The sequence below is a fragment of the Lactuca virosa genome, chromosome 3 (assembly GCF_052849685.1).
Source record: "Lactuca virosa cultivar CGN04683 chromosome 3, Lactuca_virosa_CGN04683_v6, whole genome shotgun sequence".
In the NCBI taxonomy this organism is placed as follows: Eukaryota; Viridiplantae; Streptophyta; class Magnoliopsida; order Asterales; family Asteraceae; genus Lactuca; species Lactuca virosa.
The window spans coordinates 305,930,074-306,002,162 of record NC_136428.1 but is presented as its reverse complement, the minus strand read 5'-3'; the positions used below and the strand labels follow the sequence as shown (position 1 = coordinate 306,002,162).

General features: G+C 39.9%; 1 protein-coding gene and 1 long non-coding RNA gene across 2 annotated transcripts; both read right to left on the bottom strand.

Moving 5' to 3' along the window:
- Window positions 1–41,486: 41,486 nt before the first annotated feature.
- LOC145163022 (uncharacterized) lies at window positions 41,487–42,488 on the bottom strand. The gene is made up of 2 exons (XR_013739513.1): window positions 41,918–42,488; window positions 41,487–41,765 (listed from the first exon to the last, which is right to left on the bottom strand). It is a non-coding gene; the product is annotated as an uncharacterized LOC145163022 (long non-coding RNA).
- Window positions 42,489–43,610: 1,122 nt separating this feature from the next.
- Window positions 43,611–49,847, bottom strand: POD1 (POLLEN DEFECTIVE IN GUIDANCE-like protein). The gene is made up of 11 exons (XM_079086472.1): window positions 48,860–49,847; window positions 47,889–48,040; window positions 47,047–47,150; window positions 46,752–46,840; window positions 46,585–46,658; window positions 46,028–46,178; window positions 45,760–45,927; window positions 45,379–45,476; window positions 45,066–45,188; window positions 44,769–44,837; window positions 43,611–44,007 (listed from the first exon to the last, which is right to left on the bottom strand). Exons 1-11 carry the CDS (start codon window positions 49,485–49,487, stop codon window positions 43,807–43,809), a joined length of 1,857 nt encoding a protein of 618 aa, XP_078942598.1. The 5' UTR covers window positions 49,488–49,847; the 3' UTR covers window positions 43,611–43,806.
- Window positions 49,848–72,089: the final 22,242 nt, after the last annotated feature.

The following is a 72,089-nucleotide window of genomic DNA, read 5'->3' as shown; positions in this document are numbered from 1 at the left end:
AAAAACTTAAACCAAATTTTTGCAGGTCTAAACCGTTAACTGGTTATCATCGCCTGTGGTCTTCTCCACCTCGTCCACCTTTAACGACTGCCCTTCAGGATTCTGACTGATATTTACAAGGTTACCAGTCAATTTGGATAGAGCTTCACGCCACCCGGCCAGGTCCCAAGATCCTGCATTGGCCACGTCCTCAGCTAATTTGATCTTGGATTCCCAAACGGCCATAGCAGCATTGGACTTTACCTCGACAATCACCTCCTCCATCTCTGCAGCGTGCTCTTCCTCTTTCTCATCTTTCTCCTTGCTCAACAGCTCTACCATCTTGAGAAGATCCTCATTGGTCGCCTTCCACTCCTTTTCCCACTCCTTCAGGGCTCGCTCAGCCCCCTCAGCCCGGATCCTTAGATCGGCTACAGACTGGGAGACATGAGGAGAAACCTGAAACAAGCGTGGCATCAGTAAAAGCAAGTAAGAGCCAAAAACTAAAATCCTACAAATAAGGGTACTTAATCCCTTCTAAGGTTTAAAGAGTTAATTACCTCTTTCACACGAGTTAAGGTTTATACACCTCGATTGGACGTACGTTATCTTACTGTGGGATGTGAATAAGGGGATCATTTCATGTTGCAGTGACTTGGAAACCCTCTTATTTCTGAACATAAGTTAAGTTCTTAAAGTTGAAATCTAAGATTTATAACATTGACATGTTATCTCAAGTTGGGATCCTCCCCGGATAATTCCCAAGGTTTATAATATTTTCATGTTATCTCAAGTTGGGATCTTCCCCATAAATTACACAAGGTTCATAACATTTCATGTTATCTTAAAATTTGGATCTTCCCTAGAAACTAACTACGCTTTATCAAGATTTTTCCCCAGTAATTTACTAATGTTTATAGCACTAACATGTAAATCTTAGACTGGGATTCTTTCTTGAGATCTTCCAAAGATTATAAAACTGACGTGTTGCTTGAAGATTAGGAAGTTTCCCAGAAAATATATAAGACTTGTAGCACTATCATGTTGCAGAACAAAACGTTACCTCGGTTATTTTCTAGGTTGCAGCCATTTCCAATCACCTCCTCTATCTCCGCGGCGTGCTCTTCCCACTTTCTCAGCTTTCTCCTTACTCAACAACTCTACCCTCTTGAGAAGATCCTCATTGGTTGCATTCCACTCCTTCTTCCTCTCCTTCAGGGCTCGCTCAGCCTCCTCAGCCCGGATCCTCAGATCGACTACAGACTGGGCGACATGAGGAGAAACCTGAAACAAGCATGGCATCAGTAAAATCAAGTAAGAGTCAAAGACTAAAATCACATGAATACTTACAATTTAGGAGAAGGAAAGCAAGTTTTGAAGCCCCTCCTCGGCTCCAACATTCTCCAGGTTCAAATCTATGGCTTCTGAGGTCTTTGTAACATCCCAAGTCCAGGTATATCCTATAAAACCCTAATCTTGAGCTCTTGTTCATTTTCAGCCCTTAATTGAGAATAGGGTGGTGAGCGAGTACGCGGGGCGTACTTGGGTGTACGCTTAGCGTACTCGAATGCGTGTTTGTAACACGAAGGCCACCTAGTACGTTGGGCGTACCAGTGGGTACGCTGGGCGTACTAGGCACAAAATGAAACCCTAATTGAGGGCAAGCTCCCTATTTAAAGGACATGATGGCCTCATTTCTGGCCACCATTCCCAGACACCAAATCCTCCAAACCTAAATCTTCATCCTTGTAGCTGGAGGGTGCATTTAGGAGCTTGTGGGTATATCTTTGTGATCTTGAGGTGTAGAAGGAGCTTGGAGAAGAAGGAGTGAGAGCCCAGGAGTTTGGATCTGAGCTTAGCTACGTGAAAGGCTTCCTAAAATGTATAAAGCTTCAAGCTTTCTTATCCTTTGCTTTGGTTCATTCATTTGGTGTATTTAGGGTTTTAGTCCCAAAAGGTGGAGACTTTATGAGTAAATGGGCTCCAAAGACCTTGATCTACCCTTTTCAGTGTATATTGTGACATAGAGTCATAAAAATCCAATATTGGACGTTAGGAGTGAGCCATGCATGAGTTGTGAGCTTCTTATAGAAAGGGGTTGTGTGTGTTGAGTGTTGGTTACCTTTTCAGCCATGCAAAGGCTTAAAGTCATTGACTTTATGGATTAAGAGACATTAGAGTGACCAGATCCGAAATATGAGCCCATGTCTTATCTAATTAAGACCAAAATCGTGAGAAGTGTGAATCTGAGGCGTACGTTGGGCGTAACCCCAGTACGCGCAGCGTAGGGGTCGAGCATCCCCGATTTTTGTATAACAGCCGAGTACGCCCAACGTAGGGAGGTGGAACGCCCAGCGTACTCCCTGCCTTGACTTTTGTTGACTTTTAGGGTTTGGTCAAATTGTGAACTATTGAGCCTTTGGAGGGGTAAAATGGTCTTTTACCCTTCTGTGAGTGTAGAAGGATGAGTCTAGCTTCTTGAGGACCAATATTAATTAGGGATAATTATTATGTGATAGGCGGAGGCTAGACTGGTGGGTAGAGTTCGAGATTTCCAAATACGAGGTTTTCACTTGTTAGCTTACGAGGTGAGTCTTCTCACTATACATACCTTTAGTGGTAATTTATGTGTGGCCAGAGGGTCTTATATGTATGTGTTGTGTATTAATATAACATGTTATTATTCTGTGACATGCTTACTCTGTATTGTATTGAGTTACTGAGTTGTGGGACCGGAGGGTCCCACTGAGACACATCGACCGGAGGGTCCTACAGAGTTATAGCCTCGAGTGGCAATTATGTTGTATGTGGTATTTTGGGGAACTCACTAAGCTTTATGCTTACCGTGTTATGTGTTATGTGTTTCAGGTAGTTCTGAGGATCGCGGCAAGGCACTGACATGATTGTACACACTGGCGAGAGATTGTTTTATGATTCTGGGATTTACATTTTATTTGTTGACATTTGAGACATATGTGGTTTTGAGAATTATGAAATGAGTAAAATTATGTTTTTAAAATGAGAAAAAAATTTGTTTGAAAATTTACGTCGTTACAAGTTGGTATCAGAGCCTTGGTTTGAGGGATTCAGATGCACCCTCGGGTGTGTTTGGACTCAAACTGAGGATTTGAGAAGGATTTTCAAAAGAGATGGAATTTTTCTAAAAATGAGAAAGAGTTTAAGAAAAGACGAGCCGGAGCAGTGTGTACAATCAGCCAAAGCCCGAGCGGTGATTTCCCAAAATACCCTCATTTTGTGTTACGAGATATTTTACGTGATATAATGCATACTAGAGAATAGGCTAGGTAATTCATAATTTAGGACTAGGGTGGCCTGATTTGTGATGCCTTAGCCTAGGGTTTTCTGTTATCAGTGATTTGCTTTGAGCATGAGTATCTAGCAGGAGCGAGTCAATGAGAGGACTACTGTGAGATTAGCTTAGGAGGTATAGAGTACTTGTATTTGGGATCCGAGGAGGAGGACTTGGGGTGAACACTGATGGGGTGTGGAAGGTAGTATTGGGCCCGTACTACTGGAAGTACCAGATCAGTGAGCAGTCCAAGTAAGAATCCTTAGGATGCTAAGAAACAAGTAGGGACGAGTGATCGAGTGTGAGTATGCTCGAGCGGGTCTCTGATAATTTTGTGCTGTGTTTCAGAGACATCATGGTGGGGACACGCCACAACCATGGAGGCAGTGGGAGTAGCGATGAGGAGATACGGAGGATGATCCACGAGGAGGTGGCTGCAGCTATCCGAACAGAGATTCCAAAGATGTTTGGATTTATCAAGACCACTTTGATACAGACTTTTGATGAGCGATACGCTGCTATCACTGAGGCTGCTGCTGCCGCGGCCACTGCAGTTGTCTCCGCTGCTAGGCCACAAGGGGTGATTCGATGTTGTTTCAGGAGTTTAGCAACACGAAGCCACCAGAGTTCGATGGGACGCATGATCTGATCGCTGGGATGAGGTGGATCTCTGATATCGAGGGGTGTTTTTACACGTGTTCATGCCCCGACCACTTGAGAGTTCGGTTTACGTTGAACCAGCTTCGCTTGGGAGCGAAGGACTGGTGGAAGTTTGTGACAGCTGGTTTTACCGCTACAGATCATGCTGCAGTGACATGGGATAGGTTTTTTCAGATGTTCCGAGACGAGTATGTTCCCCCGGTGGAGAGGGAATGCTTGGCACAGGAGTTTCTGTCTCTCAAACAGAAGACAAAGTCAGTGACTGAGATTTCGAGGAAGTTCCATGAGAGGGCGATGTTTTACCCTGAACACGTGTCCACTGAGCAGGCACGTGTGAGCTGATACTTGAGCATACTGAGGAGGGTCATATGAGAGTTCGTGGCGAACTCGTCGTACCGGACATTGGCCGAGCTTCAGGCCAATGCCAGGAGGAGGGAGATTGAGCTTGAGTTGCAGACCAGGGAGGATGAGGACGAGTCCCGGGGTAAGGACCGGAGACCAGTGCAGTCGCAGCCGGCGACGAAGCGGGCCAAGCCCGCTGATTCTAGGGTTGGGGGCCAGAAGGGCCGCACTTGCGGCAAGTACGAAAAGAGTCACGAGGGTTCTTGCCGATCGGGGATTTGCTACAAATGTGGCAAGGAGGGGCACATGGTGAAGGATTGCCCCAAGGGATTCTCGGTTTGCTTCCATTGCAACCAGACCGGCCACCGGAAGGCCGAGTGCCCCCAGCTCGTGCAGGGATCTGCACCTACTTCTATGCGTGCTACTGCGAGCCGACCAGAGAAGGCCGAGACACCGAGGGTTCGTGGGAGAGTTTTTCAGCTGACAGCGGAGGAGGTCCGCGCAGCACCTGACATTGTGGCCGGTACGTATTCTTATTTTATTCTTTTGAGATATTTGGTACTTATATTGTGATTGTGTATAGGTACTTTTCTTGTGAGATATGTGCCTGCTTTGGTGTTATTTGACTCGGGTATGAGTCGGTCTTTCGTATCATTAGCTTTTAGTCGTCACCTCAGTATCCGTCGAGAGGCGTTGAGTCGACCTATGAGAGTTTCCATAGCCGATGAGCATACGGTGTTTGCGACTGATGTGATCCGAGGGTGTGTGCTTGAGATTTTCGGGGTTGAGTTTCCGATAGATCTGGTGCCGATCGCGATGAGGGACGTCTGTGTCATCGTAGGCATGGACTGGTTAAGTCAATTTGGAGCTATGATCGACTGTGAGCGTCAGCTGGTGACCATACGAGACCCTAGTGGGGGAATGCTTATAGTATATGGCGAGGGTACCCGATCTGGATCGGCATTTTGTTCAGCCGCTAGAGCGAGACAGAGTCTACAGCAGGGATGTATGGGATTTTTGGCGTATGTGATGGATACGCGGGCTACTGCAGAGAGATCGAGTTCTATCTCCGAGGTTCCGATAGTGCGCGAGTTTCCAGATGTTTTTCCCGAGGAGCTGCCGGGAGTGCCTCCCGAGAGGCAGGTAGAGTTTCGGATCGACTTGGTACCAGGAGCGGCGCCTATTGCCAAGGCACCTTATCGCCTTGCGCCTCCGGAGACGCAGGAGTTATCCTCACACCTGCAGGAGCTGTTGGGGAAGGGGTTTATCAGGCCGAGTAGCTCGCCGTGGGGAGCCCTGATCCTTTTTGTCAAGAAAAAGGATGGTTCACACCGGATGTGCATTGATTACCGGGAGTTGAACAAGTTGACGGTCAAGAACCGTTACCCGCTTCCGAGGATCGACGATTTGTTCGATCAATTGCAGGGGCGTCTTGGTTTTCCAAGATAGACCTGAGGTCTGGGTATCATCAGATGAGAGTCCGCGAGGAGGATGTCCAGAAGACGGCCTTCAGGACACGTTATGGGCACTATGAGTTTGTGGTAATGCCCTTCGGGCTCACCAACGCACCCGCAGCGTTCATGGACCTCATGAACCGGGTGTATAGACCCATGTTGGATCGTTCCGTAATTGTATTCATTGACGATATTTTGGTGTATTCGAGATCCAGGGAGCAACATGAAGAGCACCTGAGGGAGATTTTGGGTGTGCTGAGATCGGAGAGGCTCTATGCCAAGTTCTCCAAGTGTGATTTCTGATTATGAAAGGTCCAGTTCCTGGGACACCTCGTTAACCAGAATGGCATTTTGGTCGATCCGGCCAAGATTGAGGCAGTTATGAGATGGGAGGTGCCGAGATCCCCCACCGATATCATGAGTTTTCTGGGACTGGTCGGGTACTATCGAAGATTTATCAGAGATTTCTCCAAGATTGTCGTCCCTCTCACCAGTTTGACCCGGAAGGGCGTTGCGTTTACTTGGGGTCCCGAGCAGCAGACCTCATTTGAGACCCTTCGCCAGAGATTGTGCGAGGCTCCCGTGTTGGCCCTTCCAGAGGGAATAGAGGATTTCGTGGTTTTTTGTGACGCATCTATTACGGGCATGGGTGCGGTACTGATGCATAAAGGGCACGTGATAGCGTACGCATCGAGGCAGTTGAAGCCTCATGAGACGAGATATCCCACCCACGATCTGGAGCTGGGGGCAGTGGTGCTTGCCCTAAATATCTGGCGTCACTATCTGTACGGGGTTCGGTGTACCATATACACGGACCACAAGAGTTTGAAGTACCTTATGGATCAGCCCAACCTTAACATGAGACAGAGGAAATGGTTGGATGTGGTGAAAGATTACGACTGTGAGATCTTGTACCATCCGGGCAAGGCTAATGTGGTAGCGGACGCCCTGAGCCGTAGAGCGGAGAGTACCCCGATCTGAGACGTGTGTATGAGGATGACAGTGATGAATCCAGTTTTAGATATCATTCGAGAGGCCCAGGCGGAGGCCGTGAAACCGGAGAACCGCAAGAGAGAGCGAGTGATTGGGCAGATGTCCGAGTTTGTGACGGACAGCCGAGGACTTATGACCTTTCAGGGAAGGATTTGGGTGCCCTATACGGGCGAGCTCGGCGTACACTGATGGAGGAGGCACATAGATCAAGATTCTCGATCCATCCCAGGGCCACTAAGATGTATTTGGACCTGAAGAGAGACTACTAGTGGCCCTGTATGAAGAGGGACGTTGCGTGGATAGTCGAGAGGTGCTTGACCTGTTGCCTGGTTAAGGCCGAGCACCAGCATCCTCATGGTATGTTGCAGCCACTGGAGGTTCCCCGGTGGAAGTGGGAACAAATTTCTATGGATATTATCACCAAGTTGCCGAGGACCGCGCTGGGTGTTGACGCGATATGGGTGATTGTGGACCGGTTGACGAAGAGCGCTCACTTTCTTGCTATTAGTGAGAGCTCTTCTACGGAGAAGCTAGCAGAGATATATGTGAGGGAGGTGGTAGCTCGGCATGGGGTGCCGATATCTATAGTGTCAGATCGGGATGTGCGATTTAGTTCAAGATTCTGGAAAAAATTTCCATGAGGAGTTGGGTACGCGATTGCATTTTAGCACAGCCTACCACCCACAGACAGGCGGACAGAGTGAGCGGACGATTCAGACGCTCGAGGACATGCTTCGATCATGTGTTATGGACTTCGGTGGAAGTTGGGACACATACTACCCTTGGCTGAGTTTTCTTACAACAACAGCCACCATTCCAGTATCGGCATGCCTCCTTTTGAGCTTCTTTATGAAAGGAGGTGTCGGACCCCCATTTGTTGGGGAGAGGTAGGGCAGCGAGTGATGGGTGGCACTGAGATAGTGCTCAAGACTACTGATCAGATTCAGCAGGTCAGACAGAGGTTACTGACGGCTCAGAGTTGCCAGAAGAGTTACGCGGATAGGCGTTGATCCAAACTCGAGTTTCAGGTTGGAGATTTCGTTCTCCTGAGAGTATCCCCGTGGAAAGGTAATACGGTTCGGGAAGAGGGGCAAGCTGGGGCCCCGATACATCGGTCCTTTCAGGGTGACCGCTAGAGTGGGTAAGGTAGAATACTGCTTGGAGCTACCTGCGGAGTTGAGCCAGATCCATAACACCTTCCACGTGTCTCAGTTAAGGAAGTGTGTGGCCGATGAGACGGCAGTAGTGCCGCTGGAGGACATTCAGGTAGATGTAAGCCTGAATTATATCGAGAGACCGATCGCAATTATGGATCGAAAGGTGAAAGTTTTGAGGAACAAAAGGGTGCCCCTGGTTCAGGTTCAGTGGCAACATCGGAAAGGGTCCGAGATGACTTGGGAGCCGGAGTCCGAGATGCGGGAGCAACATCCAGAGCTATTTGAGGAGCATGACTTCGAGAGCGAAGTCTGATTCTAGTGGGGGATAATTGTAACATCCCAAGTCCAGGTATATCCTATAAAACCCTGATCTTGAGCTCTTGTTCATTTTTGGCCCTTAATTGAGAATAGGGTCGTGAGCGAGTACGCGGGGTGTACTTGGGTGTACGCTTAGCGTACTCGAATGCGTGCTTATAACGCGGAGGCCACCTAATACGCTGGGCGTACTAGGCACATAATGAAACCCTAATTGAGGGCAAGCTCCCTATTTAAAGGACATGATGGCCTCATTTCTGGCCACCATTCCCAGACACCAAATCCTCTAAACCCTAAATCTTCATCCTTGTAGCTGGAGGGTACATTTAAGACCTTGTGGGTATATCTTTGTAATCTTGAGGTGTAGAAAGATCTTGGAGGAGAAGGAGTGAAAGCCCAGGATTTGGATCTGAGCTTAGCTACGTGAAAGGCTTCCTAAAAAGGTATAAAACTTCAAGCTTTCTTATCCGTTGCTTTGGTTCATTCATTTGGTGTATTTAGGGTTTTAGTCCCAAAAGGTGGAGACTTTATGAGTAAATGGGCTCCAAAGACCTTGATCTACCCCTTTTCAGTGTATATTGTGACATAGAGTCATAAAAATCCAATCTTGGACGTTAGGAGTGAGCCATACATGAGTTGTGAGCTTCTTATGGAAAGGGGTTGTGTGTGTTGAGTGTTGGTGACCTTTTCAGCCATGCAAAGGCTTAAAGTCACTGACTTTATGGATTAAGAGACATTAGAGTGACCAGATCCGAAATATGAGCCCATGTCTTATCTGATTAAGACCAAAATCGTGAGAAGTATGAATCTGAGGCGTACGCTGGGCCTAACCCCAGTACGTGCAGCGTAGGGGTCGAGCATCCCCGATTTCTGTATAACAGCCGAGTACGCCCAGCGTAGGGAGGTGGAACGCGCAGCATACTCCCTGCCTTGACTTTTAGGGTTTGGTCAAATTGTGAACTATTGAGCCTTTGGAGGGGTAAAATGGTCTTTTACCCTTCTGTAAGTGTAGAAGGATGAGTCTAGCTTCTTGAGGACCAATATTAATTAGGGATAATTATTATGTGATAGGCGGAGGCTAGACCGGTGGGTAGAGTTTGGGATTTCCAAATACGAGGTTTTCACTTGTTAGCTTACGAGGTGAGTCTTCTCACTATACATACCTTTAGTGGTAATTTATATGTGGCCAGAGGGTCTTATATGTATGTGTTGTGTATTGATATATCCTGTTATTATTCTGTGACATGCTTACTGTGTATTGTATTGAGTTACTGAGTTGTGGGACCGGAGGGTCCCACTGAGACACATCGACCGGAGGGTCCTACAGAGTTATAGTCTCGAGTGGCAATTGTGTTGTATGTGGTATTTTGGGGAACTCACTAAGCTTTATGCTTACCGTGTTGTGTTATGTGTTTCAGGTAGTTCCGAGGATCGCGACAAGGCACCGGCATGATTGTACACACTGGCGAGAGATTGTTTTATGATTCTGGGATTTACGTTTTATTTGTTGATATTTGAGACATATGTGATTTTGAGAATTATGAAATGAGTTAAATTATGTTTTTAAAATGAGAAAAAAATTTGTTTGAAAATTTACGTCGTTACAGTCTTCCTCTTCCGAGAGCCTGGGGTCTTCACAATAAGATCAATTTGAGATTTCTTAAGAGGAAGAGGAAAGGCAGTTTTTTCCTTCTTGACTACAATCAGTCCACCGGACATATCGTCTTCGAAATCAGACAAACCAAATTGGGCGTTGGAGCGAGTAACCTTGGATCCTACATATCGTACAGGATACTCATTAGTTTAGGATCCTTGTCAATTCTAAATCATTATAGGCAAAATAAGAATTCTTACCGGTAGCCATTGAAGTAGTGGTGGAAGAACCTTCTTGGAGACTGGAGCAATCAAATTTGAAAGACCTATCAACTATAGAAACCACGAGGAACTTCACTACACTCTCTTCGGTATCCTCGGCAACGGGAATGAGCTCTTCAAACTTGAAAGCTGCAAAATATCAAACAAAATAATGAAATGTAAATTCTAGGATCCTCGGTGCAAGGATGAATTATTCCTACCCTTTTAAACCCAGGTCTTCGGCAGGGAATCCCTACCAAGGATAGAATCACGTCTCACAAAAAAGTATTTTTCCTTCCAAGCTCCGTCATTGTCTTTTATTTTCAGAATGAGAATGGACTTGTGGGATTTGAGTCTGAGAAGAAAATGAGAACCTCCAAAGGTAGTAAGATCATACACATACACCAACTCAGCTAAACCTATGTTTAGGTCTTTGGACTGGTTCAATTTGTCGATCCAGAACAAGATCCTCCAAAAAATAGGCATGGATTGGATGTAAGAGATTTTAATAACCTCAAAGAACTTGGAGATGATTCTAGAAAAAGGGTACTTCAAGCCCAAAGAAAAGGGGGATTGGTTTATAGTTGCATATCAATGTGTGGTTAGATATGCCAGTTCACTATAAACAGAGCTCTGATACCAACCTGTCACACCCCCGAAACCAGACGGCGGAAACGTCCGAGGGCTCGCGTGACTTAAATTGAATATCATCACAATGAATATACATGAATCATAACATAAACATCACCATGCATCAATACATTACAATTGATATTGTTCACATCCAGTACATTGTTTTAAATATTACACATCCATAACATAAATTGTTTGAGAGTTTTCAAAAAAAACATAACATCCTAACATACTTGATATTACCCTTCAGCTTACCTGTTACCTGAGAATACAAGTTATTTTGAAAAACGTCAACATTTGAAATGTTGGTGAGTTCATAAGCAGGGTTGTGATAAAAATGATTTGTGTAGTTTATAAAACCCAGAAAATCCAATATTTTCTGAAAAGACAATTGTTTACCAAAGTGTGAAGATCCATAAGTTGATGCATGAATGATTTCAAAACGTGTATAAAAGGGAGTTTTGTATTATAGTTATAGAAAAATACAAGCGAGTGGTATTGATTTCCTCGAAAAACCCGATGTTTTCCGATAACATAAAATATAATTGATTTTCAAATTGCTATACCGTCACAACGGCTGATTTTGATTACTCTTCCTTGATTTCTCGGATGGTATTGGATTAATTAATTATGTGAGTCGTTATAACCATGCATAATAATGACTATTTCGTCTGTCTTGGAAACCTAACGTACGCCGGGATTGATCTTAAGATTTTGTCACCGTAGACTGGCCGAGTCTAACTGTAGCGAACAGCTGAGGTGTGGGGGAGTCACCCCCGTATAGATCTATACACAAACTCTCGCTCTCCTTCCAGGAGACTTTGATTATAACTACAGACTACGAACGACCCTTAGAGGTGTCGCCCGTTATTACTCACTTAATCCAAACATCATTGATTACTATTGATTAACGACCTGAATTTGTTTACTTTGATTACACATAAGCCTAACAAACGAGGAGAAGAGGAATACAAAGTCCTGCTACTTTCGTGAGTTATTTTAGGCTGTTGGGTATACGAAGGACACGTTGGCCCATTTCGCATTTGATTTACTTGGACCTTACTAGCAATGCTAATGGGCCACTAAGGCCCAATAGCACTTAAAGCCATTGAGGGTCCCTAAAATATGAAATTGGGTCAAAGAAGGCCCAATAACATTTATTATTATTATCCCTTGGGCCCAAAAATCATGTTAATGGATCACAAAGGCCCAACAAGCATGATTGTAACTTTTAAGCCCAAAGTTTCGAATGTTTACTTGTTTTAGGTATTGTATAATTGTTGGAAGGTTTGATTGGGCGATTGTAATTTTTGTATCGACACGAGACCGATCGATTTGTTTATAACGATTTTTGGATTTATACGTATATTCATCTTTCTATTTTCATGAGTTGTAGTTTTTGGTATTTTTGATTCAATTATCTTAACAATAAAATAATTGGTTCAAAATGTTGGTTTTGACCTTTTCAGCCCTTCTTTAATAAAAATAACAATTTTAGTCATTTATACAAACAAAAGACATTTTAAGCCCTTAAACTATTTTCTTGACACTTTTGACCCATAGACTTGTTCAAGTGGTATTTTTTAGCTCAAAGCTTATTCTTTGGCAGTTTCAGCCCTTCCAGAAAAGTGTTTTTCGGTTAAAGTCCAAACTTTTTGCAACTTTTACAATTTTGGCCCAAATTCCAAAAACTTTACATTTTTTATCCTTTTCGGAAAAGAAAAGCATTTTAACCCTTGAAATAGTTTTGTTTACACTTTTTACCTCCTGTTTTGTGAAATTTATCATTCAGCCCCTTGAAAATGTGGTTTTTCGCAATTTTGACTCATTGGGTCGAAAAGCCCAAAATTTGGCCCATTAAGCCATAAATTTCATTTCTAACCTTTAAAAGAGTATGATATTCATAAAAACACTTGTTTTTACTGTTTAGGCTCTTTTAGTCCTTGAGAAAACCGTGAATAGTAATTTTTCAACCCAACTTTTGTTTATTTGACAATTTAAGCCCAAAAATGGGTTTTATGTTGCAATATGTTTATCATAATCTTAGAGGGTAATATTCTTGACTTGTTTAGTGTAATATACCTTAGATCATGTTTGTTTTCCTTCTTATGCCATAGATCTCGAGATTTCTTTCTTTTTGTTTACATATTCAACACATAAGCACATAAAATCACACATGCATACATGAAATCATACATAGCATACACATACACATAGATATACACATTTTACTTGTATTCTCCCCCATAAAACTTGTAAAAACCGAAAATAGAGGGGTATGAACTCACCTTGAGTTTGTGGGTTCGGTTTTGAAGAAGAATGGAAGAAGTTTGATGTTATTCTCGGCCTAGCAAGCTTCTTGGAGGATCTTTGGCTTAAATGTGTTCTAAGAGGCAAGATCATGAATTTGAATGAATTAAAAGATGATTTTTGATGAGGTATAGAAGTTAAACCTTGGATTTAAGTAAGAACTTACCAAGATTTGTAACTAGAAGTGATTTTTTAATGAAAAACTCCTTGGAATACTTCTAATTCTCGAAAATTTGGATGAAAAGGAGAAGAGAGTTCTTATGTGTTTGAGAGAGATTTTTGAGAGTGTGTGTGTCTTTCTTTGGTGTTCTCGGCCGAAGAAGAAAAAAGAGGGGAGAAGAGAGAGAGTGAAAGGATGGTTGCTTGGAGATATGAGATGTTGCATGGAAGACCATAATATAATTGTGAGGTGGCATGTAAAAAGTCAACTCTTCCTCCCTATGTTTTGTGGTTGGGCCGAGAGAGGTAGAAGGAAGAAAAGAAGTTGGGCCTTTTTGTGCTTAAGTCCATAATATGGCCCATTTAAATGATTTTCGGCCCAATTGATCTTTGGAGATGGCTCACGGCCCAAAATAAATCAAGGAATGAGTTTTATGGCCCATTAGGGCTATTTAGATTTGTTATGGCCCAATAAGGCCCATTGAATATAACCTAGTTTATTTTAGGCTTATAAGGCCCAAAATATTAAGTTTCATGCATATGGGTCCAATTAGGGCCCATTTAAGAGTTCTAAGTCCAAAATAGTCAAATTGGAAGCTTATTGGCCCATTAGGCCCATTAAGAAAATCCTAATCCAAAAATGAACTTAAATCGGGATTTTTTAGGGTTTCCAATCTTTGTTGACTATTTGAATGCTTGTATAGGAATTTTGTTGTCATTGATTTAATCATAATACATGTTTTCAAGTTTTAACTACAATGTCACTCTTTGTTAAGTGCTTACAGCGTATCAGAATTCCTAGTTGCGACATCATCCCCCCGTTAGAGGGAATTTCGTCCCGAAATTCTTTTGAAAGCTAGATTTGAGAACGTGAGAATAGATGAGGGTACTTTTGCTTTATTTGGTCTTCACGTTCCCATGTGAATTCTGGTCCGCGTCTCGCATTCCATCGGACTTTCACAATCGGAATGCGACTTTGCTTAGTACGCTTCACCTCCCTGTCCATGATTTCGACTGGTTCCTCGATGAACAGGAGATTCTCGTTGATTTCAATCTCTTCAAGTGAAATGACGAGGGTCTCGTCGGATAAGCACTTCTTTAAATTGGAAACATGGAACACGGGGTGTACACTGCTGAGCTCAGCGGGTAGCTGCAGCCTATAAGCCACTGGACCTATTCGGGCAAGAATCTCGAAGGGTCCAATGTATCGAGGGTTTAGTTTTCCCTGTTTCCCAAAACGAATCACCCCTTTCCAGGGAGAGACCTTTAATAACACCCTATCCCCGACTCTAAATTCCAAGGGCTTTCGCCGCTTATCGGCATAGCTCTTTTGACTGTCTCGTGATGATTGCAGTCGGGCCCTGATCTGAATTATCTTCTCGGTCGTCTCGCGTATGATTTCTGGTCCCGTTAGTGCATTGTCTGATGTTTGTCCTTTTGCTAACTGAGTGTCTCCTACCTCAGCCCAATACAACAGTGATCTACATTTACGCTCGTACAATGCCTCGAAAGGAGCGACTTTGATGCTTGAGTGATAACTGTTATTGTACGAGAATTCGATCAAAGGCAAGTGGGCATCCCACGACTTTCCAAAGTCTATCACACATGCGCGAAGCATGTCTTCTAGCGTTTGAATGGTTCGCTCGCTTTGCCCGTCCGTTTGTGGGTGGTAGGCAGTGCTCATGTCAAGTTGTGTTCCCATAGCCTTCTGAAGCGATTGCCAAAAGCGTGAAGTAAACCTACTATCTCTATCTGAGATGATAGATATGGGCACTCCGTGGAGTCTCACGATTTCCTTGATATAGATCCTCGTCAAACGTTCCATCTTGTATGATTCTTTTATTGGCAGGAAATGAGCGGATTTTGTCAACCTATCAACTATTACCCATATGGTATCCAAACCATCAGTCATCTTGGGTAGTTTGGTCACAAAGTCCATAGTAATCCTTTTCCATTTCCACTCGGGAATTACTGGTTGCTGTAGTAATCCCGAGGGCTTCTGGTATTCCACCTTTACCTTAGCACATGTGAGGCATTTGCTAACGTAAGTGGCAATCTCTGCCTTCATGTTAGGCCACCAATAATGTTGCTTGACATCCAGGTACATTTTATCTGAACCCGGATGGATGGAGTATCGCGTCTTGTGGGCTTCATTCATGACTACTTCTCTGAATCCCCCAAGTTTAGGGACCCAAATGTGGTTCATGAAGTAATATGTTCCGTCCTCCTTCGCTTCGAAATTCTTTTCCATTCCGCGTAACGCTTCGCTCGTTCTGTCTTCTGCCTTCATGGCATCCGACTGGGCTGCTCTGATTTGCGAGGTCAGGTGGGATTGGATGGTTATGGAGAGAGTCTTCAAACGACGATTCGAGTAATCCTTCCGACTCAAGGCATCAGCTATTATGTTAGCTTTACCTGGGTGGTACTTGATTTCGCACTCGTAATCGTTCAGCAACTCAACCCATCTTCGTTGCCTCATGTTTAACTCCTTTTGATTTAAGATGTGTTGGAGACTCTTGTGGTCGGTGAAAATGGTGCACTTGGTACCATAAAGGTAGTGCCTCCAGATTTTCAAGGCGAAGACCACAGCTCCCAATTCGAGATCATGGGTGGTATAATTCACCTCATGTGTCTTTAGTTGTCGGGACGCATAAGCTATCACCTTCCCACGCTGCATCAGCACGCAGCCTAAACCTTGATTCGACGCATCACAGTAAACTACAAAGTCTTCTGTTCCTTCCGGTAGTGATAGTACTGGTGCACTGCAGAGTGCTTGCTTCAGAGTTCGGAATGTAGCTTCTTGCTTATCTGTCCATTCAAAAGGTACGCCCTTTTGCGTAAGCAAGGTAAGTGGCTTAGCTGTTTTGGAGAAGTTCTGAATAAATCTCCTGTAGTTGCCTGCGAGGCCTAAAAATTGGCGAATTTCTGTGGGTGTTGTTGGGATCGCTCATCCTTCAGTGGCTTTGACCTTAGAAGGATCCACATGTATCCCTTCTTGACTAACAACATGACCTAAAAAGTTCACACTACGGAGCCAAAACTCACACTTAGAGAGTTTTGCGTATAACTTTTCAGTTCGCAGGGTTTCCAGGATTTGTCGGAGATGTCGGTCGTGTTCTTCTTCGCTTCGAGAATAGACGAGGATATCGTCGATGAAAACGATGACAAAGTTGTCAAGGAATGGTCGGCAGATTCGATTCATTAGGTCCATGAATGCGGCAGGGGCATTCGTTAGGCCGAAGGGCATTACGACAAATTCATAATGTCCATAACGAGTTCGGAAGGCGGTTTTGGGAATATCCTCCTCCCGGACCTTGAGTTGGTGGTATCCGGATCGCAGGTCTATCTTAGAGAAGTAACTTGCTCCTTGGAGTTGGTCAAATAGATCGTCGATACTCGGAAGTGGATAGCGGTTTTTAATAGTGAGCTTATTAAGTTCCCTATAGTCAATACACATCCTAAAGGTACCGTCTTTCTTCTTAACAAAGAGGACCGGAGCTCCTCAAGGTGAGAAACTGGGTCAGATGAATCCTTTGTCCAAAAGCTCGCTGAGTTGACTGGACAACTCTTGCATTTCCGCAGGAGCCAATCTGTAGGGTGATTTGGCGATGGGAGTAGCTCCTGGCACTAGATCAATTCGGAATTCGACTTGTCTTTCTGGGGGTATCCCCGGAAGGTCTTCAGGAAATACATCCGGGAAATCGCAAGCCACAGGGATGTTTCGAATATTGATCTCTTCTTTGGACTTATCCACTATATGAGCTAGAAACGTCAAGTCCTTCTTTCGTAGATACTTATGTGCCTTAATGCACGAGATAAGACGAAGGTTCGTGTTGGGTTTCTCTCCGTATATAATTAGGGTTTCATGATTTGGGAGGTGAAGGCGAACGGCCTTCTCGTGACACATAATTTCAGCATGGTAGGGGCTTAACCAGTCCATGCCGATAATCACATCAAAACTCCTAATGGAAACAGGCATTAAGTTTATTTGAAAGACGTGATGGTTTAAGGTCAGGGTACATTCGATGTAGATTTCCCCAGTGAAATCTGTTTTCCCATTAGCCATTTCCACCGTAAAGGTTTCATTAAGCTACTGGGGTTGTTGTTTTAACAAGTGTTTGAAATTATTACTCACAAAACTTCGTTATGCCCCGGTATCAAATAGGATGCATGCATAAGTGTGGTTTAGGAGAAACGTACCGGTAACAACAGCAGGATCCTGAAACGCTTCTCCCTGACCCATAGCTAGCACCCTTCCTGTTCCTCCATTCCCAGGGTTGTTGATGTTGGGGCAGTTTCGACGGATGTGCCCAGTCTTTCCACATCCATAGCAGGTGGGGCTTGATCATGTATTATTGCCGCTATTGTTGGTGTTGTTGTTGTTGCGGTTGTTGTTGTTTCCTTGTTGCTGGTTTTGGGGAGGATAGGTCCTGCAATACCTTGCCGTGTGACCCTTCCGATTGCAACTGGTACAATACATCTCTATGCATTCGCCATTATGATGAAGACTGCATTTGTTGCACTTTGGGAGATTCCCGGAATACTGCCTAGGGGCACTTGGATTAGCTGAAGCTGGAGCATGTGGTGTGGAGGGTACTTGGGTGGTTGCAGCATTGACTGTCACTGTTTGTTGTTTCTTTGACGACCCCGAGCCTTGTCGCCCTTTTCTCTTGTTGTTCTTTCCCTTCTTGTTGTCACTCTCCTTCTTGTCTTCAGTTTCCACTGGCTTCTCGCCCTTCTTGTTGTTGTGGTCGTACAGTTTCTTAGCCAACCTCTTGGCACTGTCGAAGGTTTCAGGATTTGCAGCTATTACATTTCCTTGAATTGGGGAGGTTAATCCCCAGATGAATCATTCGATTTTTTTTTCCCTCTGAAGTGATCATGCCAGGGCACAACAGTGACAGCTCACTAAACCTTGATATGTATGCATCTATGTCGGAGTTTCGGACGGTGAGATTCCATAACTCTTGCTCCATTTTCTGGATTTCGCCTCGTGGGCAGTACTCGGCCATCAGCATTTCTTTCAACTCCGCCCACGGCATAGTGTTGGCTACGGGGAGAGTCATGGCCTCTACATGTCCATTCCGCCAGGTGAGAGCATGGTCAACAAATGTGCATGCGGCGAACTTCACTTTCACCTCCTCGGGGCATTCACATATCTCAAATACCGATTCCACCTTCTCAATCCATCTCTTTAGGGTTATCATTCCACCCGTGCCATTAAAGGTTCGTGGCTTGGCGTTGGTGAAGTCCTTGTAGGAGCATGTCTTGGTAGGTCCTTGATTTATTCCGTTGTTCGAACTTCCAGCTCCTTGTCCATTGACTCCACCATTGTTCCCTTGGTGGATTTGCGCCATGGCTGCGGTAACCGCAACAGATACAGCTGCTTGGAATGCAGCTGAGTTGACTTCGGGTGGGGTTGGTCCGGGGTTTCCACGGGTTGGTCGTTGGGGCATCTTTCTGTCATTGAACGGAAAGATGTTGAGCGCCTATTATTTTTTGTGAGATTGTGGTCCTATAAACTAGGTGTATGGTGTATACTTAGGTGGTTCCGCATGTTAACATACAATCATGGATACATAACACATAACAGATAACAACTGTAAGGGTAAATAGAGTTGTAATTAGTCGAAGGGTTTCATGTCTACGAATGAACTGAGTCTTCGTATCTTATGTAATCTATTTTACTAGGGCATTGTATTCAAAGCTTAACGCATAGTCCTTAGTATATTTTTTGTACGCTTTCCTCTCCTATAAATAGGAGTGTTTACTAGAGTCATGGTGATGAGTCTTTACAGTATTGTCATTTGTACTCTATAAAACTTGAGAGCATAATAGAGCTGAAACAAGATCATATTTACATCTGTGTTCAAATCTCACAATCCTACTTTGATCATTAAACTCTGATTCATTTCATACTCGATTCATTGTTTCATCAATTGGTATCAGAGCGGGAATCATATCTCTGATCTGATTTTCATCTTTTCAAAAATTTTTAAATCAACTTTTTGGTTTAAGAAATTCCGCACTTTATGAAAGTGAAAATTTCATTGGATCTAAGTCTGTGATTCGATTCTGCACTTGAATCATTGAATCGAGTGTTCTGCTAGTGATTCTGATTTGAATCATATAGTTTGTTGTCAAATTCTCAAAGTTTCTTAAAAAATTCTCAAGGATTTATTCCGTACATCAATGGCGTCTTTCAATCTTAATTCCATGACTTCATTTTCTCATCTTCTAGGATCATCCACCAAAATTTCTATGCTAATCCCTGAGTATTACGATCAATGGGCTGATCGTATGCAGGATTATCTCAACAGATTGGATGAAGAACTGTGGAATTGCATTTCTGGCAATCTCAATCCACCAACGAATGTTCAAACAATTGGATCATCTTCTGGAAGTTCCGAAGTTAAGAATCAGTCTGATCGTCTGAAAAAACTAGAAAAGAGATGCATGAGAGAGCTAAGAGGTGCTTTGCCTCCAGTTGTTTACAACTATGTGAGGAGTTGTACAACTGCAAAGGAGATCTGGAACATTCTCAAGGAGAAATTTCAGGGGAGTGAGAAGACAAAAGTTAACTCTGTGAAGCAATGCTTTGTGGAACTGAAGGACTTCAGACAGAAAGATGCTGAAACGATTGAAGTTTACTATGATCGTCTTAATGAATTAATCTATCGATGCAATCGATATGGTATCACCAGATCAGCCATGGAGTTCAATTTAATTTTTGTTATGGGTCTTCGTAAGGAGTGACGTAGTGTGAGCATGATGGTTAAGAATCAACAGAGCTTTGATACGTCAACTTTGAATGACTTGTACAATCAGCTGAAGTCTCATGAAAGCGAAGTGAACGAAATTGCTGAAGAATCGAAGGCAAGTTTGGGAGGTCCACTAGCTTTGGTTTCGAAGATCTCTGAAAGGGAAGCTGAGAAAGATGTTTCAGACGAAGACGAAGGGTTCATCATGAATTCAGATGATGAGGCGATTGCTTTCTATTCAAACAATCGTGTGAAAAAGTTCTTCAAAAAGCCATTCAATCTGAAGGCAAAGTTATCTGAGACAAAAGGGAATTTTATGAGTAAAAGTGTTGGGGATGAGAAGAAGAAGGAAGAGAAGAAAGCTACGAAGTTTGTTGAGGGAAAAACAGAGAAGAAGTTAAAGGGAGATGCTGGGATTGATTGTCATTATTGCAATGGGGCTAATCATTTAGCTAATGATTGCATGCTGAGGAAGAAAGATGAGAAAAAGAATAAGACGAAGGATGAAGCGTACTATGTGGAAAAGTTGGAGGAGGTGTGTGCGAAGGCAAAGAATCTTTCATTAGTTGCTCGTGGTGAACAAGAAGAAGATGGAACTTATCAAATTTGGTCATCTGGATCAGATGATGAGGAGATGCGAAATCCAACCCACGGAGCAATGTATGCAAAGATGGAAGAAGAATCAGATGAGGAGGCATACAAAGTTAATGGGAGATGCTTCGTATCAAAAGCCGCTGACAAATCTCCGATGACTACAAAGGTACGTAATATTCTTGAATCTTTCAATATTCCAATACATGCTTATAATTCTGAATTACTATCTTTCGATGAAACTGTTACTTATTTTGATTCAATTGTGGTATCTGCTAGCAATGAGGCTAAGAAGCTGTCTATGCAGTTGCTAGAGACACAGAAGAAACTAGATTCGAAAATTACTAAGATAGATTGCTTAGAACTTCAAATAACTAATATCATGGTTGATAGGGATAACTTGTCTAGTGAATCTAAACTGTTGTTAGCTCAGAGGAACATTTACTGTAATTCAGCTAAAAGATTGTATGGGAAATTAACTAAACTACATCATTCGTGCGAAATCAGTAAAGAACAACATAGAAAATTGCTGCTATTTTTAGCTTATGAAAGAGCTACGGTAGATAACATTTCGTATGACTGTGAAAAAGAAATAGCTGATTTTAACAAAGTTCCGAATGATAAGTATAGATATGGAATAGTCAAAGTAGATGAATGTCTTGATTCAACTGAATTGGTTAAAATTGTAAATGACACTTTGACTAAGTCTGAACAAATTCACATCTTGAAAAAGACTGAGAATTCAACATCTGATTCTCAATCTAATTTTGCTGATATTGAGGATAATTCTGACAATATTAGTGAAATCAGTGATATTGAGGATGTTGATTGTTCTCGGTTGTCTATTATAAATGTTGCATCATCATTTAAAGGAAAACAAAAAGGTAAGGATTTGTTGGTTGAGATTGACACTGATCAACCCTCAACTTCGAAAGTTTGTGATGTGGACCTTGTGGAAGTCAGAGACAGCCAAACAGATGATAGTGATGATGAGAAAGAAGAGAAACAAACGAAGAAAAAGGAAGTTACAAAGGAAAAAGAAATTCCTCGTATAGTTGTTGACCAAGTGTATGGAGATACACAAAAGTTCGAAAAAGTGTTGACTGAACAAGGTGCTCATTACCTAGAAGCGAATACGGTGGTTTACCCGATTTTCAAGTGTACTGATGATGTTGTTTTTCCAAACCAAGTCTTCATAACTACTGCAAATGTTGAAAATATCAAACCCGAATTAAAGAAGTTAGTTGATGAGGATAATTCAAAAATAACTGATGAAGGTTTTTTCGCAAATCAAAACACAGTTGAAAACAACTTAACAAAGAATTCGTATGTGTTTCAACGACAAAAACCACAAAGCCAATGGGTTGAAAAATCAAAAATTGAAAAAGAAAATACAAAACATGTTGAAAAGGAAAATGAAAAAGTTGTCAAACTAAACTCTAAGGAATTTAAAGATCAAATTGACAAATTTTCAAAGGAAAACAACATTTCAAAATGACAAGCAAGAAAGAAAATATTTTGGCAAAATGTTGAGTCTCAAAAGATGTCTGAATCACAATCAACCAAAAATGTTTTCAAAGCTAAAAATTCCTCTTTTTCAACAAAAACCCAACATTCATCTCAATCAACTCATACAAGGTCTGAAGTGAATAAGCAACCAAAGTTTTCGAAAGTTTCTGACACTAACAAATCAAGAGCATTTTCAAATAAATCTAATTCAAATCAACAAGTCTTTCAACATCAACATTTTAAATCAACTGTTGATACATCATATGCTCATTCTTTTCTAACAAATCCCAAAGTTGATTTTGTTCCTCAAAAGCCAAATTTTCCTAATCATACGAAGAAACAAACACTAAAGGCTTCGCATGAAAAAGGCATAACTTCAAGGAAAAATATAGATCACTGGCTCGAAGGACGAGGAAAAGTTTATCAATCCAACAAATACTCAGAAAAACAAATCAACGAAGCTTATGAACAGTATGTCAATACTTCTTCGAATGGAAGTTCATCCTCAAAAGATTCGAACATCTCCATCAAAGTTTGGAGACCAGTCACAAAAGCGAAGACAGTTCAGTCACAAACTCAAAATGCAAAGGGTAAAGTCAGTGTACATCCGAAACCAACAAAATCTTATGTTTCGGTTCCTACAAATGATGATGTGGACATTATTGATAGTCTCAAAACTAAAGTTTGTGACTGGGTCAAAAATTCTTCATTTAATTCCATGTTGAAATCTAATTTCCAAGGACCCAAAAAGTCTTGGGTACCTAAATTTTTCCACTGATTGTAGGGACTATGTGACGAGCAATATGATAACAAGTGGTACATTGATAGTGGTTGCTCTCGTCACATGACTGGGAAGAAGTAAAATTTACGAGATTTTCGAAGTCTCAAAAATGTTGGAGTAGTAAAATTTGGGAACAATCACAAATGTCAAGTTAAAGGATATGGGAAGATCACAAATGGACAATTCACAGTGAATCGTGTTGCATATGTTGAAGGTCTCCAACATAACTTGATAAGTGTTTCTCAACTTGTTGTGGGCACTGGCAATCAAGTTCTCTTTAACGAAGAAGGAAGTATTATTTCGAATGTCAACACAAACGAAGTGTTACTGAAATCCAAAAGGAAAGGTGACATGTTCACTCTGGACATCAATCCTATTATAGGCAAACCTGCTGTATGCCTTCTTTTGAAAGCCACATCTGATCTAAGCTGGCTATGGCATCGAAGACTTTCACATCTCAACTTTCGAAACATCAATAAACTGGTGGTACAAGATCTGGTAAGAGGTTTACCTGTACTTAAATTTGATAATGATTCTTTATGTGCAGCTAGTGAAGTTGGCAAGCAACATAAACAAGGTCATCCAATTACGATAGATTCGAAAATTGTTGCACCTCTGGAGCTTTTACATATTGATTTGTGTGGTCCTTCGACTGTTTCTACTCTCAACAAGAAACGGTACATTTTAGTTATTGTTGATGATTTTTCCAGATTTACGTGGGTTTATTTTCTCAGGCTTAAATCCGAAGTTGCACAAATCATGATTGATTTTATCAAAAAGATGGAAACAACATTAAAGAAGATTGTTCGAAAAATCAAGAGTGATCATGGAACTGAATTTAAGAACAATGTTCTTGATTCATTTTTGGTGGACAAAGGGATTTCGCATAATTTTTCATCTCCATACACACCACAACAAAATGGTGTTGTAGAACGAAGGAATCGCTCACTGTGCGAAGCAGCAAGAACCATGTTGGCATATGCGAATTTACCTCAATATCTTTGGGCTGAGGCAATATCCACTGCATGTTTTACTCAGAACAGATCTTTCATACACAGGCGTTTTAATATTACACCATACGAAATTCTGAATAATCGTAAACCTAATGTGAAATTCTTTCATGTTTTCGGATGTAGGTGCTTTATTATGAATCTCAAGGATCATCTTTCGAAATTTCAAGCAAAAGCTGATGAAGGGATTTTTCTTGGATATTCGCACAATTCTGTCGCATATCGTGTGTTAAATAAGCGAACACGAAAAGTGGAAGAAACTTTCAATCTCACATTCGATGATTACTATGTTAAACAAAATGAGCATAAATTTGCAAATCATCCAATTTTACAAGACACACAAGTTGAAACTGAATCTTTACAAATGGATGATATTGATTATGATTTGATTTTTGGAATTTCAGATCATGCAGTCGATGCTGAAATTCATGCTCCTGATAATCACATACCCGAATTTGCGAAGTTTACTGATGAATCAACATCAACTCCTCAAGAAATAAATGAAAGTATACAAAACAATCCAGTGGAGGGGGAGCACTTGGATTCGAATACATTAGATAATGACGAGCATTCTTTCGAGGGGGAGAAAGAAACATTAAATGATGATGTTGAGCGGGAGCATAATGTTGAGGGGGAGCATTTAGAAATTATTGAAAATAATACTGATTTAGATGATGCCTGTTCGATTGCAGGTTTTGAGAATGATGATATATACGAAGATGCTCCTTTGGAATTTGATCCAGCATATCCACCAATGGAAAAATGGACAAAAGATCATCCGAAGGATCAAGTAATTGGGAATCCACAAGAGGGAGTTTTAACAAGAGCTCAAATTCGTGCAAAGAATGAGGTATTGAATACTCATCAAGAATTTTGCATGTTCAATGTTTTCATATCTAAAATTGAACCAACAACAATTAAGGTTGCAATGGAACACTCAGATTGGGTTGTTGCAATGCAATCCGAATTGTCTGAATTCGAACGAAACAAGGTTTGGAGATTAATTCCTAAACCTGAAAATTTTTCGATTGTCGGGTTAAAATGGATTTTCAAAAATAAAACTGACAAAGATGGAAACATTGTTCGAAACAAAGCCAGACTTGTTGTTAAAGGATATTCACAACAAGAAGGAATCGACTATGAAGAAACTTTTGCCCCTGTCGCAAGACTCGAGGCTGTTCGAATATTTCTGGCTTATGCAGCTCATAAAGATTTTGATGTTTATCAAATGGACGTGAAGTGTGCATTCTTAAATGGAGAGCTTGAAGAGACTGTTTATGTGGAACAACCCCCAGGTTTTATTAACGAAGAATATCCAAATCATGTTTATATTTTAGATAAGGCAGTTTATGGTTTAAAACAAGCACCAAGAGCATGGTATGCCACTCTTACTTCGTTTTTGAAACAATCTAAATTTAAACAAGGATCTGTTGACCCCACATTATTTCGAAAGAAAGTTGGGAATCATCTAATGCTTGTTCAAATTTATGTTGATGATATTATTTTTGGCTCAACTGACCCTGCTTTGTCTAAAGAATTCGAAGATTTGATGAAAAGTAAGTTCGAAATGAGCATGATGGGCAAAATCAATAATTTTCTTAGATTGAATATTCGTCAAAACAGAGAAGGGGTCTTCATCAATCAAGAAAAATATACGAAGAATCTGCTCGAAAAATTTGGATTGACGAATAGCACAAAGTTACGAGTTCCAATGGCAACGGGCATAAAGTTAACACCATCATTAGATAAACCTGCAGTTGACATAACTTTATATAGGAGCATGATTGGTTCATTACTTTATCTTATAGCAAGTAGACCTGACATCATGTTTTCTATGTGTAATTGTGCTAGGTATCAGTCTAATCCACGAGAACCACATCTCACTGCTGTGAAGAATATCTTTCGTTATCTTAAATGAACAATTTCGTTAGGATTGTGGTATCCTTCGAAAACTGGGTTCTTTGTACAAGCATATTCGGATGCAGACTTGGGTGGTTGTAATCTTGATCGAAAAAGCACAACTGGTGGATGTCAATTTCTTGATGGCAAATTAGTGAGCTGGCAATCGAAAAAGCAAACATGTGTATCAATCTTAACAGCTGAAGCAGAATATGTGGCTGCTGCTGCTTGCACTTCACAAATAATATGGATTCAAAGTCAATTACGTGATTATGCAATTAATATGAAAAAGATTCCATTATATTGTGATTCTCAAAGTGCAATACGAATTTGTCATAATCCTGTGCAGCATTCGAAGACTAAACATATAGCTCTTCGTTACCACTTCATCAAGGATCACGTGGAGGATGGAAATATTGAAGTACATTTCGTGAAAATAACTGATCAGTTAGCTGATATTTTCACGAAAGCGTTAGATGAAAAATCTCTTGTAAGAATTATAGAAGGACTTGGAATGATCGATGGAAATTTTGTTCCATGCGAAAAAGGAGAAGAGTGACTGATCGAGAATGGTTCAGAGGCTCTGAATCAGTGATCACGTGTCATCGTTCAGTGTTCAGAGGTTACTGTTCATAGTCAACTCTTCGAACGCTTCGAATTCGTATGATTGTCACTTTTCAGTGAATTGGTAAAATGTAGTATGTTTGCAACAAGTACTTTCGTTTATTTGAATAATTTCGTTTTCGAAAAATCAAAAACATAAAAAAAAAAAAAAAAAATTCATTTTCTTTTGTTCTTCGTTTTCGAAAAATCAAAAACATCAAAAAGATTTTCACTTTATTTTGTTCTTTATTTTTGAAAATTCAAAACAACAAAAAGATTTTATATTTTTTTTTCCTTTAAGAACTTTGTTGCAGATCTTTCTGAACATACGAAGAGGCACATGCTTGCAGATCTAAGGTCAGGTAAATGAATCTTACAACTCTTTACATTTTACTTATTTTGAACTAGTTAAGATGTCCCTAGAAGCATACTGCTGCATGTTGTCCAAAAGCCTCCAATGACTCAATGTGTGTGTACAAAAGCCTTAATGAACTTTTCATACGAAGATTTCTTCCCAATCAGGCTTGTATTCACATTAGTCTTCTGAGCTACCTGACTCTTCTCATATGAGTAAAGAGTTTACTGTTTTGTCCAAATATAACAGAGGTACACTTCGTGTCTTCACCAATCTTTTTCATCTAAAATTTCTTTCACAATCACATACAAAGACATATGTCTGAGAGGTCTCTGATCAAACCAATCGAGACTTAGACATATCAACAATCTGTGTTAATGATCTTACATCATGAGACCTTGATGAAAGTGAAACCCAAATTTCTTGCAAATTAAGGAATTGACGGGGAACTATGTTCCAGATTTTACGAAACATTTGTTTCAGTACCTATTTTAAAAACTCCAAATCATATTCATTTCATATGAGTGATCTTGATCAAACATTCGAAACCCACGATGTTTGTTACCCAACAAGATCCAACACAAATTTTTTTTCATGAATATGATTTCCGTGCGAGTTTACTTCGAATCCCAAAGTTACTTTAAACATTTTTCAAAACACACTTGTAACTGACTACACTGGTCAAACAAGTAATTTCTGTTACAATTACTCACCTTATGTTAAGGCTAATATGTAACGAAATTTATTAAGCCACCTATGTAGCCTTACAAAAGATGCCCTTCGAAACTTCTCTACAAGTTTTCGATTGTAATTCACGGGAACATACACAAGCTGTTGATCATCTCTCTTGATGATTAACGAAGCAACCTTTGCCCGGGGTTTAACTGCATTCGTGTCAAATTAAATTTTTGACATCACAAAATCCCAAAATTTTTATTTCATTGTTTCTTGTCTAACTTTCTTTGGAACACTGCACTCACGAAATCCTTGAGGTTCTGAGTAACACCAACTCAGGCTGATGATTTCAAACATCTGGCATATGACTTCGCTTTTCATCCCAAAAGTGAAAGAGCCTAACTTCCATCCGAAGGGGTCCGACGATTACAATTCTCTTGGGGCAAACAAAACAGGTTGTATTTCAATGACGTATGATATCGTGTCCGAGTTTTACGGCGATGGGACAGTTACTTTTTGACGCATGGCTATTTCTACGGAGTAGTGGTCCGGTTTTCAAGGTGCCACGTTGGCAGTCATTAAATGCACCTTCCGCTTTTAATTCAAACAGGAGGGCTACATATAAAAGGGGATTCAAGGGTCTTTTATCACTTTACGCATTCAAAGATAATTCCCAATTCTCTCTGAATTTTCAAGCTTTCAAAACCCTAACAATGGCGAATACTGCTAATGTCAATGCTGAACCTTCTCAAACTCCAGAAGATATTACTTCCATGCCTATTATGAAGATCCAGGGTACCAACTATCAAGTTGAAGCTGATGTATCTAAGTACCCTGAAGAATTGAAGATGCTCGTGATTGCCTAGAAGAATTCTGTTTTATCCAAGGCAATGTTCAATTCTTTCTCTGTACCGATTTCGTGGTTATCTCAGGCGGGATCAACAGCTTCAATCGCTAAAGCCTTTGATGCAGTCACGTTTAACCTAATCAATGACAAGAAGGTTAGACTTACAAAGAAACTCTTCTGTCAGATTCTTGATATTCCAAATTCTCCACCGTATGAGGATTTTACTTATCCTCAAATTGTCCACATGTTCAACGAGATGGGACATCAACCACCACTATCCAAAATCACTGATTTCAAGAAGTCAGGTCTTCCTAAGATTTGGAATTTTCTTTTTGGAATCTTTTTACGTTGCTTAACTGGTAGAACAGTGGGGTTAGACAAAGGAAGAATGGAGGTATACGCCATGGTTGCAGAGCTATACTATGATTTACCGGTGGATTATGCTTCGCAGTTATGGAAGGAGTTCAAGAAAAGTGTTGACAACACGGACGCTGTACATGGTATTTCGTGTGCAAGATACTGGAGTTTGATCTTGCAGTACTTCTACAACAAAGAGGGTATTTTAGTAGCCAATGACGAAGAAAAAGTCATTTTTCATGTATATAGCAGTCCAAAGGAGGTGATTGATGATGCTGATGAGTTCCCAAGTGTTGCTCGTATTCCTGATGCAATGCTAAAAAGAGTTGATCCTACGAACTCAGTTTTGTTGGCTTATCTGCAAACAATAGATACAACAGTGAAAACTGGTGTTCTATTGGAAAAAGAGAAGAAGAAATCAAAAAGGGGGAAGAAGAATGAAGCTGGTTCTTCTACAAAATCGGTGAAGGAAACGAAGCCCAAGAAGTCATCTAAGAAGAAACCCGTAATAGTCGAAAAAATTGTTCAATCGGATGTGTCTATGGCTGTTACAGAACCAGTTAATTCACCTACTGTTGAAGAAACCCAAGAAAAAGAAATAATCCCTTCGAAGACTGGGGTTTTTCATATATTTAAGATGAGGTCTCGAAAATCTTCACCCCACGTTGTTCGTAAACCACAACATACACATCTAGGTGTATTATTCAGGGAAGTTTCAGCGCCTGTTTCTCCATCATCAAAGAAATGAAGGGCTGAAGATGTGGCAAAACAGTTGACACAAACGAAAACGAAGAAGTCCAGAAAACTTATCATTGCCACTACTTCAACAGAAGTCGAAGAAAGAATTCCTGAAACTCCGAAAGCTGATCTTGTCAAAGAAAGTTCGATTCCTGAAGACATAAGTCTTATTCCACCTGAAGTTTCGCATGTCAAGTCATCTAATGAGGAGACACGAACTTCTGACATCACTGTAGACGTATCTAATACGGATACAAATGTTAACATGGGTGAAGAAGGTGCGAAGACTGATGCTCGAGGTAATCTTAATGTCACTTATGATATTATCGTATCTTTACCTCCAGTAACTTCTACAACTGATTCACCCACATTCCACAACATAATCAATACCCCTTTCACTTCCATCTTTTCTTCACAATCTACTGATCCACCCAAACCTACTTCACCTGTCGATGATACAATGATGCTGGAGCATGAAACTGATAACGAAGGTTTTGGAGGAACTTTTGAAGATCTAAAGTTTGATGAAGAAGAAGCAAATTTTACAGATCATATGTTGATGACCATGAAGCAGTACAAAATTTTGAATACGAAGTTGAATGCTATCATTCAATCTCAAGTTGATTTTGGGGGAGGTTCATCAGTATCAAGTCTGGAAGTTGATACTATGTTAAAGATGATGGAATCACGGATAATCAGCAAAGTCTCCGGAATGGTGAAAGATTTCGAGTCCGTTATTTTGGAGAAGGTTGACTACACTGATCAGAATAACGAACTTCGTGTTAAATCTCAACGATCTGATTTTATGGGTGAGGTCAAGGATCTGAAAAGCAAAACAAAAGAACGGCATGTTCTTTTTGTTCAAGAAGTTAAGAAGGTACGCGAAGATGTCAACATGCAAATTCGTGAACTTCGTGAAGACATGCAGAGAGAAGTTCAAAGTGTTCAACAAGGTTATACTTCAATCCATCAGAAGGTTGACATTATTTGTGACGTTGTCAACAAATTTGTCAAATTATACGAAAGCATGAGTCCTCAACTTACTCGTCTTTCTGAATTGGAGAACAAGAATTTTAGCGAGTTGATTGTTTTGTTAAAAGAGTTGAAGGAGTTGTCTGTGAAACCAGTGTTCACTTCGTTTATAACTCCAGAATTTTTATCTCAAAAATTCATCCAGTTCGAAGCTCTTCTTCACAAACAATTTTCTCCTCTTACTCGCATTTCAAGTCTTCTTCCAACAGTATCAGATGCCCCACCTGATTTCACAGGGGTGCAAGGGGGAGAAAAGATAGATGAATCTAAGAAGACTGGTGAAGAAGTAAAGGCGAGTAAAGAAGATTCGAAGGTAGTGGGAAAAGTGTTTCCTTCGAAGATTCCAACTACAAAGCCTGTTATTGTATCTGCTGGTTCAGTTACTTCAACTGTGGTCACAACGGTTCCGATGACCAGATCAGTTATTAAAGGTGTTGTGATTGGAGAAGCTGCTGGAAGTGCTTCGAAACCAAAGATTGTGGTGGGAGAGTCTGAGTCTAAAGATAAAGGTAAAGCCAAGATCATAGAAAAGACTAAGGAAGAAAAGAAGGTTGAAGTGGATGCGGAGTTGGAAAGGATGAGGCGTATTCAAAGTGTTATGGCTCTTCGTGCACAAGACCCTGTGGGTTTGGAAAAAGGAGATCCTTCGAAGCAATACAACTATGAAACAATTGAGGCAAAAGTCATATTTGATCATATGTATTAATTCGAAAAGGTGCCAAAACAGAGTTATGTGGTTTCAAACACTGATGCAAGTCAGCTTGACTTTCCTATAAATGAAATGATGTTCATCATGCCTCAGTTTAAAGCAGAAATTATGTGTAAAGACAAAGAAGAAGGGAAGAAGATAAAAATTTGTTTTCATTCAGTGTTGTCAAAAGCACCTGAAGAAGTCTGGTCACTGTTAAAAATCAAGAAAGTTATAAGCATCAAAAGAGACGTGGTCTTCGAAAAAGTTATTCAAAATCTCAAATACACAGTGATCAGATCAAATGGAAAAGTTTATGAGTTTACCATTGTTGATTTTCCGATAATGAACTTGTATGATCTTATACAAGTTGCATTAATCCTGAAAGACAAGTCATTCTCTTTTCTACAAGAAACAGAGCCAGATGTTTTCCAACTTGGAGTCAAACACATCAAGATCTTTATTGAAAATTATTTTGAGTGTCTTGCTCAAACTGATGTGGAATTGGCTACTGCGAAAGGTATTGAAATTACTGCACCAATGGCTCCTACGAAGAAACAAGTAGATCTGAAGAAATATGAAGATGGTGAAATATGCTTAAAACCATTGGGGATTGTCTTCGTAGGAAAAGACAAAGCTGGTAGAGCAAAGCGGTTCTTGTTCCAAACGTACGAAATGGAGCGATATGCAACTTCTTAGTATACGAACTTAATTGTTCGTATGAACCAATGCAGGAAGAACAATGAAGGAGACAAGAAGGAGATTAAGAAGGTCATTGCATGGTACACAGAGATACGAAGAGTGATGATGTATTCAATTCAACTGCTTACAAGTTGAAGACTTCGACTTTGATTACAAAGGGGGAGATTGTAAGGGTAAATAGAGTTGTAATTAGTCGAAGGGTTTCATGTCTACGAATGAACTGAGTCTTCGTATCTTATGTAATCTATTTTACTAGGGCATTGTATTCAAAGCTTAACGCATAGTCCTTAGTATATTTTTTGTACGCTTTCCTCTCCTATAAATAGGAGTGTTTACTAGAGTCATGGTGACGAGTCTTTACAGTATTGTCATTTGTACTCTGTAAAACTTGAGAGCGTAATAGAGCTGAAACAAGATCATATTTACATCTGTGTTCAAATCTCACAATCCTACTTTGATCATTAAACTCTGATTCATTTCATACTCGATTCATTGTTTCATCAACAACATCACAATAGAACACATAAAATTTTCCATTAATATTATCCGCATTTTTGTTGCATGAAAATTTACTCGAAGGAGCATACATAAGTGGTGCAGGTTCGGCAGCGTAACAACTCTATGAGTAGTGTAATCACCTAAACATAGAGTCGAAGGTACATAGCATAGATCATATAAGCATAATACTAAGGATAGATATGACTAGTCCTAGTTATGGCAGGATGTGTCGGGGGTGGTGCTGAAGAAGTGGACGCTCCCTGAAGGCGAGCCACCTGTTGCTCTGCATCTCGGAGGCGAGTCTCCCACCTCACCTGCCTCATGTGGAACTCTCGGATAACCTCTCGCGTATCCTGTTCTGCACGCTCAACTCTAGCCCGCATCTGGTGCATCTGATCGACGGTGCTCTGAGCTAGGTCGCCAGTGTTCCGCAATCGTCTCACCATGACCGGAAGCGCGCGATCAGCTGGTCCTCTCTCCCTCAAGTCGTAGAACTCGCGTGCCATGCCAAACGGAAGTCGTTGTCCCTGTTGTCTGCTCCACCTCCAAAGATCGATACCCCAGGGGGGTGTAGGACCAGTCGGGCCCATCCGGTGAGCGGGCACCCTAGTCGGGTAAGGGGGGTTGATGACTTCGGACTCCGTGTCCGAATCACCGTCATCGCTAGGTTCCTCCCCGAAGTCCTCTTCGGCTTCTTCTTCTTCCAGGACCTCCACGGGCTCGGCAGGTCCGCCCTCGACTTCTGCCTCAGGTTCCTCTTCAGACCCTTCCTCATGGTCTTCTTCAGGTTCCTCCTCCAGCCATCCGTTATTTCCCTGATTAGGGAAATACGGATCTCCGGGGTGATGGAAGCCGACCATGCAGTCTGCGAGAGTATATAAATGTACTAATATTATTCCTAAGATGTTTTAATTATTATGTAGATTGAGTTGATGTTCTTTTCTTGGTAACAAAGGGTATGTTTTTAGGTTTACCGTCCATCGAGGTTTTTACCGGGGTATGTAATAGTTGTACTTCGGAGAAAATGTAGTTGATCAGGCTACATCCACCCCTTAATACAACTAAGAACAGTCCCGACTTAACCAAGATGTCAGTATTATCTTATTTGACTTGGTATTATGTTCTTTTTCCTATATCGCACAAGTAAAGATGTTTTTATCGTTGTGTTTTATTTTGTTTTGTTCAGAGTTGTTTTAGTCCCTCTTTGGTTTATAGTTGCATATCAATGTGTGGTTAGATATGCCAGTTCACTATAAACAGAGCTCTGATACCAACCTGTCACACCCCCGAAACCAGACGGCGGAAACATCCGAGGGCTCGCGTGACTTAAATTGAATATCATCACAATGAATATACATGAATCATAACATAAACATCACCATGCATCAATACATTAAAATTGATATTGTTCACATCCAGTACATTGTTTTAAATATTACACATCCATAACATAAATTGTTTGAGAGTTTTCAAAAAAAAACATAACATCCTAACATACTTGATATTACCCTTCAGCTTACCTGTTACCTGAGAATACAAGTTATTTTGAAAAACGTCAACATTTGAAATGTTGGTGAGTTCATAAGCAGGGTTGTGATAAAAATGATTTGTGTAGTTTATAAAACCCAGAAAATCCAATATTTTCTGAAAAGACAATTGTTTACCAAAGTGTGAAGATCCATAAGTTGATGCATGAATGATTTCAAAACGTGTATAAAAGGGAGTTTTGTATTATAGTTATAGAAAAATACAAGCGAGTGGTATTGATTTCCTCGAAAAACCCGATGTTTTCCGATAACATAAAATATAATTGATTTTCAAATTGCTATACCGTCACAACGGCTGATTTTGATTACTCTTCCTTGATTTCTCGGATGGTATTGGATTAATTAATTATGTGAGTCGTTATAACCATGCATAATAATCACTATTTCGTCTGTCTTGGAAACCTAACGTACGCCGGGATTGATCTTAAGATTTTGTCACCCTAGACTGGCCGAGTCTAACTGTAGCGAACAGCTGAGGTGTGGGGGAGTCACCCCCGTATAGATCTATACACAAACTCTCGCTCTCCTTCCAGGAGACTTTGATTATAACTACAGACTACGAACGACCCTTAGAGGTGTCGCCCGTTATTACTCACTTAATCCAAACATCATTGATTACTATTGATTAACGACCTGAATTTGTTTACTTTGATTACACATAAGCCTAACAAACGAGGAGAAGAGGAATACAAAGTCCTGCTACTTTCGTGAGTTATTTTAGGCTGTTGGGTATACGAAGGACACGTTGGCCCATTTCGCATTTGATTTACTTGGACCTTACTAGCAATGCTAATGGGCCACTAAGGCCCAATAGCACTTAAAGCCATTGAGGGTCCCTAAAATATGAAATTGGGTCATAGAAGGCCCAATAACATTTATTATTATTATCCCTTGGGCCCAAAAATCATGTTAATGGATCACAAAGGCCCAACAAGCATGATTGTAACTTTTAAGCCCAAAGTTTCGAATGTTTACTTGTTTTAGGTATTGTATAATTGTTGGAAGGTTTGATTGGAGGATTGTAATTTTTGTATCGACACGAGACCGATCGATTTGTTTATAACGATTTTTGGATTTATACGTATATTCATCTTTCTATTTTCATGAGTTGTAGTTTTTGGTATTTTTGATTCAACTATCTTAACAATAAAATAATTGGTTCAAAATGTTGGTTTTGACCTTTTCAGCCCTTCTTTAATAAAAATAACAATTTTAGTCCTTTATACAAACAAAAGACATTTTAAGCCCTTAAACTATTTTCTTGACACTTTTGACCCATAGACTTGTTCAAGTGATATTTTTTAGCTCAAAGCTTATTCTTTGGCAGTTTCAGCCCTTCCAGAAAAGTGTTTTTCAGTTAAAGTCCAAACTTTTTGCAACTTTTACAATTTTGGCCCAAATTCCAAAAACTTTACATTTTTTATCCTTTTTGGAAAAGAAAAGCATTTTAACCCTTGAAATAGTTTTGTTTACACTTTTTACCTCCTGTTTTGTGAAATTTATCATTCAGCCCCTTGAAAATGTGGTTTTTCGCAATTTTGACTCATTGGGTCGAAAAGCCCAAAATTTGGCCCATTAAGCCATAAATTTCATTTCTAACCTTTAAAAGAGTATGATATTCATAAAAACACTTGTTTTTACTGTTTAGGCTCTTTTAGTCCTTGAGAAAACCGTGAATAGTAATTTTTCAACCCAACTTTTGTTTATTTGACAATTTAAGCCCAAAAATGGGTTTTATGTTGCAATATGTTTATCATAATCTTAGAGGGTAATATTCTTGACTTGTTTAGTGTAATATACCTTAGATCATGTTTGGTTTCCTTCTTATGCCATAGATCTCGAGATTTCTTTCTTTTTGTTTACATATTCAACACATAAGCACATAAAATCACACATGCATACATGAAATCATACATAGCATACACATACACATAGATCTACACATTTTACTTGTATTCTCCCCCATAAAACTTGTAAAAACCGAAAATAGAGGGGTATGAACTTACCTTGAGTTTGTGGGTTCGGTTTTGAAGAAGAATGGAAGAAGTTTGATGCTATTCTCGGCCTAGCAAGCTTCTTGGAGGATCTTTGGCTTAGATGTGTTCTAAGAGGCAAGATCATGAATTTGAATGAATTAAAAGATGATTTTTGATGAGGTATAGAAGTTAAACTTTGGATTTAAGTAAGAACTTACCAAGATTTGTAACTAGAAGTGATTTTTGAATGAAAAACTCCTTGGAATACTTCTAATTCTCGAAAAGGAGAAGAGAGTTCTTATGTGTTTGAGAGAGATTTTTGAGAGTGTGTGTGTCTTTCTTTGGTGTTCTCGGCCGAAGAAGAAAAAAGAGGGGAGAAGAGAGAGAGTGAAAGGATGGTTGCTTGGAGATATGAGATGTTGCATGGAAGACCATAATATAATTGTGAGGTGGCATGTAAAAAGTCAACTCTTCATCCCTATGTTTTGTGGTTGGGCCGAGAGAGGTAGAAGGAAGAAAAGAAGTTGGGCCTTTTTGTGCTTAAGTCCATAATATGGCCCATTTAAATGATTTTCGGCCCAATTGATCTTTGGAGATGGCTCACGGCCCAAAATAAATCAAGGAATGAGTTTTATGGCCCATTAGGGCTATTTAGATTTGTTATGGCCCAATAAGGCCCATTGAATATAACCTAGTTTATTTTAGGCTTATAAGGCCCAAAATATTAAGTTTCGTGCATATGGGTCCAATTAGGGCCCATTTAAGAGTTCTAAGTCCAAAATAGTCAAATTGGAAGCTTATTGGCCCATTAGGCCCATTAAGAAAATCCTAATCCAAAAATGAACTTAAATCGGGATTTTTTAGGGTTTCCAATCTTTGTTGATTATTTGAATGCTTGTATAGGAATTTTGTTGTCATTGATTTAATCACAATACATGTTTTCAAGTTTTAACTACAATGTCACTCTTTGTTAAGTGTTTACAGCGTATCAGAATTCCTAGTTGTGACAGATTTTGGTCGACCCGGCCAAGATCGAGGTCGTGATGCAGTGGGAGGTTCTGAAATCTCCCTCGAATATCAGGAGTTTCTTGGGTTTGGCAGGGTACTATCGTAGATCCATTCAGGATTTTCCAAGATTGCAATACCCCTCACTCGTCTGACGAGGAAGGGGGTGGATTTCCGATGGGGCCTTGAGCAGCAGTCGGCATTTGAGACCCTTCGGCGGAGGTTATGTGAGGCCCCGATATTGACCCTCCCAAAGAGAGTTGAGGATTTCGTGGTATTCTGTGATGCTTCCATCACTGGTTTGGGGGCAGTCCTCATGTAGAGAGGACGGGTGATTGCTTATGCTTCACGGCAGCTGAAGTCGCACGAGACGTGATATCCCACTCATGATCTGGAGTTGGGGGCAATGGCTTTTGACCTCAAGATTTGGAGACACTATCTTTATGGGGTCTGTTGTACTATCTACACGAATCACAAGAGTCTGAGGCATATTATGGATCAGCCGAATCTAAACATGCGGCAGCGCAGGTGGCTGGACGTATTCAAGGATTATGATTGCGAGATCCTTTATCATCTGGGTAAAGCGAATGTAGTGGCGGATGTTTTGAGCCGCAAGTCGGTTGGGTCTTCATATAGGGTGACATGTATGAGGATATCAATTGATTCCCCGCTTTTGGGATTGATCAGGGAGGCTCAGACCGAGAGAGTTTGGAAAGAAAACTGGAAGCAAGAGAGGATCAGAGGTGAGATTGACAGATTTGTCACGGATAGTCGTGGGTTGTTGACCCGGTGTGGTCGGGTCTGGGTTCCGGTTTCTGGTGGGATCAGGCAGGTTGTATTGGAGGAGGCTCATAAGTCTCGTTTTTCTATTCATTCGGGGGCCACCAAGATGTATAGGGATTTGAGATTGAGCTATTGGTGACCATGTATGAAAAGGGAGATAGCCTGGTTATGTGGAGAGATGCTTGACCTGCAAGATAGTCAAGGCTGAGCATCAGAGGCCGCATGGCAAGCTGTAGCCTCTGGAGGTTCCCATGTGGAAATAGGAGCATATATCGATGGATTTTATCACCAAGTTTTCGAAGACGGGAAAGGGTTTTGATGTTATATGGGTCATCGTGGATCGATTGACCAAGAGTGCCCACTTTCTGTCGATTCAGGAGAGTTCTTCGGTCGAGTGGACCTGGGAGCACCGGAGGGGCACCGGAGGGGCTCCGGAGGAAATACCTTTGGTAAAGGTACGGTGGCAGCACCAGAGGGGCTCCGAGTGGACCTGGGAGTCGGAGGCTGAGATGCGGGAGCATTATCCTGAGTTGTTCACCGCAGCAGACTTCGAGGACGAAGTCTAGTTCAAGTGGGGGAGAATTGTAATATCCCGATGTTCAGGTACTTCTAAATTCATTCCTATAATTCTATTTCATGTCATTTTGGTCCCTAAGTCCAAGAAGTTATGCTTTGAAACCCTAGTGGCAATTTTGTAAATATGGTAGGAGGAGTACGCCATGTGTACATGTGTGTACGTTGGGCGTATACTTATGTACATGGGGCGTACTAGCTTCAGGAGGACACCCTAATTTTTAGGGTTTAGGTGGTATTTAAGCAACATTATGTTTCATTTCTCCTCACCTTTTCAGCCTCCACATCCTTTGAGATGTTTTTGCAAACCCTAGCCCTCTTAGTGTGTGTTTTGAGCTCAAGAGTGTTCTTGGTGTGTTGAAGGAGGAAGAAGTTGCATTAAGGAGCCTTGAAGTGGAAGCAAGCTTGTGGATCTGAGATCTTTGCCTTCTTGAGAAGTTCCAGAAGGTATAAAGTCTATACCTTGGTGTCTTGGTTGTTAGATCCCATTTTTAGGTGTTTTAGGTTGCTTTTCTTGTCCCAAAGGTCCCCTCTTGTGCATGATTTGCTCTTGACATTTTGAGCTGTCCTTTCAGATCCTAGGAAGGGTCCTAACCCATAAAAATGAAGTCCATTTGGTTAGATTTGCTGCATGCATCTTGTAGAAGGTCTTAATGGATTAAGACCTTGTGTTAAGCACTTTGTGGACCGTAGATCTGAAGTATGGGCTTAAGTTCTTAAGCCATTAAGCATTAAATGGAGTTTGGAGGTTGCGAGGGTACGCCCCGCGTACATGGGAGTACACCATGCGTACTCGGTCAACCACCCCGATGGTGGTCTTCTACGAGGCTTCGCATATGCTAAGCGTACCTCCGGAGTACGCCCCGCGTACTCGTACTGGGTCAGCTCGGTTGGGTCGACTCAGCTGGGTTGACTCGGTTGATTTAGTGGGTTTGACATGTCGACTTTGACTTTGACTTTGACTTTGACTTTGACTTTGACCAAGTTTGACCTTAAGGGCATTTTGGGTATTTTGGGATTTTGATGGAATTTGTCACTTGGTGGAAATAGGTATCGATTAGAGAGATGAGATTCGAAGTCGGACCTCATTAGTTCTGTTCAGTTTGCGAGGTGAGTTTTCCTCACTATACTTGCGGGTCGAAGGCACCAATGTCGGCCCATTGGATTGATATCCTGTTATGCATGCTATTGTATTGTAGTGATCTGTTAGATCGGTATCCTGATATATAAGATGATGTTATGCTTAGTGATCTGTAGATCTGTTTGACTGGCTGTAGACTGTTATATGATTACCTGTTATATGTTCACATGTTTGGTCGGTGGCTGAGGCTTCACTGCTTTGTGCGTAAGCCAACAGGCGGGGGCATACCAACCCGATGTTTGAATGGGCCCGAGGGTATTCCATCCCAATAATGATTGGACTCGTAGTATGTTGGCATTCCAACCCGATGGTTGAGGGTGTGGGGTATTCCAACCCGATGATTGATTGGACTCATAGTATGATGTTATTGTATATGTGTTATTTGTTTGTGTGTTGGTACTTTAGGGGAACTCACTAAGCATTGGGCTTATAGTTTTGGGTTATGTTTCAGGTACCTCAGGTGATGGTCGGAAGGTGAAGGCCTGACCGTACACCTCCTCGTGTTTTGATTTATGATTTTGGGAAAACTCTGATATTAAACATGTTTTGAAAACTATTTTGTAACAATGATGATTATGGTTTGGTTTTAAAAGTTCAAATTTTTCATGATTTTTTTATGCGTGTTACACACACTCTCTCTCTCTCTCCGTCTCTCTTTTTATATATATATATATATATATATATATATATATATATATATATATATATATATATATATATATATATATAAACCTTGGAGGCATTTAACCAAGAAACCTTAAAAATCCTAATTCAATATTCTCTTTTCCCTCATCTCTTGTTGCCGGATCAAGAAACTTTCCGCAGGGTTAACTGAACTTTTGCTTGGATCACAAAGGAGAAAGACTTGCTTGTTTGAAGCCAAACGATGCAACTACAATAATGGATCTCTACTTTGGGATATGTGATTTCTTCTTAACTACAAATAAAGGTACTATATTTATCTTTTTTGGAGTATTTGTCTAAGTTGCATAAATTTAATAAACATTATCTTGTCTGTTTTATGATGGGTGATTTGTTTTTCTTATGTTGTTAATGTCTAATTATGTTTTGTTATAAACATCATAATCCAACAATTGTATAAGAGACAAATGTTTTTTCTTTTTGCACTTGGAATTGGTTGGTCATAAAGAAATTTGGATGAGATATGATATTGTACACATAAAATGAAAATTATGTGTATAAAATATACACATCACATTTCATTTTAGGAAAAGAGTCTTACCTTTTAAACATAGGCGGTTGATTGCTGGTCGTTGGATCCGACAGACGAAGGAGGAACAAAAAGTACTTGTTGTATAGGTGTTGGACAAAAGACCTTAGTCTCACCCTCATCTTATTCGTGGTCCTTCATTATCATTTTGTTATGATAACCATTGTGATTAACAAGAACTACTCGTAAACAAGCATGAAAGTTGATAATTCTTGAGCAATATAGACTTCGCAATGACACCTTCACTATCCTTGGATCCTTAGGGAAAAAAACTATTGCAGCCATTGTTGCTCTAGGATCCAAACTGAAGTGAAAACTCAAAATTTTACTAAGGGTCTTGATTAGAGATTGAGATCGTGCGTGAGTGGGATATAATAAAAGCATATGGGGTGTAAAAGGTAGCTTCTAATTGAAGATTTCAATAATAGAGTAGCAACAATGGATATAATAGAAAGAGACCAAAAAGAGATTGCTTGGATGTTGCTTCTTCAAATGAGACACATACACACACATTGAGAGAGAGAATTAACTTTAAAAAAAATCTAAATATCAATATGGACGACACGTCAGCACCATATGGATAAAATGTGTTGGAATTGCCTACATGACATGCCAGAGAAGCTCCATCCATGTAGGTTGGAAAAGCAAACTGGTTATAAAATGTCACAAGGGGCAAACCGGCTATAGAAAGTCATAAGGGACAAATGAAAAAAAAAATAGAGTAAATTATGTGAATGGTCCCTATGATTTAGGGTAATCAATGCGTTTGGTCCCTAATTGTCTTTTTTAACTCAGACGATCGATCTCTATTATGTATTTTTAATTGTCTTTTTTAACTCAGACGATCGATCTCTATTATGTATTTTTATTGCGTGTTTGGTACCTATCAGACCTAAAAAGACTATATTGCCCTTCTTTATTTTTATTTTTTTTGATTTATTTGTTTTATTTAATGTTAAAATAATAAAACAAACCATTCGTTTCTTCTCATGTCTTCTTTGGTTCACAGCTCTACGAGTTTACTTCTCCAATGTTGTTTCAGCCTTGTTTTCCTTGACATAAATCCTTTAACATTGCTCTTGTATTCGATTCTAACCTAACATGCATATGGAATTCACCAAAACAAAACCCAAATTCGTAAAGCGGATATGGAGAATATGTATACTTCTTCACGGTATGAACTTGATTTTTCTCTGCAATTCGTCAAATGGGAGAATCCTTCACCACCAAAATCTGATAAACACAGATGATATCAATCTTGATGCCAAAATCAAACCAACATTGCTTTCTCCTTCATCTACAAGACGGAAACCCAGTGTTTAGATTCGATTTCAAATGTCTAATGATCTAAATCTGAGTTATCCAATTTTGGTGGTGTTGTGCGTCTGTTTATCTGTAAGAGGAAAACCCAAAATTGAATTACTCCGATAAACTTGGACGACCCCCTACTTCTTGACCCCCTTCCTTCTCCGTTCCAAGTACTCCAGTGACCACTGCATCGCCGACCTTCACGGATTTCTTCGTTCCAAAAACACCACATACGTCTCCGCCCTTCGTTACAGAAATGCCAAACACGACTCCTCTTCCCCTCTTCTATCATCTTCGAACCTGCAAACCCATCTATAAATCTGCGTGTACCCATCAACAAACCTACAAACCTATCGATCGATCCATTTCTCTACTTCACGTGATCGCTAGAAGTAGCAATGGTCATAGGTAATGGTGATCGACGGACGGCGATTTGAAATCCCACATACCATAGGGATATCGAGACGTTGCCCTCAACACCCTAAATTCGATTTCCAGATCTTCATGAACACCCAAAAACTCGAAGCAGATAGGATGAGGAGGAAGAAGAAGGGCTTGGTGGTGTAGGTTTCCAGAAGAAAATGGGTGTCTGAAGTGGTCGGTCGATGGTCGATTGAAGCTCTCATCCGAATTTGTTTTGAATTGAAGATGTGTATTTTTGTTTAAGCTCGGGGAATGGAAGATAGGCGAAAGTGAGGGTCGGGGTGGGGCCACCTCATTTTTTAAGCATTTTGTAATAATAAATAAGAAATAAATAATTATTAAATTAAAAAAGAATTAAGAATAGGTACCACTCAGCACAACAAAAATTCATCTTAGAGAGAGTCTGAGTTATATATATATATATATATATATATATATATATATATATATATATATATATATATATATATATATACTAGGTGTAAGACTCATGTCTTACATAAGTTAACTAAAAAAAATTAAATATAAATGTCTAAATATTTAAGAATTTTGGATTTATAAAAAAAATAAGAAAAATAATGAATTATTAAAATTGATTTTTTTATCTTTTAAATTTAAATAAATAAAAAAAATAAACTAATGAACTTTAATTTTGAAATTTTGAAATAAGAAAGTAAGCGTATTAATGAAATTGATATTCATTTATTACTATATTTATTGTAATTATTACATTAAAAGATTATGTGGAATTTATTAAAATAGAAAACCATAAAATGACATGTGGAAAAAAAATTAATTCAAAATAATCACAAAATGACATTTGACAAATTAAATGAGAGTGTGACATGTGACAAAAAAATCTTTATTTAATAGAGTATATATATATATATATATATATATATATATATATATATATATATAGAGAGAGAGAGAGAGAGAGAGAGAGAGATTACCCCAAACCATTAAGGACCATTCGTTTAATTTACTCAGGAGGCAAGATTTAAACACAGACGGCTATCTGGTTATGTTTTTGTAACTTCAATGGCCAATTAAGTTAAAAGTCCTAAAAAAAGTTCAATGATGATGGTTTGATCGAATGAATTCGATGCTTAGTAGTTTATCCGAAAATGAGCTTTACTAATATTTAGGTTTTAGAACAATATCCATGAGTTATGTATTTCACTACAGTTAGGAATATCTAAATTTGAATTTACAGTTAAATAAAAATGAATTCCAATAAACTTTCGACTTTCTTTTTTACTTTCTAAACATGGGTTGCATCATATAGTTAAAGCATAAAACAAACTTGAGGGGTAAACTTATCTGTATTTGTATACTAGATGTTGTTAGCAAACATTATCCAAAAGAAGACAATTTGTAGTGCCAGTATGTTTTCTTGATTTGTTCCGAGTTTTGGAAATCCTAGTGTTATTCACTTCTGTAACGTTGTCTTTTTTAAACAAATAGTTGATGATCCAAACATTTCACAAAATCTACCAACTCCTTTGCCTTAAATAACCAAAACTGATGATGTTGATAATATTTATACTTTTCCTCTAGAAAAAAAAAATATGTACCCATCTATATATGATTATTATTGAGATTATTTAATCGGAGTGGAGTTTCCTCCCCTGGCACCTTTTAATATACCAAGTAGCATGTTTACGAAGACCCATTCCTATGATGAGTTTGAGGCTTGTCAGCATCACAAACGTCATCACTGACAACATAAATATCCACACAACTCTCCATACCATCGGCCCACATGGAATATGGGCTGCGTAAACTGGACTCAACACTCGTATCACCTGAAACTCAAACAAACAAACATCATTTCTTTTTATTTTTATTTTTTTTCTTTTTCAACTCAAAAGGACCAAATGCAAGAACTAGCAATCCTACTTTTATTTAATTGTATACTCTACTACTTTCATTCCTTTTCACTTTTACTGTCATGTGATTAGATAGATACAAGGATTAAATGCAAGAAACATAAGCACATACTTTCAATTTTTTATTATTATTAGGACATTATACTTTGTAAAAACTACTCAACTATAATGTGAAAATTGTTCTGTATTTCGATGGCATTGTTATAATTGGGTAGATTTTCCAAGTACAATGCTATTATATATATATATATATATATATATATATATATATATATATATATATATATATATAGAGAGAGAGAGAGAGAGAGAGGAAGAAATGGAAGTAGAATACTATGATAAACAAATCAATGAAAGCAAGTTGTTATTTCTTGCATTTGACCCTCTATAATATATCTATATATATATATATATATATATATATATATATATATTATGATTCCTTTGAAATCTCATGTAATCCCTTGAATATTATCTCCCTAAATCATCTCTATCATATCCCCATCTAACAAACAAATACAGAAAGAAAAAAAAAATGTATAATGACTTTGAACAAAAAAACAAGGTTGCTTTTAAACAACTTATTTCAAAGAAGTTATAATGAATTTATATATATATATATATATATATATATATATATATATATATATATATATATATATATATATCAGGCTTACCACAGAAGCCGGTGCCAGAGGGACAAACGTAAGGGTTTTCTTTGGATTGTCAGGCTGGATATTTAGAGTCTGTTCCACAAGTGATGTATTATTATTAGTATTTAGGATAATGATAATGATAATGTAAAAGAAAAGAATTAGAATATCATATTGATTAAATAGTAGAGAGTATCTATGAACTATGTTCATTCATAACAGCCTGAGATTTAAAATTTAAAAGCATCCATCATTATTCCTTAGGTCTAAACAGTAAATACAATACAAGTAGAAGAATGAAAAGTAAATGAAGGTACCTACCTGTTTGCAAAGGTCTTCAAGAAATTCAGAATATACAATGGGCTTTACTTCATTGAATTTAGCAATGAAACAATGTTTGATTATATCAATCATTAATTCACATATGTAAACCACAAAGGCATTCTGCAACATCAAAACAAAAATGGACTTTAAGAGAGACAATATTGGATTTGGGTGGTGAAACTTGCCATTAACATTATTTCTCATTCTTGTTAATTAATTCTTAAATAAATTAGTGATTAACATGATAAGATGCTGAACTTGTTTGACCAAAAAGAAATGAGGTATGTAATTAAAGGGAAAAAGAAGTTACATAAAGAAAATTCTCAAACCAAGGACCTTCAGCTTCCAAAATATTCTGAGCCAAGACAAAAATGAGAAAGGATGCAATATGGAACCTCTCCACTGAATCTGCAACCAAATTAAATCCACAAAAGGCTTAAAGAATGAATATATTAAGTTTGAAAAAAGAAAAACAGTCCCCCCAAATTAGGACCTGATATGTTGCCATAGTTTTGGATATAAATCATCCAACCCATGAGTATAAAAATAGTATTTCCCAATTCCCATGAGAGGTACAGGTACAGGCACAGGCACAGGTAAGGAAGGCGAAGAAAAAAAGAAAGTAGAGGGATAAGGTTTCAAATAACAATAAGCCAAGTGGAGGGGGAAAAGGAAAAGGAAAAGGAATTACCAAAATATACGAGACTCTGTATGTTATCCTTGTTGAAACGTTTAAAAACATTGCTCTTTATCTCTGAAAAATTGTTTGAGACCAGCAAAGCAAACAACGCATTGTTGTGTGCAACTATACAGGTCGACAGGGTGATTGCCTGGGCTAATAGGATGAAAGAATGAACGAGTACAGAATGCGTTGTTAAGGCAACAACAACTAACAACTAACAACTACTTATTTATATCTTTATTAACAAAAAACAAATTCATAAATCAAAAAAGGATATTTGACGACATCACAGCTAAAGCTTCATCAGAGATGAATCTCCAAAGCCAGTATCTCATGTTTTCTGGTGAGCAATTTGCAAAACCATCAGCAGTATTGAATAGTGTTTGCAACACATCTCCACCAAAATTTTGGCATAATTTATCAAATATCTGTCGGCAATCACAAAATTTAGGTTATCAACAAACTACTGATAATAATAATAATAATAATAATAATAACTAAACTAAGCTAATAATCAGCTTCTGGCAATGTAACATTCAACGTTTCATGAGATAGATTATCACTTGAAACTGCTCTCTAGGAGAAACAATGATTATCACTATTTCCTACCTGCATAATTCCATACCCTTTCTTCACATTAATCCTACCTTTATAATTTCACATTGACATCACATAAAGTCATAAACAAAAACCAACTTCAACTTCAACTTGGGTCCCATCTTTTGTGAAAGTAATTTGTAACATTCTAATCATCACGACCCTACTAGCCAGGAAATTCTTTTTTGCCTAGTTACCATTGGAAAAAAGTGTTTAATCATATTATTCTCTTCTCACCTCCAATACATTATACACCACGTAGAGTTTGATCGTTCCTTGACCTCTAATCATGTGATAGATCAGGCTGATATCTACACAAAACAGAAAACAAAATTAGGAGAATGAACCACAAACAAACCTAAAAACAGAAACAATTGATTAAGGACTAGATTCCCTTACTAAACCTGTTTGTTGTAATAGAATAATTCCAGAAGCCAACATAAGAAAACATCCAAAGTCAGAAAGATCCGCTGCTGAAAGCGACTTCAACTGCCTGTCAAAACAATAAAAGGTTGGTTGTTTTCTAGATTATCAAACTATTTAGCATGCATGCATTGCAATGAATAACATTGAAAACCAAACCAAGCCCAAGTCAAGAAATGCATCACATTGACATATAAGGACTGTTTTAGTTAAATATCCAAAGTTTAATTATCTAGAAATTTAGCATCTGCAAGTTTGTAAAGTAAATAAATATACCTTGTTTTCAAAAGCCTCCAAGAGCTTGTGAGAAGCCTAATTGGCATGATCGTTAACAGTGACAGGAATGAATCCAAGCACACAAAGAAGCCTACATCTATGAGCTGAAATAAAAGTCCATTAACAAAATTCAGAAACAAACTAGGTTCTAGGTATAACTCTAAACATACATTTTGCAATATAACTCAAGTTTAACATGTCAATGATCCCAAATGGCATGCACAAATCCAGAAATAAAGTCATTCCATCTGCTGTGTAGCGAGATCAACATCAGAGTATGATATCATTGCTGCATGCTAACCATATGTGATATAACAGTAACAGAGGATCACAGAGAAAGAAGCTATGTCATATACACGCCTTCACATTTGTATGCACATGTGTTGACATACAATATATGTGTGTATGTATATATATGTACTGAGAAACCATGAAAAAACATATGCCATGAACGACTATCTTTGCAACTTATACATGCCCTGTGTAATGTATGTATGTATATAAGCAGCTGTCTTGATGGAAACTAGAAGCAAAACGATCCATTAGAGTTTTAAACTCCTCTAGTTCCCTATCTCCACAATTGCAATTGCAGTGAGGGCCCACTAAAAGAAATCTAGACAGAGGGCCACTCCCACCAACCGGCCCCACAGCCGACATGGGTGATAGTTGGTGGTTTAGGGAAGAAGTTAGCAAAGTCCGATTAAAAGATGCATATACGGAATAAAGAAATGATCACATAGGTCAATGCTCGACATGATATATATATATATATATATATATATATGATATTCATGTCTTCATATGGGGATTAAAATGATTAAAAAAAAAAAAGGCTATATTACCAACTCACAACGCCATGGCATGCGAAAAATAGTGTCATATACTCTTTCCCGATCCTTCTCATTGGCAAGGGTTGTTGTCATCCGTAACGAATTTCCACCATGCATTTCTTCCAACAAGTATTTAACTGGCGACCTCTCCAACAAAAACTTGTCTGACATAAATGCAGCAACACAATTCGTGAGATGTAGAAAGCAAAGGTACCATTTGTTTGGTATTCTTGAAACCACTTTTTACAATTCAAGTGGCACAAAACATATACATCTTCACAATAGTGATAATTCAAAAACAAAAATCATGTTGAGTTTACATACATATATCATTAACAAAACACAAAATCCTAGAATGTCAAACAAGCAGGTCAAACTTTATGAAAAGCTTATAAGTGGAAAATGAACAAACATATTGCAGACTCTGATACCAACTCAACAGAAATTAATGTTGATGATCCTCCAGTGAACTAGCAGAAAGTACTCAATATTATAATAAAATTAGTACAGAGCTCCCATGCAGCAAATTACACTCTTGGTTCATCCGGCTACCCGTTCGTTCCTTCATGTATCCATTATTTTATCATATACTTGGTACACCATTCAAAGGCTGAAGAAACTTTTTGAACAACTTCGTCCATTTCCTAATCATGTCAAAACTGCTGGTTCCCTTTTGCATAGTAGTTCTAAATCCTAACTTATAAGGCCTACATCATCTGTTCTTTTAAGGTGATTTCCTATGTAACAAATTCTGTGCACTGGACTAAATAAAAAAACCCACCCCAGCAGGTCAAGTATTCTGCTGATACTCGAGCTCCACCATTTCATAAGTTCTAGGGATATACTCATTATATAGATTTTCACTTCACTAATGTGAGGTGTGCTCCTTTAGGCCGTGAATATCAAGAAATATCAAATATACAAATGATCAACAAAATAACTCAAGATCATTAAAAAGGGGGAGAGATTGCAAAGAAGCTTACGATTTGGATCTTTGTCTGCCATCAGTCGTTTCCAATCCAATGATTGATCCTTTTCCAGTTTCCTACCTAGATGATGCCCATTCACGTTCATCTCAGCCGTTTGTTTCATCATTAATTCAGTATCGAATTCCTTGCCGGAGAGACTACCAGTCCTACTACTATCATCTACCTCCTTGACATTCTCCTCAATCCGATACATTGACATTGCCTCCTCCCCGGAAGTACCAACACCGACACCGCAAACACTACTCCTTTGCCTCAACTCAGGTGTTTCCCTAACTAAACTAGTCACTGGGTAAACACTTTTCTCCTCCGCCGGCAAAAAAGCTTCCTCGTACACCACCGTCGTCATCGTTTCACCACTATGGCAATTACTATTAATAAGAAAACCATTAGAACTACCATCGTTATTCAAATCAAGTTCATCGCCATCCTTTTTCTTCTTCTTTTTTGAGCCCTTGTGTTTGCGTTTCCTTCGATTAGACTTGGTGATAGCAACGCCCTCCCCTTGGTGAATAGGAGGAGCGGAAACGGATCTGAGTAAGAAAGTTTCATCATCGAAAAAGGAGTCGGAGGTCGTGAGAACGTCGAAGGAGAGCTTACGGCCGCCGGATCTCAGGTCCGACATTGGTGGTGATTTTGGGTGAGTTGAGAGCACAAAACTAAAATTCTTTTTGTGGCGTGTTTGGTTGAGAATTCAACGGAATTGAATTCTGTTGAAATACATGATAATGTGAAGATCGCTTTGTATCGAAACAGTGAATGCGAGGTTGGGTAGAACTGGTAATCGAATTGATGCTGTTTGAAGAAAATATTCTGATTACTCTGCATCGTCAACAATCGATGTCATGAAGTTGTTTGGAGAGCGAGGGTTGTTGATACTGGATAGAATCGGTGCACACTGCACAGGTTGTATAGGGTTTGAATGTGGCGGAGTAACGGAGGAGGTTTTCACTTTTCATACAGTGAGGGGAAGATATTCGAGTTGTTACTCTTTTTCTTAACAACAAAATATATGTGTAATGTTTAATATTTGTTTTCAAAAAAAAAAAATGATTTGGACCGTCTTTTATTACTTTAAAAGTTGCATACGTTATTATTATTATTATTTTTTTGTTAGCTTAAATTTGCATGATTTATTACTCGCTAGACATAAAATAAAATAAAATGACTATTGTGTTTTTTCTATTTTTTTATCTATTTTATTTTTCTTACAATTATTTATAATATAGAAATTAAAATAAAAAAACCTCATCTCACCCATTTTATCCTATCCCCTTCCTTTTTAAACCCTCTTTCCCTCTATATTCTTTGAGAGAGAAACCTAAAGCAAAATCATCACCATCGCCTACCATCATCGATCACCACCTCTTTTTCCCATAAACACCGTCGATGACCCCTTCTTCCCTCGTTGTTCTTCTCAATTGTCCTTAAGCCGCCAATGCATGGATTACACCACCTATTTCTCGAAAAATAACCACCACCTCCTTCACTATCGGCACCCTCATGTATAAACACCAACCGGAACACAGAAACACAAAACACACACACCTATGTGTATGTTGACGTGATATAGGGCAAAATGGAAAGAGAGACGAAGATCAATTTATCGGGATTAGGGTTTTGAGATCTAGTTATCAGCTAGGGTTTCGAGGTTGTGTGGGTTGTCGGAGATGGAGTTGTCATTGCCACTTACCGATGTGTCGCCATCACCACTCGTCCGTAGATCTACACTACAGGTGGTGGTTATCAGAAGTGAAAGGGGATGTCGGTGGTAGAGTTGGTGTGGTGCTTGTTGGAGCTGAGAAAGAGGATATATGAGATGGCTTCTTCTTCTCCGCATGAATCGGTATTTGTCAGTATACAAACACCTAAACAAGTCGATAGATTCAGACAAATATGATTTTCGGATGTAAAAGGGATATCGGTGGTCGAGCTGGTGGTTTCAACAGATTTGGTGATGGTGTTGGTCATCTGTAAGAAAGAGGGTGGAGAGAGAAGTGGTGATTTCCAGGTGGTAGTCGATAGGGGCAATGGTAGTCAACGGTGGTGGACGGTTGTTTTCGGTGGTGGTGGTGGTGAGATGTTTAGGGTGGCCGGGAAGTTCTTAGGAGAGAAAGGGTTGTTGGAGTGCTCTTTTAGGGCAATATGTCACACCCCCGAACTGAAGAAACGACGGAAACGTCCGGGGGTTGGGTGACTTCATCTAGTAATACCATCACAGTGTATATAAGTGAATCAAGACAACATCATCATCACACATACAATAATACAACCGTCATTGTTTACATCAGTGTTTTGGTTTACAAAATTACATTCCCAAAATATGAGTGTACGATGATAGCAAAAATACATCAAAATCCATGAGTTCTTGAAGGCCAACCTGCTTAACGATTTCCTGAGAATACAAGTTATTTTGAAAATGGTCAACATATATAATGTTGGTGAGTTCATAAGCATATTTGTATGCAAAGTTTGTATCACTTTGTAAACACCAGAAAATCCGATATTTTATGTAAAAATAAATAAATGGTTTGAACGCTTTGTATCAAATCTTGTATTAAAGCATGTGTATTTCTATTTTGAAAATGTATAAAGAGTGTATTCCAGAATTCCTATGTTTTCTGTTGTAAGTAGAAGGTAATGTATAATTGTGTGTTTTCCCAGAAAATCCGATATTTTCTGTTTATAAAAGTGTTGTGGTCTTAAAACCCTAAGACCGTAAAATGATGTTTGTATAGAATTGTAACTGTAGAAAAATATATGTATTCCGTAAATTTTACAGTGAAGTTAATTTCTATGTGAGTCGTTATAATCATACTTGATATGACTGATCTGCCTGTCATGACGTTTTTCAGGTGTCGCTTGTTTAAGGTAAGACGTTTGTCACCCTAGACTGGCCTAGTCTAGTTGTAGCGAACTGCTCAGGTGCGGGGCTGTCAACCCCAGATAGATCTATACACAAATTCTCGTTCTCCCTCCAGGAGACTCTAGTTATAACTACAGGACTTAAGGGTATACACTAGGTAGGTACGAATGAAAGAACGTCTCACAAGAACCTTAACTAAATTTTACGCGAACAGTGTATCACATTGTTTACCGTTTCAAAATAATGTTTCCGTGTATGTATTTAGGTTATAAGGTCCAATGACATGTGGTGAAAGTATCAGGCCCAATAAGCATGTAACTGGATCACTGAGGCCCAATAAACATGTCATGTATATTCCAGGCCCAATAAGCATGAAAATGGACCACTAAGGCCCAAAAAACATGTAATATATATTCCAGACCCAATAAGCATGTAAATGGACCACTAAGGCCCAATAAACATGTAATGTATATTCCAGACCCAATAAACATGTAATGTATATTCCAGGCCCAATAAACATGTAAATGGACCACTAAGGCCCAATAAACATGTAATGTATATTCCAGGCCTAATAAACATGTAAATGGACCACTAAGGCCCAATAAACATGTAATGTATAATCCAGGCCCAATAAGCATGTAAATGGACCACTAAGGCCCAATAAACATGTAATGTATATTCCAGGCCTAATAAGAATGTAAATGGACCACTAAGGCTCAATAAACATGTAATGTATATTCCAGGCCCAATAAGCATGTAAATGGGCCACTAAGGACCAATAAACATGTAAGGTATATTTCAGGCCGAATAAAAGTGAAAATGACGTATTTAGTGCGTTTGTTATTACGTTGTTTGTTTTAGCTCAATTGTTTACCAAAATGACATAAAAGGCCCACTTTTTGTAATGATGACATTTTTGGCCCATTAAGCCGAAAATTTACAATTAAGGCACATTTTTGGTAAAAATGACACTTTAGGTCCATTAAGACCAAAAATTTACATTTAAGGGCTTGTTTTAAACAAAATAACATTTTTAGCCCACTTTTGTTAGAATTAACATTTTCGGCCCAATTTTGATAAAAATTGATATTTGCAGCCCAAATGTATAGAAATTTAACCTTTTCGGCCCAAGTTTAATAAAATTTACATTTTCAGCCCATTTAACCGAAAATTTACATTTTTGGCTCAAATTTGTTTAAAATGAAAATTTAACCCACAAAAGTCAAACGTTTACAAATTTAGCCCATGAAACCGTGAAGGCCCAACTTTAAGCCCATTTTGTGAAAATTAACACTTTTGGCCCTTTTAAAACCATAAATATCTTTAAGACCCATTTTTATATAAAAATGACTCTTTTGGTCCTTGAAAAACCGTGAATGTCCTAAAGGATTCACCTTTTTGTGTATTTGTCAAAAATGGCCCCTTAAACACTTTTGGATTGTTTTCTAGTGTATCATAACATGTTTTAAACTTTCCATTTGCATAGTAAGTTGCATGTCATGATTTAGTTTGCAAATATCACCAAGTTTTGTTAGCAATTTCGAGTTTCATGAGGTTTTAGCACATAATCACAACATATAACATGGAAAAACACACATATACATACATAAACACATAGATCTAACACAAAACAACTTGTATCCTCCCCCAAAAACAATATAAAACCGAAAACAAGGGGTATGAACTCACTTTGGGGTGATGGATCAGTTTTTGAAGAAGGGATGAGAGGAAATGATGTTGTTTTCGGCCTCGCTTACTTCTTTGATGAGTTCTTCGAATTCTAGGAGATTCTAAGAGCATGCATCACGATTTGGAGTGTTAATGAGTGAAGGATTTGTCATACCTTTCCATGGAGAGACCTTCAAGAGCACCCGGTCTCCTACTTGAAACTCCAGAGGCTTTCGTCGTTTATCAGCATAACTCTTTTGTTGGTCTCGCAATGCTTGGAGTCATGCCTTAATTTGAACTATTTTCTTCGTCGTTTCCCGAATGATCTCGGGTCCTGTAAGAGTGTTGTTCGGTGTTTGCCCTCTTGCCAACTGGGTGTCTCCCACCTCTTCCCAGCAAAGAGGCGATATGCATTTGCGACCATACAAAGTCTCAAAAGGAGCAACCTTAATGCTCGTGTGATAGCTGTTATTGTACGAGAACTCAATTAAGGGCAAGTTGGTATCCCATGCCTTGCCGAAATCAATCACACAGGCTCGGAGCATATCTTCAAGCGTTTAAATGGTTCGCTCGCTTTGGTCGTCGGTTTGAGGGTGGTTGGCAATGCTCATATCTAGTTGTGTTCCCAATGCTTTCTGGAGCGACTGCCAAAATCGTGAAGTAAATCTACTATCTCGGTCCGAGATAATAGATATCGGCACCCCATGGAGTCTTATAATTTCTTTTATATAGATTCGTGTTAGCCTCTCCATTTTGTACGTCTCCCTTATTGGTAGGAAATAGGCGGATTTAGTTAGCCTATCGACAATCACTCAGATAGCATCCAATCTGTCCGCTATCTTAGGTAATTTGGTTATGAAATCCATGGTAATCCTTTCCCATTTCCACTCGGGTATTGCTGGCTGTTGTAACAATCCCGAGGGCTTCTGATATTCCACTTTAACCTTGGCACAAGTGAGACACTTGCCCACGTAAGTGGCAATCTCTGCTTTCATGTTTGGCCACCAATAATGTGACAATCGTCAAATTTTGGTTTTAATCAAAGTCAAATAAAGTCAACAAGTCAAACCGGTCAACTCATTTAACCCTTGCATGTTAGGGTTTACATTATGTTACTATTGTACAACTCGCTATTTTAATAAGGAGTTATCACTTGGAAAGTTCGTATGTTCAGAAATTCAGAACCCTAATCAGGGTAAGTGATGGAACTACTCGATAAGAACACTATTACATACCCCTCGGGGACATATAACACTCATAACGAGGCTTAACGGGGTTTACAAACTTTGCGTTGCGAAGCTAAACATCCAAAAAGGTCACAAACGAAGTGTCTCTCTCAATCTCTCTCTCTCCCAAATCTCTCTCATAACTTCCCTCAACTTATATAATGATTTGGGGGCATCCTGACCCTTAATTTAGTCAAAAACAACTCGAAAACGGAAGTTTACGCGAAAAACCCTCTTAAGGAGCCGAACCCTTCTAATGGAACCGAAATTATGAAGAACCGAAAGTAAGAGGACCGAAGCCGAAGCCGAACTCATATTTTGACATATAAAACACTATATATTCATAATTTAAACACATTTTAAGGGAAATCATGGCCTAAGAATAAAATCTAGTGGGTAAGATATATGGGTGGAGTGTTGACTTTACCTTTAAGTTATGACACAAGCAATCCCCCACACCCACTCCATGGCCATACCCAGTCACTATTCATCACTATTCAGTCAATTATTTGTCCTTTCACCCTCTTTCTCCAGCATATGAGGGTGATCAAGGCTGAAAATCTTTACTTCACCTCCCACATTCTACACACTTTCACCAAGGATCAAACCCATTTCTCTTTCACTTTCTCTCTCTAAAAAATCGAATTTGAAGGCTATTCTCGAGCATTCCCCTCAAAATTTGGTAATTAACTTCATCCTTTACTTGATTATCTTGCATCCTTTCACTTGAAACATGGATTTCTTACACAAATATCATCATATTTGTTCATAGAATCTTCGAATCTTCAAGCATCTCCCAAGTGTTCTTGACTTGGAAACTCCTTTTCTTCATCATCCATCCACTGAAAACACTCAAGGTGAGTTCATACCCCTACATTTTTCATGTTTTCTTCATGTTTTAGGGGGAGAATACAAGTTAAAACACCAACAATACAACTAAACTCAAACATCAGCTTTCCAACAGAAAAGTTAATGTTCATTCACAAACTGTTTTGGACATCTTAAACTTTTTAGTTTTCAAAACTGTATTAGGTACAAATAGTTCAGGTTTATACCTTTAAAATGACTACTTGCACATGTTCATACGATTTTTATGCAATTTATGGTGATTTTTACAAAACTGTCTATCACTGTAGCTACGAATTCGGACCAGTCTGTGAATATGGACATTTTCACACAAGTTAGAGACATCTAAAAATCATAATAAAAATTGTGAACAAACTAGACACATTTTCTAAACTCTCAGAGTTTACGGATTCAGTTTTCGACTCTGTATGATTTTTCTAAATCAGTGCAGAAATGGTAAAAACGAATTTACAGTTTACAACGTTCATAACACTTTGTAACATGTTGAACAAAGTGTAAATCATTGATGACTTCATATTTTGCATGAGTTTTCTGTTGTGATATAATTATATAACAGAAAAATGTTCACTAAATTGTAAGAACCATTTATTATTACAATTATTACAAGACGAGGCATAATAAACATAGTTATGTTTTTGCTATACATTCTACTTACACAGTAAAGGTTTCTATACATTACCAACATTTTGATAAACTATAATAGGTATAGTTTATGTTCATATACATTACAAACAATTAGGATAAACTATAACAAGTCATAGTTTATGTTTCATTTACATCACACCACGAGAGAGTACATCTCTACAAAAGGGGTTTTCATTTCACTTTACGTAAATCTGTTAATGAATAAATTTGTGAGACATTCGCTTCACGTTACTTCCCAAGTAACAAAGTCAAAAGTCTTGTAAATTGTAACCAGAGTCTCTTGTAGGGAGAGCGTGATAGTTGTGTATAGATATATATTGGGTCTGACAAACCCACACCTGAGCTGCATGCAACAGCTAGACCGGCAGGTCTGAGGTGACAAGTGTCATTTAACTTTGCGACGCCTGAAGAACGTCGTATTACGAGGCCGACTAAGTCTTAGCATGGTTACAATAACTCACATGGGGTATTAACAAAACATAAGATTTACGGGATTTTCCTTTAATTAAACGAGTTTATGTCGATTTAAACTTGCATAATTCACAACTTATATGGAAAATACTAGTACATTATCAGTCTTGACATTTAAGGCTACATTACATTTTTAAAAGGGAAATATTGGATTTTCTGAAACAAACATTACTTTTACAACGAAAGGATTTCAACATTTCATACAAAAGCTTATGAACTCACCAATTTAATTGTTGACACTTTTTCAAAACTACTTGTATTCTCAGGGAATCAGTAAAACAGGTAACCAGCGGCTTTTGAGGATGGAACGCTAAGGCGTCAAATATTTCATTTTTGTCAACATAATGTAATTGATTTAGAAACATGTAAACTTATACTACGATGTAACTTTGTCAATCATATTTATGTTGGTTGTTTGTACTTTAAGCACTATTATGCTCGTTGTTGTGATACTATACATGAAGTCCTCCACCCCCGGACGTTTCCGCCATCCTCGGTTTGGGGGTGTGACAGATTGGTATCAGAGCATTGTTTATAGTGAACTTAGTATATCAAACCACATAAGATATACAAACTATAAACATAATGGGACTAAGACTCTCTAACTAAACCATTTCCATACAATTATACTTTTAAAAATAATATATATATATTTTATAGAAAGTATAAGTACATGCATGCATGCCAGTATAGTGGCACACCTAGGAAAAATCACAAAGAATAAAAATGGATGAGTTGTACACTAACATTATGTCTTGGGATATGTAATCAAGTCTAGGAGGAATATAGCCTGATCAACTATATTCGTCCTAGAGGTGACTAGCATATGTCGGGGGATAGTAGTAGTGGACAACAAGTCTATTAACCTAGCAACACTCATACAAGAACTGCAATTAGAGTCAAACAAACATTTAAAATACTATAGGAGTATTTTATGTTACTAAAAGTAATAAAAAAAAATTAATTCATTATGTGCCTCTTACCCCCCCCCCCCTATTCTCGTACAGACGACATGGCGGGATTCCATCTACCTGGAGACTCTTACTTCCCTAATGAGGGCAACGTGGGATGGCTCGAGGCAGAACCCGAGGACATGATCGAGGAGGGTCCTGAAGAAGACCCTGAAGAGGATCCAGAGGAAGAAGAAGTAGAAGAATAGGAGGAAGAAGACGAAGAAGAGAACCCCAAAATATATGACCCGCTCCCTGCACATGCTCCTGCACGAGACTACCCGGGACCGACTCCCCAATGGGGGACGAACTTGAGACTTAGGAGCCAGGAACAAGGCCAACCCCACCCGTACGGCAACGACAGAGGTTTCTACAACCTCGACAGGGGAGGCTCGGCCGACAGGGCCCTCCCTGTCATTATTCACCGCATCGCTCGCCACGATCAGCGGATCAGGGCATCCGCCAACCAGATTATGGAGGTTGGTGCGACTGCGGAAGTCACAGCAGCCCGCTTTCGGCGCCTGGACCAGGATCATGACCACACCAGGAATCACACTGAGGTCCTGCAACGGGAAGTTGCCATCGCACGGAGCGAAGCTCGAGAATATCAGGAGCGACAGGCCGCAATGGAGAGGCGAATGATGGAAATGGAGCGCCAAGCAGCCGAGGATAGGGAGGAGATCAGGACAATGCGGGCACTCATAGCCGCCTTGCAGGGACCACCGGATGCCACCCTCCTCGAGTAGTGCTTACACTACTCACATTTTGTTATAAACTAGGTTTACGAGTATGCGATGGTGCTACTCTTTCTTGCTAGTAGGTTCGACCCTACGTCTAAGTGATTACACTATTTGAGGGGTCGTTATGCTGTCAAAATTTTCTTCTACATTGATGTAATGTAGGCCTCCTATGAGGTCAAATTTTCTTAAGAAATATGTATTAAAGTTATATCAATGAAATTGACTTGCACTTATTTTGTTGGAGGTATGGCATTGGATCTCATAACTTGATAATACAAACAATTTACAAATGATAACTCTAAAAATTTTAAGGTGTACCTCGAAGTTATGTGTAATTAAGGGGCGATCGACTTAGAAATGGTGACTCCGCCTTAGAACCTGTTCCTTGTTTGGTTGTGGATTTAGGACGGACTCATTAGCTTCAACGGTTTATCAAAACTTAATTACAAGCAATTGGCATACGTCGAGTGAATTTTAGGAGTGGATCAGGCACAGAGCAGAACACGAGTTTTCGGTTGAGTCACCATTACTAAATTCATAAGTTTATTTGTATAGACTTTATTTATGAATTGCTTGCAAATACAATAAAGTCGGGGCATAATACCGATAATGTAGTTCAAATAGCACCTAACTCATCCTTACTATTGAAGACTCACTGACTTTCGTCTTTAAAACTTATGACAGAACTATGCCGCCTAGGAAAAGACCCAGACCTTCCGGCAGCGCAGAACCACCACCTCCCCCGCCACCACCTCCACAGTTTGATTCCGTGATGTTCCAGGCTGCAGTAACAGCAGTTGTGGCGGCCGCAATGTCGCAGATGGGTACAAACGGTGCTGGTGGTTCTGGATCTGGTGCTACACACTCTAATCATGGGGACAGTACGGGGCGTACAAAAGAATGCACTTACAAAGACTTCGCCAATGGCAAGCCCGATTATTTCAATGGAAACGGGGGTGTCATCACACTGATGCAATGGTTCGAGAGGACCGAAGCAGTCTTCGAAGTTTGTGCTTGTCCCGAAACGAGCAAAGTCAAGTTCGCAGCATTCACTTTCACCGGCAGGTCCCTCACTTGGTGGAATGGCCGAGTTAAGTCACTTACTCTCGCAGTGGCTAACTTCTTAAGCTGGGAAGACTTGAAAGCTATGATGCTGAAGGAGTATTGCCCAAGGGGCGAGGTGCAAAAACTCGAAAAATAACTCTGGAGTCTCAAGATGTTGGGCTCTGACCTTAAAGCTTATACTGCCCGATTCAATGACCTATCACTCCTTTGTCCAACAATGGTCACTCCGAAAGAAAAGAAGGTGGAACGATATCTTTGGGGACTATCGTCCCAGATTCAAGATAGTATGCTGGCCTCAAAACCCACTACTTTTGACAGTGCCAGGGAGTTGGCACAACAACTTATCGACCATAGGGCCAGCCATGGTACTGTGGCCACCACCCCCGATCAAACAAAAGGAGGGAACAATAAAAGAAAGTTCTGGAGCAACAAGAAGAAACAGCCGGTACCTGACTCCGCCAAGAAGCAACAAACAGTTGTTGTTTGTGCTGCCACTACTCCTGTCACTCCAACACCACCAAGGCAATATGCTGGGACCCTTCCCAAGTGCAACAAGTCCAACTTCCACCACACCGGTGCTTGTCGGGAATTGCACTGCAGCAATTGCAACAAGAAGGGGCATACTGCTCGATTCTGTAAAGCGCCAGCCCAACCCATCACTCAAGTCACCAACATCGGAGCAAGTCGAGCCTGCTACGGCTGTGGGGAAACGGGGCACTTCAAACGAGACTGCCCAAAGGCACGAAACGCCAATATTGGGGGTGTAGGGAGAGTCCTGACTATAGGACACGAGGAAGCAATCAAGGACCCCACGGTGGTTACTGGTACGTTCCTCCTCAATAACTCATATGCATGCATACTTTTCGATAGTGGGGCAGAGAGGAGTTTCGTGAGCCATCAATACAAACAATTACTTAAACAAAATCCCCAATCACTAAAAGATACATACGTCGTAGAAATGGCAAACGGAAAGGCAGAGCACACTAGTGACATATACACAGGGTGTACCCTCACTCTAGACAATCATTCATTCAAAATCGACCTAATGCCAGTCACAATAAAAAGTTTTGACATCATCGTTGGTATGGATTGGTTAAGTTCTCATCGTGCCGACATTTTATGTTACGAAAGGGTCGGCCGCCTTAATCTGCCAAATGGCGAAACCCTTCTCATCTACGGCGATAAACCCAATACAAACTTACAGATCATTTCTTGCGTCAAGGCTCAAAAGTACCTCCGAAAGGAATACCACGCCTTTTTAGCCCACGTGGTAGATAAGAAACAAGAAACGAAGGACATCAAAGACATCCCGGAGGTCTGTAACTTTCCCGACGTGTTCCCAGATGACCTTCTAGGTGTACCACTTGCACGACAAGTTGAATTCCGAATCGACTTGGTCCCCGGAGCTACCCCCGTAGCCAAAGCCCCATACCGTCTAGCACCGGCGGAAATGCAAGAACTGTCCAGTCAATTGAACGAGCTGTTGAGCAAAGGGTTTATCAGACCGAGCTTCTCACCTTGGGGAGCGCGAGTCCTCTTCGCGAAGAAGAAGGATGGATCATTTCGCATGTGCATCGACTATCGGGAGTTAAACAAACTTACCATCAAGAATCGATATCCCCTACCCCGAATCGACGACCTCTTCGACCAACTACAAGGAGCAAGTTACTTTTCAAAAATCGACTTGAGGTCGAGTTACCATCAACTGCGAGTTCAAGAGGATGATATTCCCAAGACAACTTTCAGAACGCGCTACGGTCATTACGAATTTGTGGTGATGCCCTTCGGGCTAACAAACGCACCTGCGGTGTTCATGGACCTAATGAACCGAGTGTGCCGACCCTTCTTAGACAAATTCGTAATCGTATTCATCGACGATATCTTGGTCTATTCACGAAGCGAAGAAGAGCACAGCCAGCATCTGCGATTAATATTGGAGACACTAAGAGCCGAGAAGCTTTATGCAAAACTCTCTAAGTGCGAATTTTGGATCTGAGAAGTGGGATTCCTTGGCCATGTGGTTAGCGAAAAAGGGATACACGTGGATCCCTCTAAAATCAAGGCGATCGAAAACTGGGCTACACCGACAACACCAACGAAAATCCGACAATTCTTAGGGCTTGCAGGATATTACCGAAGATTCATTCAAAACTTCTCCAATATCGCAAAACCACTCACCACCCTGACTCAGAAGGGTGTAGCGTTTAATTGGGAGGCTAAACAAGAAGCTGCCTTCCAAACGTTGAAACAAGCCCTGTACAGCGCACAGATCTTGTATCTCCCAGAAGGGACTGAGGATTCTGTGGTCTATTGTGATGCTTCAAATCAAGGTCTTGGATGTGTACTCATGCAAAGAGGAAAGGTCATCGCCTATGCCTCAAGACAACTTAAAACACACGAAGTTAACTACACTACCCACGACCTCGAATTAGGAGCAGTAGTGTTTGCCCTGAAGATCTGGAGGCACTACCTCTATGGTACAAAGTTCACTATCTTCACTGATCATAAGAGTCTCCAACATATCTTCAATCAAAAAGAGCTCAACATGAGACATAGACGATGGGTGGAACTTCTGAATGATTACGAGTGCGAGATTCGCTATCATCCGGGCAATGCCAATGTGGTAGCAGATGCCTTAAGCAGAAAAGAATACTCGGGACGTCGAGTAAAGTCACTGACAATGACAATCCATTCACACCTGTCCACGCAAATCAAAGAGGCCCAAATAGAGGCTTTGAAACCAGAAAACGTAACGGGGGAGGCATTGCGGGGAATGGATAAGAACCTTGAGGTCAAAAACGATGGAGCCCGTTATCTCATGAATCAGATTTGGACCCCGAAGTTCGGTGGGTTCTGAGACGTTGTCATGAACGAAGCCCACAAAACTCGATACTCCATCCACCCAGGTTCAGATAAAATGTATCTGGATCTCAAGAAGTTATACTGGTGGCCGAACATGAAGTCAGAGATTGCTACTTACGTGGGCAAGTGTCTCACTTACGCCAGGGTTAAAGTAGAATACCAAAAACCGTCGGGCTTACTTCAACAACCAGAAATACCCGAGTGGAAGTGGGAACGGATAACCATGGACTTCATCACCAAGTTACCCAAGACAACGGGTGGGCTGGATACCATTTGGGTAATCGTCGACAGGCTGACCAAATCCGCGCACTTCCTGCCGATCAAGGAGACTGACAAGATGGAGAAACTGACCAGAACCTACATTAAAGAGATTGTACGATTGCATGGAGTGCCAATTTCCATTATCTCCGACAGAGATAGTAGATTCACTTCACGATTTTGGCAGTCTTTACAAAAATCTCTGGGAACTAGGCTGGACATGAGTACAGCCTACCACCCACAAACCGACGGACAGAGCGAAAGAACCATTCAGACACTTGAAGACACGCTGAGAGCTTGTGTGATAGACTTTGGTAAAGCATGGGATACCCACTTACCACTCATCGAATTCTATTACAATAATAGCTATCATACTAGCATCAAGGTCGCTCCGTTAGAAGCCCTTTATGGTCGGAAGTGTAGATCACCCTTGTGTTGGACCGAAATGGGGGACACTCAATTATCAAAAGGGCAAGTCCCAAATAGCGCCCTCACTGGTCCTGAAATCATAAGAGAAACCACGGAAAAGATTGTTCAAATACGAGAAAGACTGAAAGCGTCTCGTGACCGACAAAAGAGTTACGCTGATAAACGACGCAAACCTTTGGAATTTCAGGTTGGATATCGTGTGCTATTGAAGGTCTCACCCTGGAAGGGTATGGTATGTTTTGGTAAACGTGGGAAACTAAACCCTAGGTACATCGGGCCGTTCGAAATCCTTGCCAGGATTGGCCCGGTAGCGTACAAACTCCGACTACCACAGGAACTTAATAGCATACATCCTACCTTCCACGTATCGAACTTAAAGAAGTGTCTATCCGACGAGACCCTCGTGATGTCACTCGACGAAGTTAAAGTTAACAAGAGCCTCCACTTCGTGGAGGAACTGGTTGAAATCATGGATCGGGAGATCAAAAGAACAAAGCAAAGTCGTATTCCTATCGTGAAGGTCCGTTGGAACGCTAAACGAGGACCCGAATTCACCTGGGAACGCGAGGACCAAATGAAACAAAAGTATCCGCATCTCTTCCCAAATTCTTGAAGTCCCAGTCAAAACGCTAATTTCGGGACGAAATTCCTTCTAACGGGGGGATGATGTGACAATCGTCAAATTTTGGTTTATCCAAAGTCAAATAAAGTCAACAAGTCAAACCGGTCAACTCATTTAACCATTGCATGTTAGGGTTTACATTATGTTACTATTGTACAACTCGCTATTTTAATAAGGAGTTATCACTTGGAAAGTTCGTATGTTCAGAAATTCAGAACCCTAATCAGGGTAAGTGATGGAACTACTCGATAAGAACACTATTACATACCCCTCGGGGACATATAACACTCATAACGAGGCTTAACGGGGCTTACAAACCTTGCGTTGCGAAGCTAAACATCCAAAAAGGTCACAAACGAAGTCTCTCTCTCAATCTCTCTTTATCAATCTCTCTCTCTCTCTCTCTCTCTCTCCCAAATCTCTCTCATAACTTCCCTCAACTTATATAATGATTTGGGGGCATCTCGACCCTTAATTTAGTCAAAAACAACTCGAAAACGGAAGTTTACGCGAAAAACCCTCTTATGGAGCCGAACCCTCTTAAGGAGCCGAACCCTTCTAATGGAACCGAAACTATGAAGAACCAAAAGTAAGAGGACCGAAGCCGAAGCCGAAGCAAGCGAAGCCGAGAGTAGTCCAAGAGCCGAACCTCGCCTGGACCGAACCTCGCAGATCGAACCTCGCATGGACCGAACCCGAGCTTCGCCTTCGCTTCCTTCCCTTCTCGCCTGCGAAACTTCTCGGCCAAAACCTCCTCTCGGTCCTCTTCCACAACTGAAACCACCTCTCGGTTCTTAGCATATTAGGACCGAACTTCAGTCCTGAGCTCAGAAATTTCGCAGATTCGCTTCTAAGACCCGGTTTTCGACCCCGACTTCGTTTTGAGCTCGTTTTTCATGATTTTGAGGTGGGATTTTCACCAAACTCATATTTTAACATATAAAACACTATATATTCATAATTTAAACACATTTTAAGGGAAATCATGGCCTAAGAATAAAATCTAGTGGGTAAGATATATGGGTGGAGTGTTGACTTTACCTTTAAGTTATGACACAAGCAATCCCCCACACCCACTCCATGGCCATACCCATTCACTATTCATCACTATTCAGTCAATTATTTGTCCTTTCACCCTCTTTCTCCAGCATATGAGGGTGATCAAGGCTGAAAATCTTTACTTCACCTCCCACATTCTACACACTTTCACCAAGGATCAAACCCATTTCTCTTTCACTTTCTTTCTCTAAAAAATCGAATTTGAAGGCTATTCTCGAGCATTCCCCTCCAAATTTGGTAATTAACTTCATCCTTTACTTGATTATCTTGCATCCTTTCACTCGAAACATGGATTTCTTACACAAATATCATCATATTTGTTCATAGAATCTTCGAATCTTCAAGCATCTCCCAAGTGTTCTTGACTTGGAAACTCCTTTTCTTCATCATCCATCCACTGAAAACACTCAAGGTGAGTTCATACCCCTACATTTTCATGTTTTCTTCATGTTTTAGGGGGAGAATACAAGTTAAAACACCAACAATACAACTAAACTCAAACATCAGCTTTCCAACAGAAAAGTTAATGTTCATTCACGAACTGTTTTGGACATCTTAAACTTTTTAGTTTTCAAAACTGTATTAGGTACAAATAGTTCAGGTTTATACCTTTAAAATGACTACTTGTACATGTTCATACGATTTTTATACAATTTATGGTGATTTTTACAAAACTGTCTATCACTGTAGCTACGAATTCGGACCAGTCTGTGAATATGGACATTTTCACACAAGTTAGAGACATCTAAAAATCATAATAAAAATTGTGAACAAACTAGACACATTTTCTAAACTCTCAGAGTTTACGGATTCAGTTTTCGACTCTGTATGATTTTTCTAAATTAGTGCAGAAATGGTAAAAATGAATTTACAGTTTACAACGTTCATAACACTTTGTAACATGTTGAGCAAAGTGTAAATCATTGATGACTTCATATTTTTGCATGAGTTTTCTGTTGTGATATAATTATATAACAGAAAAATGTTCACTAAATTGTAAGAACCATTTATTATTACAATTATTACAAGACGAGGCATAATAAACATAGTTATGTTTTTGCTATACATTCTACTTACACAGTAAAGGTTTCTATACATTACCAACATTTTGATAAACTATAATAGGTATAGTTTATGTTCATATACATTACAAACAATTAGGATAAACTATAACAAGTAATAGTTTATGTTTCATTTACATCACACCACGAGAGAGTACATCTCTACAAAAGGGGTTTTCATTTCACTTTACGTAAATCTGTTAATGAATAAATTTGTGAGACATTCGCTTCACGTTACTTCCCAAGTAACAAAGTCAAAAGTCTTGTAAATTGTAACCAGAGTCTCTTGTAGGGAGAGCGTGATAGTTGTGTATAGATCTATATTGGGTCTGACAAACCCACACCTGAGCTGTATGCAACAGCTAGACCGGCAGGTCTGAGGTGACAAGTGTCATTTAACTTTGCGACGCCTGAAGAACGTCGTATTACGAGGCCGACTAAGTCTTAGCATGGTTACAATAACTCACATGGGGTATTAACAAAACATAAGATTTACGGGATTTTCCTTTAATTAAACGAGTTTATGTCGATTTAAACTTGCATAATTCACAACTTATATGGAAAATACTAGTACATTATCAGTCTTGACATTTAAGGCTACATTACATTTTTAAAAGGGAAATATTGGATTTTCTGAAACAAACATTACTTTTACAACGAAAGGATTTCAACATTTCATACAAAAGCTTATGAACTTACCAACTTAATTGTTGACACTTTTTCAAAACTACTTGTATTCTCAGGGAATCAGTAAAACAGGTAACCAGCGGCTTTTGAGGATGGAACGCTAAGGCGTCAAATATTTCATTTTTGTCAACATAATATAATTGATTTAGAAACATGTAAACTTATACTACAGTGTAACTTTATCAATCATATTTATGTTGGTTGTTTGTACTTTAAGCACTATTATGCTCGTTGTTGTGATACTATAAATGAAGTCCTCCACCCCGGACGTTTCCGCCATCCTCGGTTTGGGGGTGTGACAAATAATGTTGTTTAATATCCAGGTACATTTTATCGGAACCTGGATGGACAGAATATCGTGTTTTGTGCGCTTCGTTCATGACTACATCCCTGAATCCTCCAAATTTTGGGATCCAGATACGATCCATGAAGTAATAAGCTCTGTCTCCTTTGACTTCTAGATTCTTATCCATTCCACGCAGTGCTTCATTTGCAACATTCTCCGACTTCAATGCCTCTAATTGAGCTTCCTTGATTTGTGAAGTTAGGTGAGAGTGGATGGTTATCGATAGTGTTCTTACTCGGCGACCCGAGTATTCTTTCCTGCTCAGGGCATCGACTACCACGTTAGCCTTGCCTGGGTGGTACCTGATCTCGCATTCATAATCATTTAGTAGCTCAACCGACCTTCGCTGGCTCATGTTCAGCTCCTTTTGATTTGGAATGTGCTGGAGGCTTTTGTGGTCCGTGAAGATGGTGCAATTTGTAACATAGAGGTAGTGCCTCCAAATCTTTAGGGCGAAGACCATGGCTCCCAGCTCGAGATCATGGGGTGGTGTAATTTACTTCATGTGTCTTTAATTGCCTGGACGTGTAAGCTATCACTTTTCCACGTTACATAAGAACACATCCTAACCCTTGATTCGAAGCATCGTAATATACTACGAAGTCTTTGGTTCCCTCTGGTAAGCATAGCACTGGAGCACTATAGAGGGCTCGCTTCAAGGTTTGGAAAGCAGCTTCTTGTTTGCCCGTCCAGTTGAAGGGTACGCCTTTTTGTGCTAGAGTGGTGAGGGGCTTGGCTATCTTGGAGAAGTTCTGAATAAACCTTCGGTAGTAGCCTGCAAGACCCAAGAATTGTCGGATTTCTGTTGGTGTTTTTGGAATCGTCCAGCCTTCAATAGCCTTGATTTTGGAAGGATCCACATGAATTCCTTCCTCACTAACTACATGGCCCAAGAAGTTTACACTGCGAATCCATAACTCGCATTTGGAGAGTTTTGCATATAGCTTTTCAGCTCTCAGAGTTTCCAAGATCTGGCGTAGGTGCTGACCGTGCTCCTCCTTACTTCGAGAGTATATGAGTATATCATCAATGGAGACGATTACAAAATTATCAAGGAATGGGCGGCAGACTCGATTCATGAGGTCCATAAATGCTACGGGGGCATTTGTCAGACCGAAGGGCATAACAATGAATTCGTAATGGTCATATCGAGTTCGGAAAGCAGTCTTTGGAATATCCTCTTCCCGGACTTGGAGCTGATGATAACCGGATCTTAGATCTATTTTATAGAAATAACTAGCTCCTTGAAGCTGGTCAAATAGATCATCAATCCGAGGGAGTGGGTATCGGTTTTTGATGGTGAGTTTGTTCAACTCTCGATAGTCGATGCACATTTTGAAGGATTCGTCCTTCTTCTTGACAAACAAGACCGGAGCTCCCCAGGGTGAGAAGCTTGGCCTGATGAATCCTATATTCAGAAGCTCGCTTAAATTGACTGGATAGCTCCTGCATTTCGGCGGGAGCTAACCTGTAGGGGTGATTTGGCAATTGATGTGGCTCCAGGTATTCGATTCGAAATTCGACCTGTCTTTCTGGGGGTATTCCCGGAAGGTCTTCAGGAAATACGTCTGGAAAGTCACATGCCACTGGGATGTCTTTGATGGTTATTTCCTCTTTTGCTTTATCCACAACATGAGCAAGGAAGGAATAATTTTTATTGTGCAGGCATTTTTGCGCCTTGATGTATGAGATAAGATGGAGATTGGCACCAGGTTTATCACCGTATATTATTAGGGTTTCGTGGTTGGGGAGGTGAAGGCGAATGGCCTTCTCGTAGCACATAATATCATCATGGTGGGGGCTTAATCAATCCATGCCGATTATCACATCAAAACTCCTAATATTTACTGGCATCAAATCTATTTGAAATGAATGGTTGTTTAATGTTAATGTGCACCCTACGTAAACATCTTTGGTTGTTTCGGTTTTCCCGTTAGCCATCTCCACCGTGAAGGCTTCGCTTAGCTTCTGGGGTTGTTGGTTTAGTAAGTGTTTGAATTTATTACTCACGAAACTCCGCTCAGCCCCACTATCAAATAGAATTCATGCGTAAGTATTGTTGAGGGGAAACGTACCAGCAACAACCGTCGGGTCTTGAACTGCCTCTCCTTGTCCCAAAGTCAGGACCCTGCCAGATCCTCCTGCTTCTTGGTTGTTAGCTTTGAGGCAATTTCGCCTAAAATGGCCAGTTCCTCCACACCCATAACAAGTATGACTGGCCTCGACGTTATTGTTGTTGTTGTTGTTGTTTGGCTGTTGGTTCTGTTGGGGTTGAGATCTGCAGTACCGGGCGGTGTGCCCCTTGCGGTTGCAGTTGGTACACTGCATTTCTTTGCATTCGCCATGGTGGTGGTAGTTACATTTGTTACATTTTGGTAAAGCTCCTGAGTATGGCCTGGTAGTTGTTTGCGCAGATGAGGCTGGAGCAGCTGGTGTTGGCGCAACTTGAGCGGTAGCAGCGTGGACTGCTATGGTTTGTTGCTTTTTGGAGGATCCCTAGCTATGTCGCTTCTTTCGTTTGTTGTCCCTGTTTTTCTTGTTATCCCCTTCCTTCTTGGTCTCAGTCTCAGCAGTTTTGGCTCCTTTCTTGCTGCCATGGTCGTAAAGCTTATGAGCTAGCCTTTCCGCACTGTCAAAAGTTTCTGGATTCGCCGCAATCACGTTTCCTTGGATTGGAGAAGTTAGTCCCCAAATGAACCGCTCAATCTTCTTCCCTTCTGATGTGATCATACCCGGGCACAAAAGGGCTAGTTCATTGAACCTTGAGATGTAAGCCTCGATGTCTGAGTTTTGTACTGTGAGATTCCATAACTCCTGCTCCAATTTTTGTACTTCCCCACAGGGACAGTATTCTGCCATCAACATCTCCTTGAGCTCCTCCCATGGCATGACATTCGCCACTGGGAGTGTCATAGCCTCCACATGACCATTCCACCACGAAAGCTCTTGGTCGACAAACGTTCAAGCTGCAAATTTCACCTTGTATTCTTCAGGGCATCCGCAGATCTCAAAGACTGACTCGATATTTTCCATCCATCACTTTAAAGTTATCACGCCTCCGTTCCATTGAATGTTCGTGGTTTGGCATTTGAAAAGTCTTTGTAGGTATAGACTTTTGTAGGGCCTTGGTTCATTCCTTGGTTCGAGCTTCCAGTTCCTTGACCGTTACCACCACCATTGTTTCCAGTTTGAATGTGTGCCAAGGCTGCTGTGACTGCAGCCGAGACTGCTGCTTGGAAAGCAGGAGAGTTCACCTCTGGCGAAGGCGGTGGTAGTGGTTCCGTGTTGTTGTTCCTACGAGTGTATCTTCGAGGCATCTTCTGTTATGGAATAGGAAGATGGTGAGTACATAGTGGTTTGTGGTTTCGAGTTCCTTCATCATCAAGTGGTTTCGATGGCTCGATTGTGCATATAAGTGAATCCATACAATATCAGGAAACAAGGAAGATAGAACACATAAGAGATAACAACATCACAAATAAAACATAGAACTATTTCATTAAAGTTAAACTTTGTAGTACAATGCGTGAAAATTCACCTTGGAAGGCGTACAATACATAGAGACATATATGATCCGACGGCATAACGAATTTATGAGTAGTGTAGTCACTTAATTATAAAGCTGGTTCTACATACAATAGTACATAAAAGAGAACCATAACAATAGTGATGAGGGGTGGAGCTGATCCTAGTCGTGACGGGAAGTGTCTGGTGGTGGTGCTCAGATGCCGAAATAACGCACCAACCGGTCAGCCAATTCACTCATCTCCTGAGTGATTTTGTCTCTCTCTTGCTCTGTCTGAACTGCTCTCGCTTCTGCTTCAAAAAGTTGTTGCCTAAGAATGGAAACTTCCTCCTCCAAGGAGCGCGTCCAGTCTGTGGGGTCCTCCTGTGCTATGTGCGAATCTGGTATCATCTCTAAAGGGTGGGATTCACTAGGAACTTCCCCAACGCCCTCTACCTCTTCAGTCTCCTCATCGGATCCCTCGTCCTCGTAATTTGTCTCTAGATACTCCTCAGGTCCTATCCCTGGACCTGCCTCTTGAACCATTTTAGGTTCCTCCTCTATCCACCCGTGGGCCACCAAGGCCTGATAGTAAAGGTTACCTTGCTGGTATTCGGCCATGATGTCTGCGCGAGAAGTGGAGGTGTGTAAGAGGGTGTATGTAGATAGCATTTTAAAATACTCCTATAGTATTTTAATTGTTTATGTTTGAGTTCCTTAAAAATTTTGGGATACAAGGTTGGCAAGTTTCTAGATTCATTGCCCACCATGATCACTCCCAAACACATGTTGGTCGTATTTTGAATAAATATAGTTGATCATGCTATATTTATCCCCAATACGACTACATAACTGTCCGGGTTTAACCACGATGTTCAATTCCTCCAAATACTTTTTATTGTTATTGTAATGATGCACACATAGGTATGTATTTTATTTTTGTTCAGAGTAGTTTAGTCTCAATGTATTTATAGTTGCATATCTTGTATGATTATATATGCCAATTCACTATATACATTGCTGTGATACCAATCTGTCACACCCCCGAACCGAAGAAACGGCGGAAACGTCCGGGGGTTGGGTGACTTCATCTAGTAATACCATCACAGTGTATATAAGTGAATCAAGACAACATCATCATCACACATACAATAATACAACCGTCATTTTTTACATCAGTGTTTTGGTTTACAAAATTACATTCCCAAAATATGAGTGTACGATGATAGCAAAAATACATCAAAATCCATGAGTTCTTGAAGGCCAACCTGCTTAACGATTTCCTGAGAATACAAGTTATTTTGAAAATGGTCAACATATATAATGTTGGTGAGTTCATAAGCATATTTGTATGCAAAGTTTGTATCACTTTGTAAACACCAGAAAATCCGATATTTTATGTAAAAAGAAATAAATGGTTTGAACGCTTTGTATCAAATCTTGTATTAAAGCATGTGTATTTCTATTTTGAAAATGTATAAAGAGTGTATTCCAGAATTCCTATGTTTTCTGTTGTAAGTAGAAGGTAATGTATAATTGTGTGTTTTCCCAGAAAATCCGATATTTTCTGTTTATAAAAGTGTTGTGGTATTAAAACCCTAAGACCGTAAAATGGTGTTTGTATAGAATTGTAACTGTAGAAACATATATGTATTCCGTAAATTTTACAGTGGAGTTAATTTCTATATGAGTCGTTATAACCATACTTGATATGACTGATCTGCCTGTCATGACGTTTTTCAGGCGTCGCTTGTTTAAGGTAAGACGTTTGTCACCCTAGACTGGCCTAGTCTAGCTGTAGCGAACAGCTCAGGTGCGGGGCTGTCAACCCCGTATAGATCTATACACAAATTCTCGCTCTCCCTCCAGGAGACTGTAGTTATAACTACAGGACTTAAGG

Coding starts and splice junctions, on each gene's coding strand:
- POD1 (XM_079086472.1), bottom strand. CDS start 49,487: ATGTCGGACCTGAGATCCGGCGGCCGTAAGCTCTCCTTCGACGTTCTC. Junction 46,659..46,751: donor TATTCTATTACAACAAACAG/GTTTAGTAAGGG, acceptor TGTTTTGTGTAG/ATATCAGCCTGATCTATCAC. Junction 46,179..46,584: donor TGGTGTATAATGTATTGGAG/GTGAGAAGAGAA, acceptor GATTGCCGACAG/ATATTTGATAAATTATGCCA.